Genomic DNA, 72,089 nt, shown 5'->3' on the forward strand with positions numbered 1-72,089 from the left:
ACTTTCATTTACTACCTCTCTCATTTTCACATCTCCCTAATGATATCTGCCTAGTATTGATAATTAATACAGATAATGACACTCCTGGATATGATGCCACATCTCTGGACGTTGAAATATGTCCAATATGCCATTAAAATCCCATTAAAGCTTTATTCTCCCGTCCCAAACTAAAAATAAACATTGATGGTACATATGAGAGAATACTTATTACATTGACCTTGCAATGCATCTTCCAAAACTGTGTCACAAAGCACTTTATTGAGGCAATCTGAAACAATATTTTATTTATTTTTATTTTTATTCCAGGGAAAACATGAGTTCTATTTTACTTATCAGATTTTGTGTCTTCAGTTTTTAATCTGCTTCCCAACAAAAGCAGTGCGTGCTTTCACACAGCAGAAGAATAATCTCCTCTGGTACATGGTACAAACTCCTCTGTTGGTAATATTTATAAGAGTGCAGGATGTCCTTCCTTTCTGGTCAGATTTCAGTTTTCAGAACTACACTTATATGTCTCACTCTAATTTCAGCTCCTTTACTTATTCCCTTATCCTCTTATCACAATCTCTTCTTTTTCTTATTCCCACAACTTTTAACTGTGACTTTTCAATATTTGTCTCTTCATTTAGCCTCCTTCTTCCAGAGCGTTGCTTTGAAGACATACCTGGTTTCTTATACTCCATTCTTACAGACAGGCTTGTCATTTTTTTTACGACCATTATCCTTTTATTCAGTCTTTTTCCACCCCACTTCTTCCAGTTCTTTGTACTGTTTAATGCCTTCTGGAATCATGACACTATCTAACCATCTGATAACTAATTTCTGATCGTTACCAGTTTTTATTTCTTAGAAGCTGTAATGAAAGGAGTGGTGTTTTACCTAAGTAGTTTGCTAAAGGAGAATCCTGATTTAGGCAAAAACTTAACTCAGTGCAACAGTGCATTCTTAAATAGAAAGTGGCATGTATTTAGTTTCAATTTGGCCAGAAGGACTGAGTTAAGTAGACTGGATTACAATTCAAAGATTATTAGTACTATGAAACTTGGCAGAGATTTTGCTTTAATGGGAGAAACTACTGAATATCAAATAATTAATCACAAGGACAATTATGTGCAAACGTAATACAGCGCTAACCTTCCAAGGATGTAAAGAAGTTCCCAGAGAGAAATATTTGAATAGCTGTAATTATACAGCTGACTTCCTTGCTTTTTAAGTACCTTTTTAAAATATATTTTTGAGTAAAAATAGATTATTAATTTAAAAAAATCCATTGGCATTTTTTTTTTTTGTCATGCATTCTGAAGCAATGGTCACATGGACAATCAATTTGTCTACTTCATATGTACTGATTGATAGTTTGCCTGTTAGTTCAGGCTAGCTCAGTGTGCAAAATATGTCTTTAAATTTTGTTGTAGCATACTTAGCTTCATCAAAAGCATCTCAGTTGTAGATGTGAAAATAAAATAGAAGGAGTTAGGGGAGATTGATCAAATTAATTGGAATAAATTTGGGGGTGTTATGTGGAATAACAGCAGGCTGATAAACAACACCAATCTAGACCGTGACTTTGTGTGACACAGTGATCTAAATATACTTCTATCATGAAATTCCCCTCTTCACTATAAAATTCATGAACTATACCACCTATTTAGCTCAGCAAATAAGGGCATTTAGCCAGTGTTCTTTCTCTTATTTCACTTACTACACTTGTTTCTGATGTTCACAGATCTGGATTGAGATTTGGAAGACTCCAAAGCAGTGAAATTAGAAGATGAAAAAGAGGGAAAGAATATTAATTTATCAGTTTTGTCTTCTTGCATGAATATATTGTCTAAACAAACATGTTGCTTCTTAACTTAATCTGTTTTGTGTTTTAACAGGATTTTTTAAAAATAAAATATAGAGGAAAATTTGAATATTATTATGTAACGTTTTGGCCCACTTCAGCCTAGTTCTGTGACAGGGGGCAAATGTCCCCAAGCCCCTGGAAAAGGGTAAGAGGGGTAGGGAAAAAGGCAGGGAGATGAACCTAGATGAGGAATACAGCAGCAATGATCTAAGGGAAGAAAACTTAATTTACTAAATATAATAACAGAATGTGAGATAATACAATATAATACAATGCGTTTGTAATTAATGCTAACAAATAAAATGAAAGGGAGTTTCTGAAACTGGAATCTTTACTCTAATGCTGTAGGCAAGATGGCCAGGGAGCAAAGAGAGCAGAAAGACAGTCTCATGACTCCCAGCCAGTTTTATCTTTCCCTCCAAACAGAGAATGAAAATGGAAAAATGAAGTCTTCTGAAAATTGTAGTTCACTCTTCTCTTCTAAGACATATAACCAGAACTATTGACAATTGACAGAACTGCAGCATTAACTCTTTAACTTCTAGTGCACTACATGATGTTATGATTTGGAATACAACCAAAAATCATAAAATCGTGACATATTGATGGGTGAAGAGGGAATTAACTTAGGAAAATATATGACTGTAGCAGTATTACATATAAATGTTTTCCTAGCTGCCTACCTATAACATAGCTACAGTATTTCTGTACACATTGTGTGAGTATACAGTATAATTTTAAATAACTTCTAAGGGAGTAGGTAATTAATATAAGCATCCTTGTTGATTTAAAAAGTAGGTGTAATTCAGTTTTGAAAATCTGAGCCATTTTATTTTTTTATGTAATTGCTTCAAATTAATGTCATATTTATCTAAGTTTATAACAGGGACGACTTGTCATTCATGGACAACATAAGAAGTATTTGGTACCATCTCAGAAATACAGAAGTTTCTACAGAGGGATCTTACCGATGAAAGTAAGTGGTAATTTAAAAGGTCAAATCATATACAAATCTTTATTGCCGTGATACAGTAATCAGAATGCATTATATAAGGATAAGATGTTCTAACTAATATATAGTGTCATCAATGGTGAGATTTTAAAACATTCATAAAAACTTATAAATTAACCTAATTCATAGTTTTTGTAGATAAGAAATATAATTTTGAAGAAAAACAAACAAACAAACAAAAAAAAACAACCAGTCAGAAATACATACCTGCTGAATTTTAATCCGACCAGTTCATCAGTCTTCAAATAATAGTGACATGAGGTTGTGAAAACTCCAAATGTATACTATACACTAATTCAGCTTTTTTGTTTTGTTGTTAATCACCCAAAGAAAAAAAATCAAGAAAAAATAAAACTTCTTAATAAATTCTTCTGATAACACCCACTGAATACTTTGTATTTATTCTCAGAATCTGCTAGGTCAGTTTAGAATGCGTAAAGATATTTGTTAATGCTTCACTGATCTCCAGTTGTGCAAATTACAGTAATATAAGAATCTGAGTGAAAGCCCTTGTATGTCTAATAAGGAAAATTAAGTTTTGGAATGTCAAAAGTACTGGGTTTGTTCTATGTGGTGCAGATTGATCAATTACATGTCATAACTGCTTTGATGATGAATATACATCTGTGAATTATACAAACAATTTTGAATTTAGAGCATTTCAATCAGGTGAGTTGAATCCTTGTATTAAGTCCACTTCATTTTCATTCTACTTCACAGAGATTTGTATAGCAAGCTATCTTCCAAATAAGAAAAAGATCTGCTGATCTTTCCACACAAAACAAAACAAAATCAAAGTGAAAAATAGGCTGCCATCCTGCATTCCTGTAAGTGGATAAAAATGGATAAGACAGTAAAAAAAACCCAACCAACCAAACAAACAAACAAAAAAAAAACACACAAAGAAACTCATAAAGAGAGGTTATAGGAATTAACTTAGCTAGCTGAAGTTCTTATATTTTTGTAAACTATTTCTCCTACTTTGCAGGTTTAATCAGGAATGAAATCTGAAGTATCCCTACAAGAATGTTGCACTGTAATTGGAAAAAGGAAAAAAAAAAAATCTCCTAGCCTTCTGTGAGTACACCCCTAAAAATAATTTCAAAAGAATAACCTATAATAATTTTTTTCTAATTTTTTTCATACTATCTGTTCTAGTTGATACAAAACCCATGTGAAACTTGTAGATAAAGCATATAATATTCTGCTGTAAATGCTAAAGTCAAACCATATTTTAAAGTGAATTCTAATAATTGTACCTCCATAATTCACCTTCTGATGAACTCCTGAATATATATTAATTGTTGCATTAAATCTAGTAGTAGGGCAAAAAATGCTCATATTCGTATTTCTAAGGTCAGCACGGGCATGGATAAAATTAATATTTAGGAATAAAATAGTTACTCATCTTTCATATTTAATAGATTCATTTATCACAAGGTAATTATTACTGCAAAATATTTCTATTAATGTCCACTCAAATGTTTAAATGAAGTCATATGTTTTTTTTCCCACATTTTATTTCCATTAATTTGTCAGGCAGTTAACTGTTAGGGAGCATTTACAGAAGGAGCTTAAGCAGAAGTGAATATTGAAGAAAAGGAGCATTGAATTTCTAGACACTGTGACTGTATCCACATGCTAATCAAAAATAACCAGTGGTGAAAGATCTGTTGAACAAGAAATACATGAAGATTAATTTCAAATATACTGTCCATGTTTATCAGAGATAGCCTTCATATATTTAAGAAAATTAAATTCTTAAGGACACATCTCAAATGGTAAGAAGTGATTTATGATGTGAAAGGTTTGCTGGGAAATGTGTACATGGAACTTGAGACCATTTTTCTGTTGGGGATGGTACACTTCTGGAACGCTTTTCTTTTTGCCTGTGTATGAATTTTCAATAACACTTGAGATTCAAAGCTGCAGGCTAGCCTAATGCAGAAGTATTTAAAAAAAAAAAAAGTTACAAAATGGTATGTAACTGCTGCCTTAAAGTCTAGCAGGATCTTCTTTAACTTTTTCCTTCAACCTTGCTTCTGATACAAGAAATTGCTGCACCTAGTATCTTTGCTTACCCATTGTGCTTTACTCTCTTATTCGTGTTTCCAGCTGAAGAATTTATTCAGATGCCAGTTTTTTGTGGTTTCACTTTTTAGCAACAGTCTACCCCAGGCAAACTGTTTTAGAAAATAAAACAAAATTACTCTTTCCCATTTGTTTAAAGAGATTTTTGCAAGGTTATATGTATGAGTTTATGTACAGAAACAGAGGTTTAACGTAGAGGGAGATGGTTTTGATAAAACAACAAACAGTACATCATCAGTCCTTGTTTACTTATAGTTACATATTTCAGGTAGAAGAAAAAGGTGCCTGTGAGAACAAAAACAAGATCAACTGTTAGTCATGTGAAGCATAAGCTTTTCCTTCTGGAAAGAAAAGAACTGTTTTAAAAAAGATCAACAAGAAGAAAAGGATGATGATGCTTAGAGATGTTTTTGATGAGATAAAGGACAGAAATGATCACTGGATGAAAAATATTAAAGAATAAAAGTGTATTTCAGGTACGTATTTGGAAAACAGTGGAGAAAATAGCATAGAAATAAGACTACGAGTAGTCCTCTAAACATTATTTTGCTGCTGGATCCAGAAACAGCAGTACAGTGAGTTAAGCTTAATCTGTGTACTAGCAAAAACACTGAAAAGTAGTAGAAAGCTACCTGGTACTTTCAAATGTGCTCTGTCACACAATTGTGCTAGGTTTAATTTTTTTGATAGGCATTCTTCTTTCATGGAAAATTCTGGACTGATTGATGGATTGTATGGATTATTGGTATATATTTTTCCTTTTTTTTTTTTTTTTTTAACTACTTTGTTTTTAAATACTTTGTTTCTAATAATATTCATCGATTAATCTCTGTGATGTGATGAAAATCTATGTATGCAGGAAATCTCAAGACCATTATGTTTTCCTGACAAATTCATGTCAGCTCTTACTCTTTTTATTACAAATTATCTATTTTTTTTTTTTCCAGTATTCTGTGAACCCGAACTGATCTACACTACTTCACTTTTTCATCTCAAATCTTTTTTTTTTTAATATAGCCTCTATGGCTACGAGTCATACTATGTAAATTAGGCAACAGGTTTAATATATGAGTCTTGCTGCCTCCATTTTAACTTGACTTTCTAACTTCTTGTCACTCCTTCAGTTATGTTGATAGTTTGATTCCTTTTGGTATTCCTAGTGAAGGCTGAAGCTAAAAAGACATTAGATACCTGGAGTTTGTATTGTCATTTGCAGAACAACCTTCTGCAGAAATTCCTTTTCAGTGGAGCAAAAACCTGTCCTCTAGAGGATACATTTAGGTTTACAAAAATACATGAAATATTCTAGCAGAATGAATTTATTTTCATGTTGCTGGTTAGGGTTAAAAAATACATAGCTTCTTAATATTTTGTCGGGATCTGTATATTCACTTTGCTATCAGGCAGGATGCCTTTTATACCTCTCTTAATCTGCCTGCTCTAGCTGTGCCTCTGTGGATGTGAGCAGTAACTTTTAACTTATTGGGAAACCTGGGAACTTGATTTCTTAAGACAACTGGGCCATTTGCCTCTATCATATAATCTTTGAAATATGCTGCACCTTCCCAGTGTTTGAAAACAGCTTAGAAAAAAAAAATTAAAAGAAAATAAACTGTTACTCTCTTTTAAGGTCAAGCGAATTACACAATGTTCAACTTGGCCTGTCAGAACTGTATGATACCTTTCTGTACTAATAAGTATGTATTTGTCAAGTGCTTTAAATGACAGAAATAGAATGAAAGAAGATCTCAAAGTCAATTAAAACTTTTTCTGTGTGACCCATGTACTCTTTTGTTTTGCCATCATCCTTGCAAAATTGGAATAATTAGATGTCAGTTGCAGTGTGTAGGAGTTGACAGATGAAATATCTCACTTGAGAAGGTGAGTTTGTCCAAGACTAAGAGCAAAAGTGTAACTAGAATTTTACACGCTGAAAAAAAGCACACAGCAATCAAAAGTTATGAGACAATTACCTGACTTCTTTGCTCCAATGCAAATCATAAGCAATTTCACAGAAACAGACAATGTTCCTTCCCTTCCCTTTCCCATCATCCTTATATCTATGCAACCTGATGCAGAAATACCTAGAATCAGATTAAGATCAGAATATAAACTAGTGCAAAGCAATATGGCTCCTCCTGATTTTTGTGAAGGCATCACTGTAAACACAGTAAGTAGCTCTTCTTCAGGTGAACTAATCCATTTATGGCTAGCCTTTTTCCTTATTGTCTTAGAATCAGGTACCAACACTTAGAAGATATAAACAAAATCTAATTTCTATACCATGTATCTTTTTTATTATATGAGCTGCTGTGCGCTGTATTTAGATTTGTCACATTTTTTCTCTTCTCATTAACTTTTGTCAAACATGATTTCACCAGGAACATATTTTGCAAAATGAGTTTATCTGAGCATTTCAGGAGTCTTTGATCCATTCCAAGATCAGTATTTATTCAACAGGATAAAAAGGAAATTATAGCCTAAGGTCAATCTCATACCAAACTCTTTTGATTTTGGTTAGGAAAGATAGACTCAATCACTGCAGTAAAACCTTTAATTTACATTCTCCATCATTCTGCTGTTCCATTTACTACTGACTTGACTGCACATTTGCTACAGAGCAGCATTTAGTGAAGAAGAGACAGAGCACTGAGCCGTGGGCACAGAGTACCATGTTTGTTCTGTTTCTCTCTCTCTCTTTTTTTTTTCTTCTAGCTGTTCACATTGCATTAGCATTGGAAACATTATTTACATTCTCTCTTATATGCATGTATATTGGCATGCAGGGATGCATATCCTCTAAATCATTTCTGAGTAGAGACAATTAGGCAGAAGTTACAATGAAATTCGTAGGGTGGAGATTAGCACAACTCTGGATTTATTGGAAGGGCTAACAAAATTACCCAGCAGCATTACAGAGTTTGCCAAAAGTTTATTTATGGGGAAAAATAAATAAAAAATTACTGCTGTACTGATAAAGTAAATTGTATATTGTATGGGAACTGTTGAATCATGGCCTGAACCACTGTTTGATCACCTGAAGCAAGGACTGAGTCAGCCATGGGAGCACAGGTGAAGGCAATTCACCTGTGTGACAGGAAAGGGTGGAGCCTGGCTCCATTTCTCCGAGACCCCATTTAAGGTCTGACTGCCACTGGGGAATGATCTTTTTCTGGAGATTGCCCCCTCTGGAGTTTTTTACTGTGAACCTAGGACACAGCTGATGTTTCATTTAGTTTTGATTGTCTCCTTCTATCAGCCTAACCACGCTACCCTGCTAATTGTTTATTAGTAGATTGTACAAACGTTTTAGTGAGAATTTGGGAAGTCAAAAACTTCTTCTATTATTGATATAATTACCCTACTATTACCCCAATATTTTAATTTAATGGGAGGGAAAATGTGTAAGGATTTTGGGAACAATCATAAGTTATAGCCTTAAAATTTCTCACACACAAAATCTGTCTTGTGGTCCACAAAGAAGCATGGCTGAAGTTAAGCAGGCAGTGAAAGTGAGTAAGGAAAGAAATCAGGGAGTAGCTGAGAGAACTTAATGCTCCCCTTAAAATCACTCCAGTGTGTGGAGGATTGGACTTGCCCGTAGGAAGTATTTGTCTTTTCTGAATGGGTGGCCAGAAAGCTCATTTAGGTAAGAGTTAAGTTTAAGTGCTTGAATTGGTCAAAAGAAGTGTCCCTTAGGTTGGCTTTTTAATTCACAGGTGAAAAAGCATCTCTTCAACTCAGTTTGGGTTGGTTGGGAAATGGGAAAGAAAAAGAAACCCAGCAACAGCAGCAACAAAGTGTAACACGTGACGAAAACTAACCCAAATCCTCATTTTGTGAGCACTTAGGTGCTGTGAATACATGCACAGCCAGTCCAATGAGGCCTCAAAACATTCAAGATGCTTTGAAGGAAAACTGTATTGATTTTAGAACAATACTGAGCTATGAAGCTTTATGTTTTAATCCGATTAAGGAGAATTCTCATCAGGTTTCCTAGCTGTGCTGAGGTTCCACTTGAGTGATATAACCTCTATCTGTTTTAAAGGAATCTAGCAGAGCTACAAGATGTGGAGAGTCTGAATTTGGAAGACTGAAGTTCTGAAATCACCCAGGGAAAAGATCAAGACTCTTTTTTTCCCCATGATGGTGGAATGTACTGCCCTTGCAAGCAGAGAGGAAAAATTGCTTCCCAAGGTAACGAGAATAGTAGCTAGATGCTGCATCAGGGACAGTCTTTCTGCTACTGGTTATGCTACAGAGACACAGGAGGTGAAATCACCTGAATGGAATATGGAACCAAGCATCACCCTCATGCAAGGAGTGTTCTGTGAATGTGTCCGTTTTCTGACCACATTGCCTCTCCATTCTCATCCAGCTTTTCTGAAATGAAATAGGAAGGCTTAAGAATGCCACCGAAAGAACACGGGGCCTGTGGCTGTTGGCAGTTTGTGTGTGAGTAGAGTCTGTATGTGTGAGCATGAAGTTGCAAGCACAGAGATCATGAGATTTTAGACATGGGCTCTACCTCTCATCTGTCAAGCTGAGGAAGTCATTCTGCGATAGCTGAGAGAAGCCACCCCAAAGAAGAATGCTCATGTGTGATTATACATATGGGGCCAGCCATGAAAGTAATGTCTCCTATTTTATTATGTTGGCCCATGATTTCAGAGGCAGACATTGGTGGTATAGCAGGAAAGGTTAAACCTTCCCGTCAATATTCTTTTATGCATTGTTGCTTTGTGACAGATAACTGCAGAGTGGCTCCTTCAACAGCTGTTCTTTCCCTAACACCATGAACATCGTTGCCATTTCTTTCCCTCTGCTATTTAAAAATTTCATCTTTCCATGCTCTTCATGTTCTGCAAGTGTTCATATTTGTACAGATGCAAGCACATCTTCTATATGTACTCTTGTATGTTTTAGTGTTGCATGAGAGAATATCATAACAGCTTGACTGTCATGACTGTCTTGCTTATCCAACTTTGTGAGCTGCAATCTGTCATCTGAAAAATAATGGCAAATGTGATAGTATTTTTAATGTAGTTTTGTCTTTGAAAGAAAAATCTGTGAAATTCTGACAATGGGAGCTGCTGTAATTTCAACACATGACAACATTTTTAATGGTATTTCATGGAGAACAGTTGATGGTGTCACACCATCAAACCTTTAAAATGAAAATACTTTGTCCATACTGTAGTACACAATGTAATATTAGCATATTTTGTAGGTATGAATGAATTTCTAGACCATTTCTCATTGTAACCTGCTGATTTTCTTTTTTTTTAACTTAAATATATTGCAAAGAGTTTTCTTTTACTTCTATTACAAATATAGGTATTTTCTCCACAAAAATTTATATGCTGCCAGAGGAAATTGGTACTAATCTTAGTTTTATTAAATGTAATATGTATGTCCCTAAGTTTATTTATAAAACCACAAATTGTTGGCCAGAAACTTAGAATCTCATATAGTTGGCAGTTAAAAAAAAAGTGTTTTGTTTGTAACCATAGCCTCTCAAATGTTCTTCTGTAGTATGTTTTACAATATCTTTCATTTTGATATGCAAATTTTGTGCCTAATTTAACTCCATGCTGCACATACCCATTTTTGTTCTGTATGTTGATCTTTCTCTGTCTGCAGGAGGCACCTGACTTTAAAGTGTATGCAGACTAATAAATTTAGTCTAGAAGATTTTTATTTGCCTCATACTGTAATGAATTTAGGCACAATCTGGTTTAGGCATGATGTGCTGCAGGTGAGTTTTAAGGTATGATGTTTTTGCAAATGCATTATTCTGAATGTTATTTATTTTGTTTTAAAAGACATGACCTGCATTTCTGTCAGCAACACAATTAAATTGACGTTTCTCAGATCTGCCAGAAGGGATTGGGAGAGGCAAGAATTTAGTCATGTATTGCTAATAAACTGTCTATAACATTTCTATCAAAATTAAATGCAGCAAACCATCAAATGACATTAAAGATAATTATAGAGTGAAGAATTTCTCCCCTCCCCCCAAAAAGAAGTGTCATGTGTTCATGTATGCACTAGAGGGCAATGCGACTATTACAATTTTGGCAGAGGATATTCCAAAATGTCTGTCTCCTCTGCAGCGTTTTGGTAAATTTTGTAAGATATATAAGATATATATTAAATTAAAGTATACTTGGTGTACCTTCTTGCTAACAGCTCTGCTTGCTAGCAGCTCTTACCCTGCTTCATGGAGTGGCCTGTGTAATGAATTTTGGAGATAAAAAACATGAAAAAAAAAAAAAACACGGACTAAACTCTTTAATTTTATTCCATGCCTTAGGGGAAAGAAGAGAAATAATTCAGAATCATTGTGAATAAGCTGGTAGATATATTACTTTACATTTAAACAAAACTACCCAGTGTGTGAGAAGTAAAAATGCATTCAAATTGTTGTAGACATCCAGCCTGAAATATCAGGCAGAGGAATTTATAGTAATTAAGATAAACAGGTTGCCAGCCCAATTTGTTGATGCTATTCACTTTCACAGTGCTCTCAGCACATTGAGGCTGTGAGTCTGCAGCACGATGCTAATTCCTAAACTAGTTACTGTTGGCACATGAGATCTTCAGGATGCATGTGACTAAAGGGAAGCTAGGTCCATTCTGACTTTGGAAGGTTTTCTAGGGAGATCAGGAGAATACAGAGAAGCATTAGAACTTGTCTTTTCTGCACTCTGCAGCTCTGCTCCCCACCCTCAGGTATCTGCTTGCAAAGCTTAAAAGAATAAATTTATAAATATAAGGCACCAGAAATAAAAACATCCTTTCATTCTCTTTCCTGCAGTGACAAGAGATATATATTCTAGACTGTAGACAGAGCTGCTTTGTAGATAAATCATTTTATTTCAACATCTCAGTGGTAGATAATAGATTCCCCTTAGAACCACATAATTAAAAAATGACATTTCTGCTAGTGTGCCAGCTCAGCACTGCCATTGCCCCAGGATTCTGGGGATATAGAGGCCCTGCAGGGCACAACAAAACAAATCTTACATTATTAAGGGGGAAACTGTAAGATTGTTTTAACAAAGATAAAGATCCTTTAAGGGAGTTGGGGGGACAGAGTATGTTCCTTTTTCCTACATTTTTTAAAGGGGAAAAGATTAAGGAAATCAATTTATTAAAAATACACTGAATGAGAGGAAGCATATGCAGAATAGCAATTGAAATTAAGATTTTAGTTTCCATTAGAGTCCAGATAGCAGGGATTTGGCATGAGTCTGGAACACTCAAGTGAAGGACTTGTGATGAGATCTTCCCTGTACAGTCTTCTGTTTGTGGGTAGTAACTACCATTGCTGTCCTTTAACTATCAAGAAAGCAGTCATTTTCATGTAGCTAAACTTAGTTGTTTTTAATACTCATAAGGAGTAAAATTCACCATGAACACGATCCATTGTGAGTATATTAGTATTTCCTGAATATAATTGGTCTAGCAGCTTTTCCTAGTAATATCAAAGGTGAAGTTCTGGACTTTCAAGTTGGTTGGTGTCTGGTGTCCTCAGATTCACAATGCTCACATGGATCAGGAGTTAAAAAAATGGATTTTGTGATTCTAACTTAAATAAACTTAATAAGGAAATGTCCATGAAGTTTAAGAAGTTTGCTTTAGAGCAGGTATAGCACTCAATGAGAGCTCTGAGAGAATCATTGCAACCTCATGTGTGCAGTAGGCAAAGAAATGAAGTAAGCTGGAGACCCTTAAGTGTCATAAGGCAGTCTGCAGTCATAAGACAGAACTCCCTGACTGCAGTGTTTTGCCTGAGCAAGTTTAGAGTAAATGAACAAGCAAAGATAAAGCTAGAATCTCCTTGTACCTGCTTTGTACGCTTTAAACCTTTTTCTCCTCTAACAAAGCTATTTCTGCATTTCTTGCATGGCATTTGAAATGAAAAGAAGCCAAGAAAAGAAATGCCATCAGTGATTTTGTCATTGCTGTTTCAAATGTCGGTAACAATTGGCATTCACTACTGAGTATATTGCTAGCATAAGCTACTAAATTGTCATCAGTGTTATTACTGTTATTACTGACATCTGTCTAGAGCTTCACATCTTGAGAAATTATACTGAGTAGATCTACTCTATAGCCTAACAAAAGGCCTGACTCTGCTCTCCATTCTACATCTGAGGAATGCTATTATGAGCAGCCCCATGGGGGACTCCTTCCTGAGTAAAAGCATCAGAGGGGTGAAAATTACAATGTAATTAGTTTGCAGTGTGATGAATGTGAGCAACAGGTCATTTTCCTCTGAAATAACAGCCTCTGCTGGGCCTGAATTTTGCCATTTCTGACGCAAGTACAACAACAGTAAAGTGTTCCAGAATTTCGGTAGTATGTGAGTAGTTATTTTATATGGATTAAGTCAAGTGCAAGGAAGGGATGAGGATTTGCTTTATCCACTGGAAATTTAAATGGATAATTTTAAGCAAAAAGTATTTAATCCATCTTGAACAAAAGCCAGGTTCTCTATCCCTATGATATTTAAAAATTGGAATAATAAATTGTAGAACACTAGAGACGTCCTTCTAACAACAAAGAGAAAACTGTGGGGCTAACTTCATGATAATATTTTGGGTGACTATTGCCCTGAAACACAGTAGCTAATGCTGAGGTATTCAAGTGTGTGTGTGTGCATGTGTGTATACATATATATGTGCACAAATGCACAAATATACATACATATCTATATACATAAATCTTGTTTCTTCAGGTAGAAATGAACAGAATTCTAAGTTTCTTGTGATGCAAAGTTTCTTGAATCTAATAAAATCTGTAACCACTGAGAAATATAGACAGGAACATAAAATGTGAAAGAGGGAAAACTCACAACCACTGTGACTGAAAAAGACAAAGGGAGATAGTGAAAAGAGGACTGTGGGGAGGAAGGTGGTAATAAATAATATTAATGTATATTGCCAGTTTTAGTATAGGTAATGGAATGATTACTGGGAACCTAAGGATCAGGAGACTCATGAAAAAGGAGATGGTAAGATTTCTAAAAGGCCAGGAACTTCAGTTAGTAATGGAAAACCTTAAAAGTTCATCGAGAAAATTCTTTATTCCCATACTTGCCTCTTGCGATTTCTAACAGAGATATAGTGGGGGAAGAAAGTATTTGCGTAAGAAGAAGGAAAGATGTAATGGTGCTGATCAGGAATGGATCAGAAGAAGAAAGCTAATCAATTGCAATTAATGACAGAGAGGTGTAAAAGCTTTAAAGTCACGTAAGAGCTTTCTCAGAGCTGAAAGCATCAGAGGAATCTCCAGCCAGATAGCAACAAAGGAAAACTTGCTGCTAACCTGTGAGTTGGATCAGCTAAATCATAAATACTGAGAAGAATTTAGGAAAGTCTGCTGCAATTCAGCATACCTAATAATACTCCCTAACTAGCACTTGTGTGCCCTGCTGCTAATGCTATACTTTAAGCATGACAAAACACGATGACAAAACAAATCAAAACCAAAGTGAATCACATCTTTTGAGTGTTCTTGAGCACTCATATTCCTCTTTTCTCCCAGCACAATTCCTCTGTCACTATGATTAAGTCTTTGGAATAGTTTAGCTTCATGTACTGTTTTTGAAGGCTGTAATCCAGAACGATGTTAGTAATTGTCACCAATGCAGGTTTTCCCTAAGAATGCTCCTAATTTAAGTGAACTATGGTAGGGCAGAGGAAGGAGAAAGGTCTGTCAGCAATATTTTCAGTGATAGGTAATGAAAAGGAATAAAGGCCTTTTAAGAACTGTCACCTCAGTGATGGTATGCTCCCTCCCTTTCTCACCATCCTCTTTCTCCTTCAAGCTTACCATTACACACAAGACCTCACTTATGCAGATAATGAGGTGCCCACAGCCTCCCTCAAGGCTAACAACTTTCAAGGTCTGAAAGAGCACTATAGTCTCAAACTCAGTATTTAAAGTTCTGATAGCGGACACCTAGTTGAACAGCTAAGGGCCAGTTTAGCATGCCCTGGAATCACCACGAGTTACCCATCTTACCTCATAAACAGTGAGCAGTCCACTAGCCTCTTGATTTTTCCTTTATGGCAGTTGGCTCTATGACAGGATATACTCTTCAGTATCAGTGTGTCTTGGGATTATGCTTGCTGCAGAGATCTCTTATACATTGATGTTTACTCTTTCCTGATCTTGATCCTCAGCAAATGACTGATCAGATAAGATTTCTATAAGATTGTGTTTCTAACTGTGTGTTTATAATTCCCTACACGTAAACTGTTGCTTGAGTCTGAGACTAGGGCTAGATTTTGCTGCACCTAGACTTCTCTAGGAAAGAATTTAGAAATTAAGGGGTATCCACTCTGAACCTTGTGACTCAATTGGATCGTGGCCTGGATGAATGTGTTGGAATGTTGAATAGATGAAACCTACTGTCTGTGCAGTAAATAATCAATTGTACCATCCTCACTAGTATTTTAAGCTACTGCCTTATTTAGGATTAGGGTCTGTTAAATGTTAAATACGTACATTCTATACATAAATATATTTCTGCATCTCTCTTATGAGTGACATGCATAGTTTCTATCTGAGACAACCTCAGAGTTGTCACATTTGTCTGAAAAATTCTTTCTATTTGTATGGGAACTGCTGAGTCACGGCCTGAACCTCTGATTAATCACCTGAGGCGAGCAGTGAGTCAGCCCTGGGAGCACAGGTGAAAGCAATTCACCTGTGCTGCAGGAAGGGGTGGAGCCTGGCTCCACCTCTCCTAGACCCATTTAAGAGCTGACTACCAGTGGGGAAGGTGCTCTCTCTCTCTGTTTGGAAGATCCACTCCACTGGTCTTTCCTGGGTGAGCCCACAACTTGGGTAAGTATCCTATTTATTCTCTTTGTCTCTCTGTGCCTAACTCTCTTGCTTATTTCATTATTATAACATCTTAATATTATTAAATTATATAATATTCTTTTATATAATTTTCATTGATTATTCACTATTCCTTAAAACAAATGATCCAGCATTAAAACTGCATTATGTATATGGGCTTTACTGTCAAACAAATGCCAGGATCTCATTAGTGTACATGGTTACTTTAGGTAGTCAAAGCAGTTACTCATTTAAGTGTGTGTGTGTATATATACAAATCAATATGACCTATTCCTAGATACACTGTAACTCTTGATGGCAGCTCTGATCTATTTTAATTCACCTCTGTTGTTGGCCAACAACACCTCAAACTTCCTAAGATTTTGGTCACATTTTGAGATACTAATCTCTTTTAATTTTACTAAGGCTGACTTGCATAAAGTCTTCTAATGAGAGACTGCTGCTTCTGAAACTATTTTGAAGGTTAGTGCCTCTAGATTCGTTTTTGTGTGTATTTTTAACTTTATTTTCTTTATGGTAAATTCAGCTCTCAGCTAAGATGTATTCACCAGTTACTAATTCCTACTGCCTACTCAGTAGTAAAAAAAAAAAAAAACAAACAGGAAGATCACTAGCAGCTAAGAAATAATAGGTCCATTCATGGACAGAAGAGACCATTGCTATCAGATTTCAGTGTGAGTAAATGGAAGCATTTGTGTGTTACCTTGGCAACAATTTGTTTTTTAAAAGTTGTGAGCAATATTCCTTGAAGTATGTAACTGACAAATAAGAACACAACCTGACATAGCAGTCGATTTTCAAGAAAAGGTGCCTTTTTTATGCAGCAAAGTGCTAATCATGATGCCCACTCAGATGCTCCTCTGTCTTGTTAAATTGACATTTTTTCTTCTAGAAAAAACAAAATTAAAAGTCTCTGGCATATTACACCTGATCTACACCTTGCTGAACCTTGCAAGAAATCTTCACCTGTCCTTTCTGAGTTCTGTAGTGGGTCGTGTTTCCTTACAGTCTTTGTAACAGAAAAAAAAGTCCACATATATAGTTCAGTTCAATTATATCAGTGTTGTTAACACCCTACATTTTTAGATGAGAAACTATCTAGTAATTGCAGATGTTCTGCCAAAAGTACATGCTGTACTTGATGACATAAACAGTTGATCGGAACAAGCAATATCAACAGTAAGTGTGAAGCTGATAAAAGCTGTATCACAAAGCATATGAATTGAGCTGAAAAAAGAAACAGAGGAGAACAAAGTACTACAAGATGCAGCTGACGAGATGAAACAACTCTTCTCACCTGCATAGTCCCAGGAGAGAAAAAGAACATTGGGCAAGTGGAAGTGAGAAAGCTTATAGAAGAAAAGTGAGCTGGATAACAAAGACTGCAAAGTAAATTCTAGTAAAAAGGAGAATAAAAGGGTGAGAAAGTAACAAATTGAAATGCTGATAAGAAAGCTAGTGAAATTAGCTAAGCTTCGCTCACAACATGCTTTGCTGAAGAGACAAGAAGTTGGAATGTGATTCTTTCTGCATCCTCTTGTTTTGAGAACAAATTCACTCATGTCATAGTGTTAATGGGTATCATAGCAGCTAAATTCACTTCTAGTTGTTCTAATCGCTGTCACTATAATGCATAGCTACAACATAGATACCCTGTACTCTTGAATAATAGGATAATTTGTTTCTCAAAATCTGTCTTGTAAGTCCCTGTCTTATGTGTCTGTATTTCCCATTATGGTGTAAAACCTGGTGGAGATAACAGATGTGTGGTGATGGCAATGTATCTAACTAATGTTAGATAGGAGTGTTATAATTTCCCAGAATGTTCCATCACGGAAGTGATAGAAAATATTACTGATTATCATTACATGTTAAGCTGCTATAAACTAAAGGACTGAGTATGAAAATAAGCAAGCAGGGCTAGACAGTGACCGCTGGGCAAGGCTAGTGTTTTTTCTTCTTAAAAAAGAAAGAAATTAATAAAGCAAGTTCAGTTGTAGTGAGAAAAGAAAAATACCTTCAGCCCTAAGGCTAATTGCTGGTTGTAAAGTGCGGTCTGCTTCCTTTACTATGTTGAGAGGCATTTCAGATTTATTACTTGCTGTGTTGCTTTAGGGACAGAGTGGGGAAAGGGATGAGAGCTTGAAATAATTCACTTAATGGATCTCAGTCCTTTAACTAGTTCAAATGGAAGCAGTGCTCTGATTAAAGGGGAGCTGCTGATACAGTGAATGACTTCCATGAAAGCCAAATCTAAATGGTTTGGAGGAGGTGTGTGGGAAGAAGTAAGCTAAAAGTAGAAGACAAGATCACTTCAGCGTAGGCTGGAAAAGGTGAGAGATCAATCTATTGTGCACTGCTGAGATAGTAGGTCTTCTAGAGGAGGGTGAGAATTACTATAACATGACTGTAACTATTCAGCTATTTACTGATTGAATGATATCCACTGATAATGTTATGGATATCTCCCACGAGAGATAGCAGGGCTTCTATGTCAGTAATGATAATACAAGGGCTGCTCAAAAGTAGTACCTGTTATTTTTTTTATGTTGGCCCATAACATTAGATGGATGTTGGTAGTACGGCAATGATTGAACCTTCTCATCAATCTTCCATGACATATTGTTACTGAGTGACAGAGGGCAGCAGAGGGGTGGTCTTCTAGAATGGTGTCTGATGTGAAAGTGCCTATGAAGCAAAGATGCATGTCAGTGAATTCCTCTGTGCAGAGAAAATGGTGCTAGTTGGCATTCATTGACTCTTGCTGAATGTTTATGGAGACGAAACGGTGGATATGAGTACACTCAGTCAGTGAGTGATTTCCTTCATACCAGTGCTTCCACTGCTGGAACACAAACTATGTTCTGGATGGCCATACATAGCTATCACACTATTGAACAAGGAGTGTCTCAGCCAGTTTTTTTCTGTGCAAATCAGCTAATGATGGTGATTATGCTGAATTATTATTTTTTAATAGCTGAGAATTTGGGATATCAAACAGTGTTATTGTGCTGTTGTAATTTCCATTGAAACAAATAGGAGGCATTACTTTTGGAGTAACCTATACATTCCCTCTGTTTGTGAAGTAAACAATTTAAGCTGTTTTTTTCTATATGTATATTTTTAAAATATCTGGGTCAGCATAGACATGCTTTCTTTTAGCTTTTTTGCTCTATCATCTTTTTGTCTCTTCTACTGCACTTACGCAATTGAGTTTGTCACTTCCACATCTGCTAATATTGTTGAAATAACATATCAGTTCTATGCTTTGAGTTGTATGCTGCCAGAGGTAAACTTACTACTGCCTATTGAAGAATGTAGCAGAAGACCTGACAAGGTATTATTTCCTAAAGTAGCAACCTTTGTATGTAATGAACAGTGACCTTTTTAAGAAACATCATTGATGTAAACTGATATATGCTGGTTTGTTTAGCAATGGGGATTAGTATATTAGTTTAAGAACCAATATAATAGTTTAGCAATCCATGAGTTATAGTTCTAAAACTTTCAATTTCAACTTTAGTGGGTGAATAGTCTTGTTTTCCTCAATCTTGTGCTGGGGACACAATACAATACTTTTGCATCAAATGGTGCAAGGATATTTTCCTCAGATTCCACGTATATTGTTTTAGAAAGTTGCTCACTATGGCCTAATAAGCAATGGAAATTTTCCAGAGTGGATGAAAGTGAGTCAAGGGCCTCAGTGATGAAGCTGATTGTAAAAATTGGGGAAGAAGTAGGTGGGCACTTGACCACCCTTGGTACCACTGAGAATGCCCAAAGAGATATTAGCATATATTTGAGTCCTTGAAAAGGAATGCCAATGTACTGCATATGCGTGTCTTAACTGTTCAAATGTAGAACCTGAACTCTGAGAGGGTGTGCTAGCTTGTCAAGTCACCCAGTATGTAATGTTAGGAATAAAGGAACGCTGCTTTTTAACAGCACATTGGAGTTAGAGAGTTTTCTTCCTGGATTTCATATGACAATGATATATCTTGGAAAATATGAAATTTATTCTATTATTCTGTTTTTTCCTTTTTTTGATGAAATTAGAACATTTGAAAGTTTGGTGAAATGAATTCACCTGCAGATTATGACTTAGAACACAGTCCTGTATTCACTGCTGCTAAGAGCAAGCTGAAATAAGACTGCAGCTAATTTCTTAACATACTGTTTGTTCTCTGTATTTTATGAAACATGCATGTTCTTTTTACAGTGCCTTGTAAATCTTGTAAATTCAGCATTAAGCAAAGTGAGACAGTGTATTGACCCCTGTCAAGTCAAGAATTGCCTGTGTTCAGGTTATTCATAAATATAGCATAGACTAAATATGTGTGTTTTAGTGTTTGCATTTTGAAGTAAGGTGAGGGACAGGGCTGCCTGCTGTTGTCCAACTCATAGTAAACCTCACCTGCCAAATCAAACAACTGTGAGCTCTCAGGATCATGTTATTGTTTGTGTTACTATGTGTAGCATGAAAATGAGCCTATCTATAGGGGGGAGAAAAAAGTAGTGTAGAATCCAGATAGGAGTTGTTTGGTTGCTTTCATTTGTTTGTGTCTCACTAGAGGCAAGTTAAATCTTTCTGTGTATTTTTAGGTTGTGTTAAAGCCCCTCTGTTTATTGCGTCCTCAGTAGGAGTTGAGAAAAATTGCTCTCATTCCTTTAGACACTTCTGTCTTTCATCCACATTCCAGCTGCATTCAAACTTAGCTAAATTTAGTAATCAACTGTGTTTAGTTTTCTTCTTCACCTGTATTTACTGCAGTAAATCATTTGGCAGTTTCAGGCCTTCCTTTCTCAAGGCACCTGGCTGCTACTTCAAATGCAGTGACTGTGCTTGAATGGATCAGATAGTGCTTTTAAGATCTTAATAAGGTTGTCATTCATCTTGCAGATGAGAACTTCTTTATTACTGACATGCTACTTTTTTTGTTTATGTTTGCAGAGAAAATGCTAGGATGTTGAGGAGATGACTGGGTATCAAATGAGGAGTGAACCTAAGAAAAAATGATTTGGAGATAAAATAGCTTGGCAGTATAACAACTCTATTTTTACTGGTCACCAGGATATCTGTTAGCTAAGGGGTTTAGTTATCTTTTGACACATCCATCCAAAGGAAAGGTGGGAATTTCTATTATAGGACTCTTAATGGGGAACAATTCATTGAACTTGGTAGTTGCATGCAGAGGCATAAAACCTGTCAAAATAGAAGGGATTAGGGTACTATTCTCTTTTTGAACCAGAAAAATGGACTTCTCTGGTGAATCATGGCTTACCATGAAATCAGTGAGAGGAGGAGCAGGCTTTGGATTTATTCAGCATGGAGGGATATATTTTCTCAAGAGAAACCAGCATTCACAAAGCTGATCTTCTGCTTGAACACAATCAGTAAATGTTGCTGTTTGTTTCTGTCTTTTCAGGTATACCTGCTCTCTCAAAATAGTATATTTTCTGAGTATATAATAAGGCAGATATGGAACATGCAGCGTGCTGGTGGCTTTTGGATTTTCAGATTTTCATTACCTTTTCCCATAGGAGTGACAATCATAATATATTGCTTAAAAAGTCTGATATGCCTAGGAGAGGCTTTTTAAGGAGTTTAGAGAACTCTTATGTTAGCACTGAACAAAAAGATTGGTATTGCATCTAAAGGCCAGTGACAACCGAGTCATGTTTCTGAGGTAGTTATAAAGTTTTGGAATGAATTCTGATGGTTTTATGTTGTTGCTGCTCTTGCTATTTCAAAATGTTTCTTTGCATTGCAACAGTGAAACTGTGGTCCCTAAGCAGGTATTGTAGACTCTCATAGCACAGAGATACCACCTCTCCTTGGGCTGAATATTGTCTTAAATGATTAACACATATGAATGCACAAAGATATCTTCAGAATCCCTGAAGCAGTTGTACAAGACAGGAAATTTCACAAGTAGATTCAGAGAAACAAAGGGTTTCCAAAACCTCTCTTTGAAAAACCGCAGGATATCTTTCAACTGAACTCCTACTGTTTGGCGGGAGTTCCTTCCTCATGTTACTGATAGTCATTTAACCTGTGGAACACAAAGATAGACACTGTCATTTTTGTTTTCCTTATTATTATCTTGAAGAATCCTGGCTGTAGGTGTCCAGCCCTCTGCCTAGCTAAAGAACCAACTAAAAGTTACAATGTTCTGGTGTGAAAATCTTCCCTGCTGAGGAGAATTCATGGGGGACCATTGAGACAGTGGAGGAGAAGAAAGGACAACTGTTCTTTAAGCCACCAAAATCTTTTTAGTTTATGCTTTAAGTTCAAGTAATTTCATAGCTGTATGAAGTGCTGTTATTTCTCAACTACCTTTCATCTAGCACACTGATTACATTTTGTCTGGCATAAAGAGTATCTCATGTTAAGTTTCTTACTCTTCAGTTGACACAACACATCCTGTTTTTTCTGCCTCTCTCTGCTGAGATCAGTTCACACAATCATAACAAAAAAGTAATCACATTAGAATGAAAGTGTGTCAAGAAAGGTAAACAGAAGTACTGAATCAGGAGACAACAGAGGAAGAAAACATAGAAACATAAAAAATGCTGAAAGCTGCAGGGAAGGAAACACTCATGAAATTAACCTGCCATATTGTGTGTGACCCAAAGTTCTATAACTTTGGTGAGTGTTTGCTCCATAGTTAGGGTAGGAAAGAGAAAGATTGTTCTTTAAGAAAGCTTTAAATAAAACCAATAATTAAACTGTACATAATTTTCTTCTCATCGTGAACTGAATGAGCAAACACAAGCTTATCTCTTTCTCTCACACACTTTTACTTGCACATCTTTTTTTTTTTCTTCTCTTGTTAAGATAGCATTGAAAATCTTTTGTACAGCATGGGAAAGTGGAGAACTTAATTATAGTGCTTCTGATCCTGAAATGAAAGATGCTATTGTACCATGGCAAAAAATGGCTTTTTAAAAATTATTTTTTACCCCTCTTCTCCTCACTACTTTACCTGATTTGCTTCTTTGTGTTCAGTATTTCATTTCACCACCTTCTTGGAACATAAGTGGGCTTCCTGTGTTACTAGCCTGGAAAACAGACAATATGATGTTCTACAAAAGATTAGCACTACAGATAGCTTTGCAACATATAGTCAGAATAAGAGCCCTATTTGATCTTGAATAATTTAACATTCTGTTTAAGTTTTTCAGTATGAAATTCGGTAGCTTCTGGAATGTAAATAGTCTGAAACATTTCTTCTGATCTGCTGAAGTATTTAACAGATATGAGATACTGACTTTAATCAAAACCACTGGCTCTGTGTGATTGGAACTGGTGGGCTCCAAGGCTCAGTCCTAGGCTGGGAAGTTATGAGAGAGAAAACTATCTTTGGATCTTAATGTGATCCTTCCCCCCTGAGATGGATATTTGAAAGATATGACCAGGTACAAGGAAGGCCAGTGATATCATCTAAACAGAAAGCTTCTCTCCAGAAAACCACAAGTTTTTAACTTTGTTACATTATTGGCTGTTAAAAGAATTTTTGCTACTGAGAGAACTGATGGTTTTGAGTTCAGATAAAGTTTACACCTTCAGGACAAGTCCTAGAAACACTTTTTTTTTTTTGAAATTAAGGTGAATTATTAAGTTGAATTAAGCTGAGTGATTAAGTTGAGCAGAAGAAAGAGATGCTATCCAGAGGGACCTTGATAAACTCGAAAGGTGGGCCCTTGTGAACCTAATGAGGTTCAACAAAGCAAAGTTAAAGGTTTTGCACTTGGATTGAGGCAATCCCAGATATGTATGCAAACTGGGGGAAGAAATCCTTCAGAGCAGCCCTGCTGAGAAGGACAGGGATTCTGGTTGATGAAAAATTTAACATGAGCCGGCAGCGTGTGCTTGCAGCCTGGAAGGCTGATGGTATCCTGGCCTCTGGCAGAAGAGGGGTGGCCAGCAGGGCGAGGGAGGTGATTGTCCCCCTCTATTCTGCCCTCATGAGGCCCCAGCTGGAGTACCGCATTGAAGTCTGGGGCACCTGACAAAGGAAAGATATGGAGCTGTTGGAGATGATCCAGAGGAGGGCCATGAGGAAGACCCATGGACTGGAATACCTCTCCTATGAAGATAGTCTGAATGATCTGGGGTTATTCAGCCTGGAAAAGAGAAAGCTATGGGGAGGCTTCATTGTGGCCGTTCAACATTTATAGGGAACTTTATAAACATGAGGGAAATCAACTTTTTATGCAGGTATATAGTGATAGGACAAGGGGGAATGATTTTAAACTAAAGGGAGATTCAGATTAGATGTTGTGGGCAGTTTTTACTGAGAGAGCAGTGAGGTGCTGGAACAGGTTGCTCGGAGAGGTGGTGAATGCCCCATCCCTGGAGGTGTTTAAGGCTGGGTTGGATGGAGCCCTGGGCAATCTGATCTAGTACTTGATCTTGTGGCCAACAACCCTGTGTGTGGCAGGGGGGTTGGAGCTTCATGATCCTTGAGATCCCTTCCAACACTGGCCATTCTGTGATTCTATACCATTCAATGATTATTTTTCTTATTAAAGGGGTGTAACTGAACCCAAAGCTTATACAATTCCTTCTGTCTTCTATAAGAACTGGTAGATCTTTTTTTCTAAAATAATTGGAACTCTATGTTTAGACATCTCCACATTAAATGTGTACATGGTCTTTGAATATTACAGAATCACAGAATGGCCAGGGTTGGAAGGGATCTCTAGGATCATTAAGCTCCAACCCCCCTCCACATGCAGGGCCACCAACCTCCCTATTTAATACTAGACCAGGCTGGTCAGGGCCCCATCCAGTCTGGCCTTGAACACCTCCAGGGACGGGGCATCCACAACCTCTCTGGGCAGCCTGTTCCAGCACCTCACCGCTCTCTCTGTAAAGAATTTCCCCCTGACGTCCAACCTAAATCTCCCCTCGCTCAACTTCAAACCATTTCCCCTTGTCCTGCAGTTATCAACCCTTTCAAAGAGTTGATTTCCCTCCTGTTTGTAGGCTCCCTTAAGGTACTGAAAGGCTGCAATGAGGTCACCCCGCAGCCTTCTTTTCTCCAGGCTGTACAAGCCCAGCTCCCTCAGCCTGTCTTCATAGGGGAGGTGCTTCCTGATCATCTTTGTGGCCCTCCTCTGGACCCTCTCCAACAGCTCTCTGTCTTTCTTGTACTGGGGGCTCCATACCTGGACGCAGTACTCCAGATGGAGCCTCACAAAGGCAGAGTAGAGGGGGACAATCACCTCCCAGTCCCTGCTGGCCACCCCTCTTCTGATGGAGCCCAGGATACGATTTGCTTTTCGAGCTGCAAGGCTCACTGCTGGCTCATGTTAAGCTTTTCATCTATCAAGACTGCTAGGTCTTTCTATGCAGGGCTGTTCTCAAGGACCACTCCTTCCAGTCTGTATGGATGCCTGGGATTCCTCCAGCCCAAATGCAAAACCTTGCACTTTGTTGTGTTGAACCTCATTAGGTTCACCCAGACCCACCTTTCAATATTATAGTGGAATCCTTCCTCTCCTCTTTAAAATGAAGGATATTTCACTAGCTAGTAAAGACTTGATAGATGCAGAGCTCATGTGACAAGTTTCCATTAATAGTAGGGTGACATTGTATGTGTAGGACAACATATCAGGAACTGTGGATATTTACAGAAAAATGTATGAGCCTTTCTAGTCAAAAGAAAATTGTGTGGTATTAAAGCGCTCCTGTCCTCCTGTACCATGAACAGTAAGAAGCTTGTAACACATCAGATTGCATTTCAGTCCCATCATTCAGAAGGCATAGGGAGAGAATAGAATAATTTCTCTGTGGTCTTACTGTTCCTGTCAAACCTCTCCCAACAGGTCTGCCACTAGTGGAAAACATCTTCATTTACTATTGGTAACAATTTGCAGTAAAACTTCAAGCTTGAGCTGTACACAGTCAGCTCCTGCAATGTTCATCTTTTTTACATGGCTCTCTTCTGTCTTGCTAAATCACTGATTTCTTGGCATTTCCTCAGCATATGAGAGGGTGGCAGTAGCAGCAATTCAGTCTTGTGGTGATCAGAGCTGTTGCTTTGGATTTCCACCTGTAGTCATTCTTACAGGATTCAATAGCCTGTAAATACCACAAGTGAAACTTGTGGCTGTTCAGAATATGAATAATAGGTTAGAATGTGTATAAACACAAATGATCACTGCAAAGCATATCTGTCTGTATAAAGAAAACTGAAGGATCTAGGAGGGCAGGATAGCTTGTTCTATGTGGATGCATTTGCATACATACAGGCATAACCAGCATAATCTTGTGTGCTGAATGTCTAAATTAAAATCAGTTTTCAATCACAGAACATGCTCAAAATAAGAATGGGTTTTCTTATTCTGTATGCACATGTTTATTTTCTTCTCCATTGTCCAAATAAATGGTGCATTTATGTATAATCCTACAGTGACATAAGTTTGGTTGAGAGAGAACTGCTGTGCTGTACAGTTCTGCAGACCCTACTCCATGGTGTTTCAATATTGCATCAGGCCATGATATGGCCACTGATATATCCTGAAGGCAGGGAATAATGTTCATCTGCTCAGAGTATGATTACAAGTGGGGACCTATGTTGTGTGATTTGACCTATTGGATAATACATGGATGATAGAGATCTCCAGAAAACAGCTAAAACCTATGTTGATTTGTATCTTGACTCATATAGACTTCAATAAGAGATTACATTCTGTCATGGGCTGGTTAAAAGCCTCTTTAGACTCATTCAATAATATTCTATTACACTTTCTGAACTCTTTTCATAGGTGATATTTTAATGGAAGATATTTGTTCTTTTTTTAATAATTTCATGTAAACAGATTTACAACCTACTGAAAAAAATACATTTTGGTTTTGTTAGTACCAGAAATTATTTTAGCCTTGCTCTTTCCCAGTATCCCTTTCTGTTTTGCCCTTGCAGATTAAAGGAGAGTAGTGTTTCTGAGCTTGAAAAGCAGAACTAGAATAGACCGCTCAGCCTGTATCTATTCTTAAGCAAACATAATAGAAGTTCTAAGGAGAAGCTTTAACCTGGACTGCCTCTGAGCCTTTGGTATTGTGCTTCATTGTCCTGACAGACATATCTCCTGACTGAAAGCAAGTTGCCTCTACAACTCATTTGTACTATTGACATATAATGTAGTGGCTTTTCCAGGATATTACGAGGATATAAGTTGCGTGGAAGAGATGAGTCTAGTAGAAAAGCTAGCATTTGATTTCAGAGCTAATGCTTTTATCCTGGACATTCTTTGTGAGTTACATTATACTAAATTCAACTGCACCTGACAGTGTAACAATGCAGGATCATTATCAAGCAGTACAGTTGAATGACTAAGAAGTTGTATACATGTATTTTGGACACCACTGAATTACATATTGCATTTCTGTATATTTACATCGAAAATAATGGGTTCTTTTTGTCTGGCTGCCTGTGAATCCTCACACTATTACTTTCTCATCCATCAAAGTATACAGAAAAAAATAAATATTAGCTCATCAAATAATGCAAAGCTGATTGTATCCATGGTTGTATATCACATTGAGCCACAGTTTAAGAAATAATCCTTATAAATACAGAGTTATTACATAATGATTTGAAAAGAGTGGGATTTATTTATTTTGCAACCAGAAAAGTCTCTGATGTCTAGTTTACAAAATAAGCATTCTGTTAGTTGAGAACCTATTCTAAATTACTGTTGTTAAAATCATAAACAACAGTTTGATATACTGAAAATTAGATACAGATGGTTGCAGAATTGAGTTTGAATTTAGTAAATGTTACCTGGTGTTTTTCCATTTCATCCAGTGATACACTTGTTTTTGCTTCAGTTACTACTCATCAGTTCTTGATTTTTCTGCTGTGTGCTTTGTCAATGGAAAGAAATCCATAGGAAAACAGTAGCTGACATACAGTATTGAAGGTTATTTTGTTTTAATGTACCTTAACCTGGAAGATAATTCAGAAATCACTGATTATTGTGTGGCATGCTTATTGTGTGTTTGTTTTGTTTTTACACCAGGGAACTTTAAATGCCCTCCAGTGGAGAAGCTATTCTCTCAGATTTAATAGCAGTACATTGCATTTACATCATTTGTTTGTGAAGCCTTTCAAAGCAGTTCAGAAATAATTTCAACAGCAAAGGTCTTGAGCAAGTAAGAACAGGAATGGTATCTAGTTAGAAAAAAAGTGGAAAATTTTCAAGCTGAAATTTGATTATGGCATAACAAGAATCCTGTGACACACTGACAAAAAGAGAGGGTGTCTTTAATTTCAGTGGCAGATAGTGATCTGGTGGAAGCCTGATCTGGTAGGTGGCAACCCACAGCAGAGGGGTTGGAAATAAATAATCTTTTAGGTCCCTTCTCACTATTCTAGGATTCAAGTGGATTTAACTCTATTCACAGCAACACTTTGTGCACAGCCATCCAGCCAGCTTTTTACACAGCAAGCAGTACACCTAGCCAGATTCTTCAGGAGAAGGCTGTAGAAAAAAGTATTGAATGCCTTGCTTGAGTTCAAGCTGAGTCATTCACAGCCTTTCCTTCATCTGCTAAGCACATCATCTTGCTTGCTTGCTCTTTCTCTACTCCATACCCTACTATCAATTACTCTATTCCAAACATCAAATGTGAAAGTTTCAGCTGAAATTTATTTCATATTAAGGAAAATAATACTCTATAAAAATAATAAATAGCAAACTGTAACACTGCCAGCCAATCTCAGTAACGTTTCATATGTGTCCTAGCAAGACTCATGTAGTTTTCAATAATGCTGCTAGCATAAAATATTCTTTTTTTCCAGGTTATGGATGCAGTTAAAGGATCATCCTAATGCCACATAGAATTCACAGTAATCTGTAAGGCTATGAAGTCTAATGAGAGCAATACAGAACTACATTTTTTTCAATATATATCAAGAACAACCACTGAGTCCAGAGTTGGTACCCTCTAGTGGAATCTTTACCTTCCATGAAGTCAGCACTCACAATTGTTTCAGTCAGAAGAACATGACAGTACTACTTTTTAAAGAATAGATCTCGTTTAACAAGTCACATGACATTTATATCTTACTGGTTCTGTACAGGAATATCTAAATAAAGTTTCCATCAGCTTTGAGCAAATACGATTTTAGTTTTGATGGGCTTTATCAGAGCAAGGAGCCTAGAAACAGTTAAAACATATAGTACCCAGCAGTTTGATCATGCCAATCTCTGCTCTGGTTACACAGTCTCTACATGAGGGCCTAGCATTTTTTTCCCGCAACATTAATTTTGTTTATGATTGAAGCCTGTTTCTCCAGACGACCTTCTTCAACTGTAAGCTTTAAATAAATCCACTTCTGCCCTGTTCTCAACTTTGGGATCAGGAAGGAATTCCATTAGATTTGAGGGCTGCTTTCACAGCAACAACAAAAAACATGAAAAGATCAATAATGAGAACAGTGTTTGTGTATTCTTTGTTACTATAAGCATATGATTAAATTAGGTCTTTAAAAGAGCCAGAGGTTTACCAGAAATTGAGATACTTCTGATGCTATGGTTTTCTGCTTCTGTTTCACTTTAGCATGGCATCATTTGAAATGCAGACTAATGTGCATAGCAGCTTAAGTCTTAGCAGTTCAGTTATCCACAGTACTGGATTTTGCAGTCCCAGGTGATAGATAAAACTGGGAAGAGTTTTATAAGCCCATAGTTAGTTCATAGTTCTCAGTGTTGTAGGCCAGTGATTTACAGTCCAGCATACATGTGCAAAATCAGGTTTTGTTGATTTAATTTATTGGAAATTTGGTTAGTGAGAATATATTTTATATTCAAGTAGGTAAAAGAATTACTTTCTTTGGCCCCATTATTGCAAAGCCAGCATTAAACTTGAATGGAGGATCATTACTGCTGTCTGTTAAAGATTCTTGTGTCCAAGACACAATATCCTCCATATATCCCTGAATATTTGTTTATTGAATGCTAGAAATGCATGGTTTCTTGGTTTTGTCCTAACAGCTGTGTATGACAAAAAGCAATATTGACAAAAACTCAAAGTTTTTCAAGGAGCCTACATAAACAAATTATCTGTGCAGGAGCTTACATTTCAACACAGTTTACAGGCTCAGATTTAGTTATTTGCAAATGCAATTATTGAGCTTATTCCCCAAGAAAATCTGCCCCAAGGCAAATAAATTGTGTAAATAGTTCTATAAACAGTCTTCATTTTTTAATTACTGTGATGATATTTCTGAATAAAACCGTCTTTTATCATAATGACTTATGAGATTATTTGAGTTTTTTCTCTTAACTATTTATTCTGCAGTAATATAAATGTATGCTATTGTGTAATCATAGTCACATTCATATATTGAATAGTTAAAGACAATGACAAGTAATGTAAGCATAAAACTTAGAAACAAGTCTGAAGCCCTTTTAAAAATTTTCACATAGATCAGTCTCTTTGGGAAAGAAAAAAACCTATCCAGAAATGGATGAAGTAATTCCAGTGGCATTTCGCAACACTCAATCATAAGAAGGGCTTGTTATTTAGCAAAATCTTTCTTTTATTTCTAGTTACATGGGATGCAGCAACTGACACTGTATCCATTTGGACTTTCATTAGGATATTTAAGAGGGACTGAAATCCTGGAAGTATATGACCAAAAATTAAAGTGAAAATTAGAAATTATCAGAGAGCTCGATTTTCTTCTGTATTCAGTGCAGTTGAAATCCAGTAGTTACTGTGTGCTGATGTGCTCTTCTTCCTCAAAAATGAATTGGAACAGAAATTAAATCAATGACAGCATTTAGAAATTAAAGCAATTCAACTTTGGTTTCTATCCATGTGGTCTTTGTCTTAAAAATCCAAATACAACCAGTGCTATAACTTAAGCAATAAAAGCTACAAATATGACAAGGAAGAATCCATGGAAACATATTTTGAAATTGATCTGGAGAAATCAAACTTTGTGGGGGTAACTAATATTTGGAAGAAGCTCCTAAAAATAGTGACAATCTCAAATTTAAACATTTGAATAATAAAACATGCAATCAGTGTAGCTATAAGTAGTCGTATTGGATAGATGAAAAAGGATGTAAAATAAATGGAGCTAAAGGTTAGCATGAATCTACTCTGTAAATAAATAAGTAAAAGAATCAGTGGCAATTTTGCTTTATGAAGGCAATGATGGACTGGAATACTTAATCCTAGCCTCAGTGTGGGCAGTATTATGTCTGTGTAGGAATGCAAAGTAGGTAGCAGCACTGCCTATACAAGCTTGATAATTAGTGTTTCTTAAAAGTATTTTTTTTACTTATTTTCTTATCCAGGTTTTCGTAGCACCCCTATGATGCTTACTGTATGTATTGCAGGATCATTGTACCATTTGTATTTACACTGGACCCGGGAGTATCAAGCAAACCAAGAAATCCAAAGAAGTATATGTATGATGTTGAGGATGATTTAACTGGTAATTAAATGACCATCTTCAGGGCAGTACAATTGCTGAGCAGTTATCTATGACAATAATGGGATCCAAGATATCCAAGATAGCAAGTGTAAAAACTTAGATTCAGACATATGTGCTTTTGTGCTTTAGTCTCAGCCTGAATCCTGTCACAGAAGACTAAATTAAGCAGATGCAGTCTGAGACTAAACAGATCAGTTTTTGGAAGTATCAAACAGAATAAACTTTCTATTGACATGGCAAGAGAAAGATGAGTTTCTGTCAAACCCCTCCTGATAGGTCAATCCTTTGTTTAATCAGATCCCTATAGTTTATTTAAGTCAATGAATGAGAGGCTGTTAGTGAACTCCTATGAGTTGATGGGGTAATTGACAACAGAGAGATTTCAAGATCAGGATATGAAAGTGTCTTGAATGGATATTCTGCACAGAGGAGCCTAGTAACATTTTTAAATTGAGAATATATCTAAGGAGTTTGATTTTTTTCTGTAAACTGTCTTTTTAAGCATGATGCCATTCTTTGTAATCATTCACTTTAATTGTTGGACTTGAGAGAGGCAACATGCCTTCTTTAAACTTTTTGACAAGATTGCAGATAGCATGAATTTATTAGTTATCACTCTGCAAAGGCGGACTCCAAGCCAAAGTACATCCCAGATATCCATCCATCAAAGGAAATAGTTAGAACTGACATAACCTTTTCCACCACTTTTTAGCAGAGGGAGAAGGCTGGGATAGGATTAAGGGATGGAAGGAAACTGGAACTAATTTGTTGCAGACTGAATTCAAAATCTGACACTTATCTAACATCTAAGCAAATGCCACCTGAGAGAAACTGTACAGAAGACATCCAATAGAAATTTGGCCCTGCAAATCTAATTGACTTAGAAAGCAAGTCTGACAGGAATATCAGGATCTGCAAATTTTGCTGTAGTTAAATGTTATCAGTAATATTGTTTCTTTAATCAACAGCACTGTTAACACATAGGGACTAACATGATCTCAGATTCATCAGGAGACAGACTAAACAGGAAATATTTGGAAAACTTTAGAAACTGGGAGAAAATGTATATAAATCTTATATAGCTTTTGCCTTAACTGATATCTTCTGAAAATGCTAAGGTAAACAAGCAAGGCCTTTTGTTTTTTTATGAGCAATAAAAACATCTTGGAAAGGACTGAAGCCTTCAATTAGAAATAGAATCTGTACCTCATTACTATTCCAAGTGCAAATCTCCTCACCTCTCTTAGTCACACAGAATGGCATTTTGGCTGCTTCATTTTAGCTGAGCTTTTGTTGACTCTTGGCAGAGGAAGCATAAAGAAAACAAAGATGCTCTCTCAGCTTTCAAAGAACTCTAACTTCTCCTGAGGCACAATCCTGTGAGGAAATCTTACCATAAACTGAATTCAATGGATGTGTTTAAAGCATTTCCCCCTCTATTTTAGAAAACTTATTAATCTGCTGCTTCTGAAGGATCTAATTGAGGACGTTAGCAAGTAACTGGCTCTGCTCAAATTCACCTCACTTTTGAGTGACAATACAGTCTGCTTTTACTGTGTTTGAGACCCCACACGTATCTGTCAGTGCTCAACATAATACCTCTGGCTGTTCCCTTGCCCTTCTAGAGCTCTGCCAAAATAGTAAGTCTGCAACTCCAGCTCCAGTAATTTCCTCTCCTTCCAGAATCTCCATCTGAATTTGCAGCCACAGCATCTGTGAAAAACTCATAATATTTTTTTCTCAAAAAACAAAACTAAAACATAAAACAAAAACAAACAAAAAACCCTTTTCTTAGGCTGTACTCATACTTCTCATTCTAATATTTAAAATATAACTTTTTTAATTACCTCTGCAGAAAAGTTTTCTTCATTTATGACCTTTAAGAAATTCTTTGTCATATAGACACCTGTTGTTCAAGAGGGAAAAATATAAGTAAGGAGGAAGAAGCAATGCAATCAAAATAAATGGTATAACTATTTATATATTTGTATATCATAATTTAATAGAATCAGACCTTAAGAGTGTTGGCTATCAATGAAGACCAATCACAAAGTATATGACTTGCTGAGGTGATAAGTTTTGGTCACAAATAGTCCCTCCTGAATTTAAAATCATGCTCTACTAGTCAGGTAAATTAGAGTACGCCTGCTTTAAATTAGAGAAACAGAAAACACTGGGCCTTGTTTCAATGTAAAGAGGTCTTTTCTACTCTTCATTTCAGCCAGGTTATCAAGACCTATATGCGAAGACCAGTTTGTCCTCTGTCTGGGACAGTGTCAAGTGGGAGTTAGGAACTCACTTTGTAACTGAACCTGAAACTGTCTGTTAAAGCAAAAATTTAAACTAAATCTCTCTCTCTTAGTCTCAGCCTGTGCCAAGTTCTCTCACTCCAGGGAGGAAGCCAGAGGAAAAACATGCCATTATTCAGTACTTCTGGTCTGAAGGTTTTCAACCTGTCTCATTGAATTTAAGAATGACAGGGATATACATCCTTCTGTAGAGATATCTGTACTCCATAGCACGTATTGAATGTCTTTCTTGCTTGTATCAATGCTACCAGTCATTCATACATGCAGTATATGCGCAAATTCCTACTGAAGAGGATTACAGTATAGAATTATAGGTGTTGTAAATTTCACAAATGAGACTAGTTAGAGCTGACTTCTCTGTCTTGAATATAGTAGAAAACTTTATTCTCTTTCAGCTTTCTAAGATTCATTCTTTCTAAGATTCATAGACCAAGTTAATTTTTGTATTTTCTGATTAACAATTCCTGTTGAAGAAAGTTTCTTGCTGTGGGAACTGCCGTTTGAATATCTCAGTACTGTTCCAGGACCATCTGTGAATTTGCTGAAGTTATTTTGACAAAAAATGAAATTTTCTATGAATTTTTAAAATTTTACACTTTAGACCAAGTTTAAAGGAAAATAATAATAATAATTTTTAAAAAAGAATCAAAATGTTTCGAGAAAAAGAAATAAGCTCTTTACTTTCTGAATCTCTGTTAATATAGCAACATCATAGTATTGGAAAAATACTAGCAGGATAAGAAAGGGGTATTTTTTTCTTGATTTCTTCATATGGTGTCAAAACAAAATTTCCTTTTTACAAGTACAGTCTTTGAGTTCAAAAACTCTATTAATCAAAACATTTGTTATCTTACATTCACTATGAGAAATGAGGTTTAAAAATGAAATAATAATCTGGCCTGCTGAGTAATGAGTATATAATCAGTCATGACTGGAAAATATTTGCAAGAGCTCAAAAGATCTATTGCTATTCCATATGCTTCTAACTTAATTTTGTTACCTTAGTACTGCTAATAGATCCTGATCTTGTGTTTGATGCATGCTACAATGAAGTCAATAAAATTGACTATTTTAGGATTAGAGACCTTGATATATTTTTAAATAGTATGAAATATGAAGTGTTAGTTAATCTGGCAATTCACTCAGTAGTATTTAAACATAGGTACTTCATAGTATACGCAAAGCTTGAAGTTGTAAATGTGCTTATCTCCTGAGTTTTCTTTATGTTTCCAAATAAGTACTTTTCTCTTGAGTTTTAGATAAAAAAAAGTAACAAAATCAGCAGTTCTCATACACCCATGAAGTAATTTATCAATGTTTCTTACATCCTAAATTAAGGAGGAATATATATGTTACAAAAATAAGACAGTTTATTTTTTTCTAACCTTCAAATTTCTCACTTTTGAGTGTGCACAAGTCACATATTCAATACATATTCTTTATGTTTCGTGTGAGTACTAAAATTATTTTCATTAAACACCTTCTTGAACACTCATGTGTTGCAAAAAAAAAAAAATCCACTGAATGCTAGTATGATGGTACTCTAGGTGCCTATGTCTCAGATAAGATCAATATGATTTTCAGGTCTGTAAATTCTAAAGAGACTAAAGACTTAATGCAGAGTCCTTAACCAGTTTTCCTCTGATTAGTATTGAAGAGATCACTGTACAGTCTTAGCAATTTGAAAATTTAGACACTTCCAAGATTGTATATACTCCCAAACTGTATAATCTTCTATAAACCAGCAACACGTTACTTGTCACATTAGAGACTGTGTTTAGTTAATGAGTCTATAACGATAAAGACATCTTAAAATATATTGATGCTTCATTCATTAAAGCAATGTTATGAAAACTTCTGAATTTCTGCATTCTGAAGTGGAAGCCAGGATAACTAATGAAGCATAGTTTGGGGATCATGTCTTCCTAATCAATAACATTAGCTGGATTCAGTTTTTCATTCTGCTCACTTGCCCAGCCCTTATGCAAATTCATTTGATAGAGAAAAATTGTGGTGATTAAACAAAATTCTTTCTGCGTGTGAAATAGGTAATGAATGGGCACCCTGGTGACAGTTGAAACCAATGCTTTAAATTTCTATTAAATAAAGTTTGATAGACAGATTAATAAGAATTCTTAATAGCTAGTTGAGAAAGCATCCTCCACATAATTAATTTCAGATAGTTCAAACTGATCATCAGAAGAATGAAAATAAGAGTGAAATATGTTGTAAATGCTTGAATGTCTAAAAGCATATGAGGAGTTTATGATCCTGCCTAGTGCAAAAACATCATGGATTTCCAACTGATGATTGGAAACTCCTGAATCATAGCCTGAACCACTTATTGAGCACCTGGAGAAAAGACCTTTTCTGCCCTGGAAGCGCAGGTGAAAGTAATTCACCTATGCGAATAGAAGGAGTGGAGCCTGGCTTCTAGACCTCGTTTATGGGCTGAGAAAGAAAAGATTTCTTACTGGAGATCTCTCTTTTGTGGAGTATTTCTATAAGCCTGAATCTCTGGAGGCAGGTAAGTATCCTTCTTTTTGTAACACCATCTTGTTGTGCTGGTTCTACTGCTGTATTAATGATTACAACTTACAGTAACTGTTACAAAGATAACTAAACTCTTTGATCAATGTGTTTTTTAAGTTGTTTTTCCTGAACCATACAAATCTTATGTTGAAAGCTGGAAGAAAATAGGAAGCTCTCAAAGAGATTCAGAGTATTTGCCATTGGTTTATTTTGTTATTATTCCTTTTAAAAAAATAAGTCTTTTTCTCTTACTTTTCTTTTTTCTCTTTTTTTTTTTTTTTTTTTTTTTGTAGGAGCTTTTTTATTTAATTACAATAATAATAATGGAGGTCAGTAGTTCTATGGTACTCCCATTTTGTGCCTTCAATTGAGCTGACATGAATATTGTGTTTCATATCTGGTATTATTTCACTTGAGTATTCTATCAAGTGGAATTGAGTGCAAGTATATTGGTGACAGAAGGAGGGAGGAAGTATTCAGTGTTTCTCTGGTCATACGTGATAAACTGTGGATTCTATCACACATCTAATTTTGCTCCTCCAGACGCTTACAAACACATGGTTCCCCCAATTTGAGTCTACTGTGTATGTAGATGGACAGCATGTGGATGAATGACTTTATCAGTTCCTTGTGAGCTACTGCACTTTTGTGTACTTTAGCTTTTAAATGGCTTGCTCAGATATCTTGAAGAAAATTCCAGAGCACAGTGACCCTTGTTTTAAAATTTTTACTGTGTAAGAACTTCACTCTGGATTTTATCACATCTTCATTAGCCACAGAAATAAGAAAAGCCAAATGAAGAAGAAGAAAAAGAAAACTATACCAACTGAAGTATAAGGTACATTTGAACATTGTTTGTGAGGAACAGTGACAGAATTTAGAAGATGAAGGAAGCCTGATTAAAAAAAATGAATGGCATGAAATTTTTGGAAGGAAAATGAAGTGTAGTTGTTAAAGTTGAAAGAAATGATGTTTAGCAGGGAGACTTAGCAGAATTAGGAGGAGGAGGAGTATATAACACCAAATATATTAAAAATGACAAATAATTATGTTAATAAGGTAGCGCATGCTCTACATAATGCCGTCAGAGGGCATGCCAGATTTTTTTGAAAGTATTACAGTGCTCCTAGGTCTAGTGAAGCTTAAGTCTTTACGAAAACATTCTGAACAGCTCCGATTACAGGTCATTGAAGCTGTTTTCTGATTACAGTTAATCAAAGAAATCGCGTTAAATGACAATTCTCAGAACTAGCACTGCCTGACCTGGTTTTCTATGCTGTTTTTTTGTAAGTAGAAAATGACATTAATTCTTCTATAACAATGCCTTTCATTTTAAAGTGCTACTGGCTTGACCATTTATAAATAAAAATAGTCTCAGCAGAAATGATTAAAAGACTATATATACAACACTGAAAACTAGAGTTAATTACTTTCATTCATACAGCATAAAACTTCCTCTGATACACAGTTTTGTGCTCAGTATAATAGGACATGATTTTAATTGAGTTCTGGGCAGTATCGGAACATGAACAGAAAGTAAAAATAATGATGACTTCTATCCCAGTTTTCTTTCTGGCTATGCACAACAAGAAAGTCTAATAGACTATTCCTTAAGACAGACCTCTTCAATGGGCACTGTTGAATTGTGGTAAAAAATATTTATTTCCATTATTTGCAATCCTACTTATAAATTTTGAAAGTGAGGAGCATTTTTGTACTATATAAAGATATTAAGGATAAATAGATAGACATTTGTAAGTTACATAAACTACGTAGGTGTAGTTCTATTTGAATGTAATTCTGCGTGAATTTAGGGCAGTTCTGAATGAAGTTGCTATGAAGACTAGACTCATTGTCTTCAGCAACCATCAAGCTGGGCTCTGCTTGATGCAAACTCATATGCTTGCAAATCTCTGTGCCTAAGTCTTTGCAGAATTTATAAAGGTCTTAGTTACATTACTAAAGATTTCGCGTATGCAGAAAAGATGCAGGTATCTAAATACATGGCTTCCTGCTATGCTTATTCTCTAAAGGCTAAAGGCTGATGGGAAAAAACAAATAAACAACAAAAAAAACCCAACAGTTAATTAGGTATGTTTTCCTATTTGGCATAAGTACAGATGGAATTAGTGTTGTTTTGTGTACCTTTGTATCTTCTTGCGTTCAGTGAGTAGATTTATATATAACTATCTAGGAAAAAAGTCTATTTTATGCATCCTTGCATAAATAGTAAAACAAGAAGAAGCTATAAAAGCAAATCTTTATTTAATGTAGTGCATCTTGCTATTTAGAGATTTTATCTGTAACATAATCTATTTTGTTAGAAAAAAGCATAACAGATGTTCCGTACTAGGCACTATTTCATACTTTTTTGTTGTAAAACTCACACCCTCTGCAAGATCTTTACATGAAGGCTGGAGATGCATTAGCTCGAGTCCCAAGAGGGATGAAGTGTGCTGGTATTGCATTTGCTTAGAGGAGATGGTTCTTTTTGTTCTATCAGTGTCATTAATAATTTTCAGTACTGGAAGTTCAAAAAAACATACTATCCAACATGATCCAAGATCAATTCAAGGCTCATAGAAATGTACACTTAATGTTGTTTTTTGGTTTTTTTTTGTATTTTACAGAAGAAATCTACCACACTATATTCAACTACTTACATAAATTTCGTTCAGAAGATTTTTTCTCATGCACTCTTTTCAAAGTGTTTATCTTTGTTTTAACCTTAAACTTTGTAGTTTTGTGTTCTTTTCAGTAGAATAGAAAACTCAACCAATAAATATTTGCTTGAACAATCTTTAAGTTTACTCATTTCTAATCTGAGATAATAAAAAGATGGCCTTGTTATATAAAACAAAATAACAAAATAATCCATTATGCATACAAGTGTCTCATGTTGTGAAGTTTCCCCTAAGATATCATAGAATATGGAAGCACTGTTGCTTCCATTTGTACTGTTCTTAGCACTTTTTTGAGAATTTTCTTTTGAGTCATCATTCAACAAGATTTGGGCAGAGATTAAAGTTATTAGGTTCAGTGATGGCAAGTGTGGAGTCCTATACTGGGAAAGGATTAATCACATGTACAGGTTAGGGGCTGACCTGTTGGAAATGAGCTCTGTGGAGTTGCATGTCCTGATAGACAACTGGTTGGCTATGAGCCAGCAGTTTGTCCTTGTGGCCAAGAAATTGTGAACATGAGGAAGAACGTCTTCACTGTGAGGGTGACAAAGCACTGGAATTATGCCAACATTTTAATTTAATGGGAGGGAAAATGTGTAAGGATTTCAGGAACAATCATAAGTTATGGCCTTAAAATTTCTCACACACAAAATCTGTCTTGTAGTCCACAGAGAAGCTTGGCTGAAGTTAAGCAGACAGTGAAAGTGTGAGTGTTATGGTTTCATGTTTTTTGGTTTTCAGTATTCCGCATCAGAACATCATGTAGTGCACTGGGAGTTAAAGTGTTAATCTCTAATTCCAGGTACCTATCCCTATACAGTATGAAAGTCATGGGATATGGCCCTTCTGGGTGGGGCGGTCTCTTACTGCTTTGCAGTGGGTGCTGGAGTGTGCTTTCCTAGCCGTTCCAAACTTTTCAGGTTTGACTCGGTCTCTCTGTGTTGGCCAGGCTATGCCACAGTCGCTATTCACAGGCACGATCCCGCTACTGACTGGCATGGGAATTTTGATCTGCTCCATTTCTGACCTGGGCTGGTTCACCCCTTCTTAGGCAACCTGGTGTGCCTCAGCAATGAAAGTGTGAGTAAGGAAAGAAATCAGGGAGTAGCTGAGAGAACTTAATGCTCCCCTTAAAATCACTCCAGTGTGTGGAGGATTGGACTTGCCCATAGGAAGTATTTGTCTTTTCTGAATGGGTGGCCAGAAAGCTCATTTAGGTAAGAGTTAAGTTTAAGTGCTTGAATTGGTCAAAAGAAGTGTCCCTTAGGTTGGCTTTTTAATTCACAGGTGAAAAAGCATCTCTTCAACTCAGTTTGGGTTGGTTGGGAAATGGGAAAGAAAAAGAAACCCAGCAACAGCAGCAACAAAGTGTAACACATGACGAAAACTAACCCAAATCCTCATTTTGTGAGCACTTAGGTGCTGTGAATACATGCACAGCCAGTCCAATGAGGCCTCAAAACATTCAAGATGCTTTGAAGGAAAACTGTATTGATTTTAGAACTATACTGAGCTATGAAGCTTTATGTTTTAATCCGATTAAGGAGAATTCTCATCAGGTTTCCTAGCTGTGCTGAGGTTCCACTTGAGTGATATAACCTCTATCTGTTTTAAAGGAATCTAGCAGAGCTACAAGATGTGGAGAGTCTGAATTTGGAAGACTGAAGTTCTGAAATCACCCAGGGAAAAGATCAAGACTGTTTTTTTCCCCATGATGGTGGAATGTACTGCCCTTGCAAGCAGAGAGGAAAAATTGCTTCCCAAGGCAACGAGAATAGTAGCTAGATGCTGCATCAGGGAAAGTCTTTCTGCTACTGGTTATGCTACAGAGACACAGGAGGTGAAATCACCTGAATGGAATATGGAACCAAGCATCACCCTCATGCAGGGAGCGTTTTGTGAATGTGTCCGTTTTCTGACCACATTGCCTCTCCATTCTCATCCAGCTTTTCTGAAATGAAATAGGAAGGCTTAAGAATGCCACTGCCACTGTGGCTGTTGGCAGTTTGTGTGTGAGTAGAGTCTGTATGTGTGAGCATGAAGTTGCAAGCACAGAGATCATGAGATTTTAGACATGGGCTCTACCTCTCATCTGTCAAGCTGAGGAAGTCATTCTGCGATAGCTGAGAGAAGCCACCTCAAAGAAGATTGTTCATGTGATATTATATATATTAATGTTATGGTTATAATCTTTTGCTGTACTTGCATACGCTGTAGGTCCAATAGCAGGGATTTCTACTCTTCTTGACTTAAATTATTAGTCATCTTGAAGCTGTATAACAGTAACTCATGTTGCAACAATAAGAGTAGCCACTAGGCTCCGTAATAGCATTGTTCTCTTAGGAAATATGTACTGACTTTTGACTTTTTGACTTTCTCAAATTGCTGCTTCATGATAACGAGAGTGCAAACCAGAGCACACTTTGAATGGAATGAAAATGTTGAGACGGTTAAAAAAAAGTATGCTGCCATTCAGTCCGTGTCATATGTTAGAGGAGGAAGATTGAACAGCCTTTGCAAATGCAGCCAGTAATGTAGATAAATAACGGATGCAGCTAGTGACCTGAATGCATTTGGAGAATTCCAGCTGCTCCACTCAATGTTTAATAGGCTAGAAGGTACAATTTATTGTTACATAAATATTCGATATATTCCTACAGCTCTGACACGTAGGTGAAAACAACAATCAGCATAAAGAGGAACATAAATTTTTATTATAGCTTTCACTTTAGCAACAGATGCTCAGTGAGAAGACAAAAAGTTAAGGTAAAAATGATTACTCTGGTAAACTTATCAATCACAAGAAATGCTATGAAAGCGGCTTCATATATACAGGGATTTTAGCTTTTTTTTTTTTTCAAGTTATGGCAAGAAGTCAGTAGTACATTAATAAATGCAAATGTCTTGTGGTATATAGAAAAAGCTGATGTCTGAGATGAGGGAATTTTAATTCTTCCTGCCTTATAGTTAAACTTCTTCCTGAAATCTTCCAAAACTCTCCTGCATTATGTGGCTTCACAAGAAATCCGTGCTCATGCTTAGCAATTTAGGAAGTAGTAATGGTATTTTCATTAATCATAAATTTAGCACGGTGACAAATTTGTTTTGAGAAATGCATGTTTGAGTAATGAAGTGTTTCCATTCAGCAATTCCCAATCCAGTTCAAGTGGGGAGAGAATGAACTTCACCTTTGATGCATACCCTTTTCTTTGATATGTGCGTACTTCAGATGGCCTTTATGAATTCCGTTAGAAGTAGAGTTAGGAAAGAGTAACCTATGCCAACTGAAGTGTTTTATCAGCTTCTCATTTATTAACAATGGAACTCATTAAAAAATGAACTAATTATTAAGATGTGTAAGATGTTGACATTCATTAAAAAGTGATATGAACACTATAAAGGAAATTATCGAAGTACTAGCTTAGTTAACCTCCTCTTCTTCAGTTTAACTTGATCTCTGAGAGCTGAGCTCTTTTCCTATTAAGTTTTAGCGATCCCTTGTCTGAAAGACGCTCAGCTGTTTTCCTATGAATAAACCGCTCAATAAATAAGTAATTCTTCTTTCCACACGAAGAACTACAGCAGCGTGGTAAGGTGCAGAGGTGGTGAATGAGAGTGTAAAAAAGTTAAGTGGTTTTTATGTTGAGCTGTGTACAATTAATATTCATTTTACTATTTTGTCGCCAATAGCAGCATTATTATTTAATCAGTAGAAACCTAAATTCATTTCAGTCTGGATTTTTCTGGACTTGTTTATTTTTCCATACACAAGATATTTTAAAGATGTGTGTAAACACAGAAAAAGGTATAAGCCTACTTTAAAATCTCCCCGACTCATTTGTTTAGCAAAGGTATTGTTATAAACAGTATGGATTATAGTGGGATTGTGAAAGCTGTTGATTTCTTTTGATGGTAAACTTTGCATTTGTTGAAGGCAAACAAACAATCAAAAAAACTACATTGGTTTATTTCATTTCCTTTCTTCCATAGCACTTTTAGTTTAAATTCCTTTTTTGCACACATCAGGCGTAGATATCCTGCTTATCTAATATGTAGTATTAACATGGAACAATCATGCTTACTAGGTAAAGTTCCTGCTTATGAATTCTAGAGACAATGGACATACATACAGAAGAATTCATGTGTGTAATTGAATTCCTCCATGCAGAAAAAATGGCACCCATTGACAGTCATCAAAGTTTGCTGAATGCTTATAGAGACCAAACAGAGGATGTGAGCATAGTTAGGTGATGGCTGGTATGCTTCAGCTGCAACACCATCGTAGCAACTATGAAATAGTGGGTCATCTCCACTGATGCAGATTTTTAAAAGCATGGCATGCAGGCTCTTGTTCATCACCAGTGAAAATGCATGGTAAATGGTAGTGACTAAATTGAAAAGTAGAATTTTGTGGCTGATAATTTGCTGTATCAAATAGCGTTATTAGGATCTTTGTATCTGATGTAGTTTCCATGTAAGTAAATTGGAGGCACTACTTTCTGAGCAACCGACAAACACACCTTTCCTTAACACATATTTGCTACTCGAATGCCAATTTGTTAGACTGTCTCTCTTCTGCTATCTGTTGTACAACAACTAAATATAATGGAATATTGGCAAGAAAATTCATCTTCTACTGCCATATCAGCAACATCCACCTTTGACATCATGGGCCAATTTGGTGAAATAGGAGGCGGTATTTTTGGAGCAGCCATCACGCAAGTTAATTTGGAACTCTTACTGTTTGAAATGTAGCTGTGTGAAGGATCTATACTGTTCTGCAGTTCTCATTAATTGTGTACTTAGAGTCTTAAAAATATTTAACTTGCTAAAAATAGGAAATTATGTACATAGTAACTTATGAACTGTGTCTGCATTTCAAATTGCAATGGATTAAGAATATTGTTATCAGAATAATTTGAAATATGCACAGAGTTCCTCTCCATGGAAAAAATACTGATTAATTCATATTCATGTTGCCCATTCATCTCGTTTTGACTGTGAAATCTCACAGAGGCATTCAGCGGAGCACTCCTCACTTTGCAGTGAAATTAAGTATCCACTCAACAGTAAATTGCTTGGCTGTTATTTGACTGTGTTCACTCTTAATGCTTTTAAAATCCATTAACTATAATGCATCTTATCTCAGATTGACAATGTTTTTGTACAGAATAAGCAGTTACCATTAAGTCAACAGGAAAACAAAACAAAGAAGAAATTTAGCTGTGAAATTCCAAGAGTTTATAGACATTGATTACGAAATGCCTGCAACAAACACTATGAAGCAAGTGCAAAACCACATCAAAATATAGGAACATAACTGCATTTCCTGGGATCAAATAATCAAGATTCATATCAAGTTGCTCTGAGTTCCTTAGTATAACTTCTTTTTTTCACAGTGTCTTGAAGGAAGAGACTGATGTCTAGTGTAATTGATTAGGTATTAACTTTAGCTCCAGATGATGTGAGGGGGTAATGATAAAGTGTATGATTATAGCTATATGTACTGCCTAATGCTGCTACACCAACTAAACAATTATTACTGGTTGCATTAGCTCTCCGTGCTGAAGCTGATCTCATGCTTGCTGTCCAGTAACTTATTCTCCTTGCAAAAGCTCAACAAACTGACTAATCTATTTCTTGCAATTTAAGCAAGATGAGCATGTTATATAGAAGAAATTGATGAATCACTGAAAAACCTTCATCTAAGATACTACTCTATTTTCAGTGTTGAGAGTCCTGAGCTCATCAAAGCTCACTGATTTGATGTACCTAATGGGTGCCATGTTGCATCCTTATTTATTGGCAACCATTGCTAGAAATTCAGAATCTACATCTGTACAAATTGGCTGTAAACTATTCCACGGTTCTCGATCTCAAATTCCATCTCTTTCAGTGATGTATAAAAATCTTGCTATCATTTCTAGTGAAAAATGGGCTGTTACTGAAAAAATAATTAAAATGTGTTATAGCAAGAAAGTAGTGCAGAATTAATGCCTTGATTGTGGCTTCAAATGTGATTGTCATGTTTATTGAAAAGGTGCAAGAAGGATGACTCTGTTGGAGCATAACTACATTTTAGGAGAGTAAGGCAGGAGAGAATATGTATTAAAAAAAAAAATAAATGTACAAGGACCGTTCCAAAAGTAATGCCTCCTATTTTAGTAAGTTGGTGCACAACATCAGAAGCTGATGTTGGAGTACGGCAGTATTCTGTTGCAGTCCATGTGACATAGATGTGTGTATGAGACAAAGTTGTGCAGTTCAGTTCCTCCAATGGGAAAAAATGGCACAGACACTGATAGTTGCTGAATCTTTTTGGAAACCAAATAGTGTCTGTCAATACAGTGAAGTAGTGGGTCCTGTGTTTTAACAGTGATTGCAGTGAAGCAATCAATAACCTCTGCTGGTGTGGTTTTTATTAGCACAGCAAGCAAGTTCTTGGTCATCACTGGCAAAAATGCATGACTAATCTTGTTACAATTTTAAACTAATGTTCTGTAACTGAGAATTCACTCTATCTAACAGTGTTATTGTGCACTTTTTATCTGATGTTTTCTATGAAAATAAATAAGGAGGCATTACTTTTGGAGTGACCTACCTAGTATATGTTCTATAAGGTAGTACTAGAAGCATTTCTACTTTCAGGAGCAGCCATGTCTAGGTCTAGATGAAGCTACCTCTTGCACCTCATGATCTTGCTTCTTTCTACTTCTAAAAAGAAATCAATCGATCAAATCTATGGGAGAGATTACACACTGGATAAGTTTGTAAGAACTTAGTATAGCGCTGGTAACTGCAAGTGTACCTCCAGGCAGGGTTATTCTTGTGCAATCTATTTTGTGTCAAAAACCATAGAGAAGCCATCAGTTCTTGCTAGTCCTCAGTATGTGTTCCCTTCATCTGGGAACTCCTAGGGTATATCCTGAGCTGACTGCAAAATGCGAAGGAGGGAAGAGACCACCCCCACAGCTCATTAACCAGAAGGGTAAGTGGCCCCTTCTCTGTGCTGCCCTTTGTCCTCAGCCTTGCATGGACAAATCCCCATCCCTGTACTGTCAAACAGTGGTGATACAACCAAAGATAAGGGTAGGATATTTGAGTGAGCTCAGGGCTGCTGAGCAGAGCTATGTGCTGATGACAAACACCTTAGCATCAGGTGGTGTAGTCTGGCCATTCCACACTGCATGCAACGGCCTCGGTTGCCTCTGTGGATCAAGAGACAGACTAGATAGATTCTTAATTTTCTATGACTATGAACGATTATATATTGGAGAAAGAGCAACATGTTTTATGTCTGAAAATGCTTTTTTAATAGTTCCAAGACATAATTTGCCTTTGTTTCAGCAGAAAATCTTCATCAAAGAAAACTTGATTGCAGGACAAATAGTTATAAAAACAATGGCTTGATTGAAAAATTTGCATTGCTTTTGCTCTTCTGAATTTGGTCATCATATGTCTGACCTGGATCAGTTTTCCTGAAGAACAGCTTGAGAGTCAACTTGAAATATTCCGGCTAGAAAGGAGGTAAAGATGATATGCTTCTAAATTATGTTGGAATCTCCAAATAATAGTCCTGGAAATATCAGGCCAAACTTAAACCCTGGCTCAGTTTCTGCCTTTATGTCTTTCACAACATATTATCTTAGGGCGTAACCTAAATATGATAAAATCTGGTGTTCTTCTCAAGACCTTTATCCCAGGAACTCATTTTAGATCCTCTACTTGATCTACCTTCAATAAAGATTTCAGCAACAAAAATACAACTTTTTTTTTTACTAATGAGCTTCTCTTTCTGCAGCAACAGAAAACTGCCAAAGATTGGGACATAATGGCTTTATTTTTTTCCTCTAATGACGTGTTAGTATAACAGAATGAATAAATCTATATATCACGGCACAATTCCAAATTTCTGTATTTGGCTTACAGGTATAATTAATAAGATATCAATAATTTTCTTTTTCCAGTACCAGAAGGAGAAAAGAAATCTAAGATAATATTGTCAGACTGCATTATGAAGTAAGTTCCCACCTTCCAACTATTGATTAAAAAAAAAAGCTAAATTCCCCCCTTAATATTACTCATTCCTTCCTAACCCCAGAAATGAGCATAGTGAAGTATTACTGCCACAGCACCTGCCCTGTTTTCCTTTACCTTTTTTTTGTTTACTGCATGTGATATTCACTCTGTGGTATAAGTTGACAGCAATGCCCAAAGTAACCTCAATAGCCATTAAAACTATTTCTAAAACATGCCATAATCAGGCATAGAAAGTGTACTCTATGGAATTCAGTAGATCTACTAAGGCTTAAGTGCTTCTCTTGCAAAGTGTAGTCTTTTTAGTGTGGGGAAAAAAAAAAAAAAATCCCTGCTACAGCTGAAAGTCCACTGTAAGCACTCCAGTGATTAGATTTGATGTATAGTCTTTTTTTTCCATGCTTTCAGCTGCAGTTCAGTGCTTCTTTGAAGCTCTTCAAGTCTTTATCAACTGTAAGTATGGGATGTGTTTGAGTCACAGGTTTAAATATAAAGGCAAAAACACAAATTAAATAGAATTTCTAACTAAATATTACGTTATTATATAAAGAAATTGAAGCTAGTGGGATAATACATTGTTTCAAGCTCTGCCAGTAATGTACTGTGAAAAGAGTAGTTTTGGCAACTTGATATGGCGATGATGGAAATTGAACTTTTTTTCAAAGTGTGTACTGCCATTATTGATTTTATCAGCGCTCTTGTTATGTAGAAATAGACATGGAAAAGTCTAGAACAATAATTCATTAGATAAATGGCTTGGCTTGGATGTGTGCTGATTAGGCTTTGAAACTACATTTTTATCACCTTTATTTGCCTTTTTTCCCTCATGACCAGATATTCTCTCACTTCCTACATGGTATACAGGCAGTGGTGCCAAAAGCTACGCAGTTACCATCAAAAATATCTGTGCTTTTTCAAACCTCTGCATTTTGTTGATATTGTCTCTCCTGTGTTGGATCTGATGGTAGTGCTCCCAGAGGCTAAGTCAGTTGAATTTCTGGTCTAATGGGAAGCTAATATTTTTAGTTGTTAGGGAATTACATTTTCTTCTGGATTGGAAAGTGGAGGTGACTTACCCTACAGCTGTGTAACTGTGAGAGGAGGCAATGGACAGTTGAACAGCCAGCATCTTTGACAATAAACTGCATTTAGAATGAATTATGTAATATATATTTTCACATTATTGGATATTTGTATAATTAGGTGGATTATTGATGCATGTAAAAGGTTGATATACCTCCACCGTTACTTGAAAGAACTGAGTTCAAGAACTCTGAGCTATTTCATATTCTGAAGCTAGATAATAAACATAAAGCATGAAATATATAGCCTTTTAGTGTTGTCATCTATTCTTTGGTCTGTGTATTATTCTTGCAAGGACAATACTTATGTAAACTAAGTTATAATCTATGATGTTTGCCACATTTGAAAACGTACATCCATCTCTCCTTCCTCACCCTCCAAGTCTTACTTTAAACTAAATGTAAATGTTGACATATTGGTGATAGTATTTTTAGATATGCTAAGCTCTATTGATCTGATTGACATTATATTGATGGCTTAGCATCTTGCTAGCAGACTGATTCTGGGGAAAAAGTTGCAACCACTAATAGGCACACAAAAAATGTAAGTAATTTCAGCCAAGAATAAAATGATCTGGTAGAACTCTCCTTAACTCTTTTAATTGATCTTCTCAATCACTTTGCCTAAAATGAGCTGGTAGTAATTTTAGTTTTATGCTTATCCAGTCCTATGTCATATAAAGTCCAAAGATGTTTGATTTCTAGTCATTAGGTGGTTTACTTAAGCCAGACAATTTCATAATTCATAGCCATTGCCATAATATTTCTTTATTTACAGCATGGCTCTCTCTGGTTTACACAACTAAAACTCAAGATGATCAGCTGCCAACATTATAAGAATGTACATATTTAAATGCACTTGACTGTTTTTTGTGTGTGTGTGTTCCTGGCAATCATGGTTGATTAAAAGCAGAAGTATTTGTAATACTTTTAGATGCATTTTGCTCATTGTCAGGCTACTTTTTAAGTTAAATGTTTGTATTAATGTTTGTATGAGAGACATACCTATTTTCAATATTTACAAAATGCATAATCAGAAATTTGTTTCATTGAGAATTCAGTAAAACCTTAGTGACATAATTTTTCTTAGTCAAAAGAAAGCTATGTACAAAAATTACAATATTAACATAAAACTTAGATTATGAGATGTGAGAAATGAGTATTTGTTTCAATTTAATAAAATTTAGGCAGGGACACAGCTGCTATAATTTCTTTTCTGAATAACAATTTGTGTCATTCAAATTTTAGCTTCATGGAGAAGTTACTATGTTGATAGTTACACATTAAACAGTATTTATCCCATAACTTGAATTTACAGGTTGATTCATAATGTATGAAAGACCATTTGCAAAATATTTTTGCAAAATATTTTTTCCTCTCTAAAAATATTTTTAGTATTTTAATAAAGATATTACTTTTGTGTCTTAATAACAGTTTTAGCATTTGTAAAGCCATCTAAATATTTAGTAGTAATTTAGGGAAAAAAGTCACATAAGAAGTTCATTCTAAGCAAGAAACATCTAACACTTCAGTGTCACTGAGCTCAAATGAAGAAATCTTTTTACTGCATGGATCAGATCCAATGCCAATATTTTCTTTTACCTATATGAAACACAGATTTGTATTTAAGATTCAGCAGTCTACACTCTCAACTGAACAATAAAAAGGCTTCAGATCCACTGTTTGTATTTCTCAGAAAAATGTTAGCTGTATCTTATTGTTTTGATTTAGAAGTGTTTGTTCTTGCCATTGGTGATGTCAGTTGGAAAATCAAAACAGGTGTTACATTGAGATTTTTTTGTTTGTTTCTCCTCTCAGGATCAAGCTCATTGGAAACACTGCACAAAAGGCGTTTACAGAGGAAACTTCTGAGGACAGAAGGTCATCTTTATTATTGATAATTATTTAATTTTAGTGAGGAGGTCATGCAGCATCTTACACTGCATCATTCAATTTTGTTCTTAAATACTCCTGAACAGATCCATTTTTTGTTCTTATTTGTTTTAAATTTGCTTGTAGATTTCCTCTGCCTTTTCTTTCAAACACTGTAATTAACTGGGGAGTTGGTGTGTTTTTATTCTTCTAACATAGAGGACATTAATTAAGAAAATGCACCTCTTCACATTTGGTGCCAAAACCAGATCATGTTATTGTAACTAACATTATTGTTAGTTATTTGTTATATTATTTTTATTAATTTTGTTATGTTTGTTATATTAATTATGTTATTACAACAGTATTGTAACTAACAAGTCAGAAGCCATGTTGTATTTAAGGGTTGTGAAGAAATCTATTTGCATACCCTTCAAGATGGGCCTTTTTTTAACCAAATAAATTGCCTGTTAACTTAGTATTACAGCACAAATGGCTTTTAGGAACAAATGACCTGTTATGAAAGAAGGTACTACTACTCCACTACTTAAGTACTTGCCATTCAGAAGTCTAAGAGGCAGAACTTTAATGGAAACTTTCTGAAAAGCTTTCTTTCACTATGAGATTTCAGCCAGTTTTCAGAACGTTTTGCTACATAATAGGGGAAGCTGATTCTCACCTGTATGGTGACACAGAACTACAGGAGCAACTTACAGGTGTCTCATAGTGTGCAAAAAGTCACCAAGCTGTGTAACTTCACGAGGTTTCCCTTCCTAAATGCTGCCTGAATGGGGATTATTTGTTATGGAATATTTTCTGTAGCTTCAACAACTTTTTTTTTTAAGCATTCATTATTAAAATGGGGCTTTTCATTGAAAAAATAATCTTCAAATTTTTTCCAGATTAGAAAACAGTGAATGACTTTCATCCATGTAAAAATGTGGACAGAACTTGTACAGGAAGTACAGGAGCAGAGACATCTGAAGAAAATGTTTTTTACATTTTTCATTTTGTTTCCAAGTTTTTATTGCTTTCACTCTTCAATAAAATCAATGTGTTCGAAGATGTACTTGTTAGTACTGTGGGTATTATAGCAATAAATAAGATTTACTGGAGGTATCAGTTCAAAAAGTTAGTATGTGATTTTTACAATTTTCCATTGTTTTATCTGTTAAATATTCACAACCCAGTTTACTTCATCTGAATTCAGGGAATTTGAAAGAGAGGAATATGCTGGATTAAAGCACATGCTCCAGGCTTAAGAGGGAATGGCAGAAGGCTTAGAAATAAGAGAAGAAGGTGATAATTACTTTAGCAAACAAGCTCTAGGATAGGTAGGCAAGATTTCTGTTACATGTCAAGTACACTTCCATCACAAACACACTTGGTCTTCTGCTTACTGTTTCCTTTGCTTGAAATACAATTGCATCCACAGGTCTAAGTGGAACTTTATATCTACTTTATCTGAAGTCTGCTTTAGTACTTTTATACTCTGCAGTTTTTAAGTACCATTTAGTAAGACTCGATATTATGCTATGATATAATCAACACATGATATTTCTAATATGAGTCTTTCAAACTTTTAAACTTTGGGACCGGGTAGCATGCCTAAGCTGAAATCAAATTTGTTGAGCGGATCATTCTTACTTCTGGAATAGCTTTGGCCAAAATGCCACCGGAGCATGTCACATAAGGTCCTGTGTACTACTGCTCCACTCCTTCCTGCCATCCTTAAATTTCACGATGTGCGGATGAAAAATGATCATCTGTGCCAGATGTCCATGTAATTCCTCTCATTACTGTTAGAACTCAGAATAAAATTAAAACCCCATCTTTGCCTCACACATTAAGTTTTGACGAGTATGATGTTTTTCAGCCTCAGTAATAAAACTGTGTTCATGAACTTGTATTCAAAACTATAGAAGTAGCATTGAACTTCTCAAACTTTGGATCTGAGACTCTCATTTTTTTTGTGAAGCATTTGCTCTATTTAATTTCTTCATGAGTTCCTGTCTTTACTATCCTGCATTTAGACAAATACATTCTATCAGAATGGCTGCTAAGATTTTTTTAATTTTTTAATTAGCACAGTTTGAGTGACTCCCTTACTAATGGTTAAAGAGACTCTGTAGACAGCATAAAATAGGTCTAATGTTTTATTTTTTTTTATGACTTACACCTTACACCAATACAGACTGTGAATATGTCAAGTCTCTTACATCTGCTATCCTCATCTCTTGTAACAATCATTTGGGACAATCATAACAAAACCTTAGTTGTAAGGTTGCTAATTTAGCACTAATTAGGTCCTTGGCTCAGAATGCAAGCAGTTTCCAAGTTAAAACCTCTAGGGAAAATACATCTTATATTTAAAAAAAAAAAAAAAAAAAAAAAAAAAAGTAATATATCTCTCTCCTCTCTTGCTAATGTTTTTATTCACTGTGTAACCCAAAGGTTACAATTGCAACTTCTTTGGGCAGGATAAGATATTTAAAAATATTTTTGTTTGCTTAATCTGTTCCTTGGTCCTTAAATATGTTTGTCTATTGTGACACAGTATGTAAGGTATTTAAAGTCTTTTGCAAAGATAAAAAGTTATGTAAATATAAGATACTATTATATCAATTATTTTACCTCTATTAATAAAATATATTCAATATGGTCATAAGGTTATTATTTTTCCAGTCAGTCTAGACATCTTTGCAACCCTTATCTGGTATCCTTATATACTCATCAGTTTATCAAAGCATATCTGAACAACTGTTAAACTTTTCATTGCTACATTATTTTCTTTACACTCCATTCCATTCTTTCTTCTTCTCCTTTCTCTTTTCTCCTTTTCCTTTCCATTCCATTTTCTAGTTAGTACTGAAGGTCTATTTTGATTTGTTTTCCTTTCATCACCATTTTTTTGTTCTTCTGACAGTCGTATTGATGTTTTCCCTCAGATCACCTGAGCAATTATTTGTGTCTACTCTTTTTCTTTTTTCCCCCAAGTATTTCTTCGATGCCTATCATCCAATCTATCATCTGAAACTGTTTCTTACAGTCTTAGTTAAACTAAAATGTTGGAGAAAAATTAGCCCCCAGTGCTTTTCTAATCAGCAGTTGCCAAAATTAAGGCTAAATCCATCTTGCCTTTTTTTTAATGGGTGTCCCAGGGAAAGTTTAGAAAAGCCAGAAAAGCTAAGAGAATTTGCTAAATTCTCTAGCACTGCTAATTGTGCACTTTTTCATTAAAAACAAAACAAACAACAACAAACTAGAAATATTTAACTGAAACAAAACAACAAAACTGGATAAAGAATCTAAACAAAGATAGAAAACTTTACCTTAAATTACAAATTACTTGACTCCTGTTTATTTATTTATTTACCATTTATGTTTCTTTTGCTGTAAGAATTTTTATGGTTTTGGGTTATTCTTCACTATAAATATTCATTCTAAATATATATTCATTCTAAACATGTTTGATAAGAATAAGCTTGACAATTTTAGACTGGATGTACATTTCATACATACATTTCTTGCGTAAATACTCCCAGCTAATACTAAATACTGCACTTTCATTACTTCAATATTTTGTTCTTAAAAATTTTTTTAGGAAGTCAAGATATAAATTAGATATAAGAAACAAAAGGGTAGTAAACTAGTCATTTATGAAAGTACATTTTATCAATTTTTAAATTTTGTTTCTTTCACCAGCAATTGGAATTTGACATGTTGTATAGGACAAAAATTTTTTTAATTATTATTTTTTTATCTCTGGTATGTTGGCATGCCGCATTTTCTTTTTAACCTGATTCTTTCCAAAATGATTTCTGATCTTTCTTTCTTTTCCTCCTCCATTTTTATTGTCTACTTATGTAACAATAATTCTTACTTAAATTTAAAATGTGTGAGAAATTTGATTATATAAAGACACTCTTATATGATATCTGAATATTATGTCTATTTTTATGAGAAGAAAAGCAAGTGTTTATTTAAATTGGGATTCATTTTACAATCAATAATGTAGAGTCAAACTTATTCAATGAGAAATTCACCTTACTCTCAAAGTGTTTCAAAGAATAACTTCTCAGCAATATATATCTGCCTCCACTGATTTGATGTTTTATGAAAAATTATTTGTCCACCTTTAAGAAATCTATTGATTCACCATTTTAGAAATCAAAAAATTGAAAGGAGTAACATTTCCGGTTACTTTATTTTTGTGATTGACAACTGTTAAGATTCTTTTTTTTTTTTTTTTTTTTTAAGAAAATAATATGAAATCTAAATTCATTTAAATAGGGATTTACAGAATGAAGGGAAATAGCTTTAAACTGGAGGAGAGTTGATTTAGTCAAGATAGGAAGAAATTTTTTACTGCAATGGTGGTATGACACTGGAACAAGTTGTCCAGCAAGATGGTGAATAACTGCACCCTGGGGGTTTCTGAGGCCAGACTGGGTGGGACTTTGAGCTGGTCTAGTGGAAGGTGTCCCTGCCTATAGCAGGGGGGTTCGAACTAGATGATCTTCAATGTCCCTTCCAATCAAAACCTATCTATGATTCTATGAAAACACTTTCTCTGTCTTTTGAATCAACTGAAGATTCTAACAATGGATGGCTGCAGCTTACTGTCTTTTTTTTTCTCAAACAACAGAATATTGATATTAACTTCTTTCTTTTCCTGACTTCCTTGTCCTTCTCATACAAATAAGATTAAAAAAAAATCAAATCCAAAGTTTTGAATTTTTTAATGGATAATATGCCCAAATTTTGAGATTGAAAGAGCTTAGGAACCATGAGAAGTTCATACTTTAATTTACAAATATATACAATGCTTAACTTTTAGATATGATACCAATCACAAGTCATCTTCAAGATGAAAAAGTATAAAGCAGAGTATTTGGGAATGAAATTTATCCATGGTTTTCTCAATAAACACTAAAAATTAATGTACTTGTGTAAAAAAAATTTGGAGACTCAGTTAAAGACTGTAAGGAGGACATAATAATTGGCTCAAATGACTTAGAGAGAACTGTTTTATGATATGACATCTGTTCACATTCAAGAAGTCTGCAGACTGTTGGACTTATGATTAAATGTGTGTTTATATCTTTATACTTCCTTCAAAGTGGAAGGAAGCACAGCTTCAGCCTTTGGCTTAGTCTCTGCTGTGTAAGTAAATATCAATCATAGTAAAACGCTAGCCAAAACAATTTATGTATGTAAGACTGAGGCTGAATTTCCACAGCTAAAGGCTTCTGGATTCAAGCCAGTCCAGTATTAAGGAGAAAAATGTCCCCAAAATAAACATTGCTCACTGAAGGAGAATAGTACTCCCTGCAGAAAAAAACACATGGAGGATCATAGAATAATAGAATATTCTGAGTTGGAAGTGACCCACAAGGATCATTGAGTCCAACTCCTGGCTCCACACAGGACCACCCAAAACTCAAACCATATTTTTATTAGCACTGTCCAAACAAATACTATAATTTTAACAATGCTCGTCATCAAATAAGTAGATTATGGCTAAGGTAGGTTAGCTGCATAAAAGAAGATCCCAAAGATTCCTGCTAATAGAAAGCAAATTTGAACCATTATTTTTCTTTGAAATAAGTCTAACATATACTCCTTTATACAAATCTATTGGTTAAAAGTCATGGAACTACAACCTGTATAGCTACATAGTGAATGTTAGTAAATAGGTTAGAAATGGTTTTCTATGGCAGCGTATCTAAGACAGGCCATTCTGGATAAGAAATAAGTAAGACACATATACTTCAGCCAAGTATTTCTTTAGAGTACTTGGTCAACCAGTAAAACAAAATCAAATTTAACAAATCAGCAGAAAGTATTCCTGTGATGTTGTTTTGCCCTGTAACTAGGCTGCCAAAAGGTGAGGAAAGGCAAAGGGTAGAATAAGAAATCCTGCCAATAACCTTAAGAAGAGCTACTCTGTTTCCCTGGTTCCCCTGATCCCAAATCCTCAAGCATGCGTCATCCACTCTCTTGAACAAAAAAGACTGAATTTTTTCCCAGTGTTTCTGTTACAGCTGGAGAGCATTTGATCAGCTGTGCCCACCATTTTTATCTTGCTGAGATTCTGTTGACTTTTTTCCTGCCTAATAAATTGGAAAAAAAACAAAAAACAAAAAACAAAACACCAGACTCATATGCACCTATGATGTTATTTTCTGTAAATACCCCAGTATATAGTCATATTTTTTTCCTTTTTTTTTTTTTTTTTTTTTTTTGATTATGTGGTCAAGATTGAACAAAAAGTAGATAGCTGTTTGAAATGCTCCTCCTTGTCTATGGCCTCAGGCTGTGTACTAATCTCTTCATTTAGATGGCATATAATCATTTTTGTGGTGGAATAAAACTGAGACTGTTAAAAAATATATATTATCATTATTGAATAATATGGGATGAGGAAAGAAATCTATTCCTTCTGTCAATTGAATAAGCATCCTTGCTTTATGGAGGTGATTGGCTATCTTCTTTATATCTGCAGCCAGAGTTCAACTTTTCCTTTGACAGAACACCCTGCTATGTACCATACTAATTATACCATTAGATCATTAAATTAATACGTAACAAATTCTTACTGGTAGCTGTTGATTTTAAAGGCTTGTCATAGCAGAATGTTCCAGCAGAAGAGAATTTTATCTTGAGAGTAATCTGAGAGAACTAGACTAAAGTTCTGCATACTAAAGTTTCAATTGGTAGTTGTTGGGAAGCTAAGGTAAAAATGAAGTTGAAATATTTTGACCAAAAATAATTGCTGCTTTTTTAATTTATATTTTGCTTTATTGTATCTTAAGTGTAAAGAGTAGGATTCTTTGAATGTGCAATTAATGTCTATACATCCTTCCTTAATATAACAGCATCAAAACAGAATCACAGATTTGCTTGAAGTGATCACTCAGTACACCTGAACAAACTACCCTACATGATACATCATTCCCTTGGATTCGTACAGCATATAAGTGTTTTGGCTGCATATGCTAAATCTGATACTGTGATTTCTATGTAATTCATCAACACCAGCCCTGACTCTTACACAGGAAAACATCCAATGGAATTAAATCCTGGTTTTATCTGAAGCCAGTTCCTTTAAGTCAGGGCTCTGATGAAAAGCCACTTGTGTTCTGGAATGTTACTTGTTCCTATGAATGAAATTCCAAGTCATACATGTACATGTAAATATGCAGCTCATAATCCAGATCCACTGATCTTTTATGAGCTATTTTGTTTTTTTTTCCCATTTCAAATAATGTGTACTATGTGATCCAGTGCTGAAAAGGCACACACAGTTTAAGAGTAAGAGAAAAAATGCAGACGTGGATCTTTAAGCAGGCTCTAATTTCTGAGATGAAATAAAAATGGGTATAAAACTTGATCCTTTTAATTTCTCTCTAAATAATTGAATTTCACAATTCTTCTTGATTTAGCCATCCTTTTCATTTGGTTGCTCTGTTAAGAACGACAGAAATCTTTGCAGAAACTTCCAGATTTTCAAATAATGAGGCTGTCAGTTTCACTGCTTTTTTAACATTTGATGTGTCCGAGGAGGGCCAGCCACAAGGATGATCAAAGGGCTGGAAAATCTCTCCTATGAAGAAAGGTAGAGTGTTGTGCTTGTTCTTCCAAAAGAAGAGAAGGCTTTGGGGGACATCCTTACAGCTTTCCATTACTTGAAGGGAGTTGATGAACAGGATGGAGACTAACTTTTTACACAATCCAATAATGATAGGACAAGGGGGAATGTTTTCAAACTAAAAGTGGGGAGATTTAGAATAGATGTCAGGGGGAAATTTTTCCCTCAGAGGATGATGAGACACTGTCACAGACTGCCCAAAGACACTGTTGATGCTCCATCACCAGAAATGTTCAAGTCCAGGAAGAATGGAGCCCTGGACAGCTGATCAAATGCCTGGTTTAGTGATTGGTCACCCACAGCAGAGGAGCTGGAATTAGATGATCTTTGAGGTCACTTCCAACCCAAGTTATGATTCTATGAAAAATCAAGATCAGATTAATGCATCTGTAAAGTTTCTGACAACAAGTAAATATTAAATCTTTAGTCAACAAGCATTCAAATTTCAAGGCCTAGTTTATCAACAGTCATTCTGGTTTGCCATAGCTCTTTCTCTCTTTGTCTTCTGATTCAAATCAAATGAATTAAAGTCAACCATATTTTCTATTAATACTCGAAGAACAAGATAAGGTAAGGCAGATCAGTAAGCCTCCGTGCATGCTTTAATTTCAAAGTATGCTAAAAAATAAGTGTTTCATCTTAGTAATTTTATTAGATGGTAGTTCCTACAGTGAATTTGAGTTCGGCTGTCAAAAAATTAAGAAATTTTTCCATTTCAGAAAATATATGATTTCCTTCAGTTATATAACTCAGGCTCATGTAGTTCACATCAAAAATAGATTTAAAAGTACTTGCTTGTATCTTTGTCATTTGAATTTCACCAGCAGTTGAAATGAAGAACCGAGGGTTCTCGTTATCTCAGCATACTTTGCATACTAATCACTTGTATAATCATACTGTTGGCATTTCAAAACATTTGAGTCAAGAAGTTAAATGGACTGTGTAACAAAATTTGTAAAAGAAATAGTGCAGGTGTCACTTTACTAACATGACACATTCTTCGTCACCTGTAAACATTTATAGGGTCTGCACTTTTGGAACAGCAGGAAATATTTTGAAAATTAGAGTTAGCAAATTGCAATGGGAAATAAGACAGAAAGTTCCATTGAGACCTTAAATATAACTTGCTGCTTATAATGTGTTCCTAATACTGTTCAGCCTTCCATTAGCAGAGACCTCTGCATAGCCATGGGCAAGCACAAAATACGCAGTAGTTTATAACAGTAATACATATACTGGTAAAGCAAAAGCGTTATTATGCAAAGAGGAAAGATACAAAATGAAATTTGCCTTCAGGCAAAGCCTTGGTTTCTATAAGCAAGTTAAATTGCAGCCTTTACTTCATTTATATATTGAACGCTTATTAGTATATTTATTCTTTACTTTCCTATATAACTTAGAATCAAATACTGGTTTATCTGGGGTGTATAGTCAGCAATTTGAATAAAGGACCTTTGTATTTGCTAAAGTATTAGTGATATTTGCAGTGAAAGAATGTTTCTACTTTTCCAAAGGAGAACAAACTGATCCAAACGTACTGAATATACTAGGAAAGAGAAGTCTGTTATATTGTTTAGGCAAAAATTCTACCTGTAAGAGGCCTTATACTATGCAGTAAAAGTGTTCCAATATTTAAATAGAATAATAGAATTGCAAGGTTGGAAACGACCTTCTGTAAAATATTATTTTACATCATCATTGCCTCAAAGCTTGCTGGGGGACACAGATGAACAATTCCAGGCAAGTCCTGGGCAGGGGTTGAGAAATCCTTTGTCTAGAGAACTTTGATGGACAAGTCCTGGGCAAGGGTTGTGAAATCCTTTGTCTGAGGGACGCAGATGGACAAGGCCAGGGACAACGAGAGAGAGAGAAGCTGCACCTTAATAGCTGTGAAGTGGTCTTTTGTGTGGGCTTAACTCGAGGAGAATGGCCATCTCGGGGTACTCACATGACTCTTGCTCAAGCACCCAGGGATATCATGTAGGCAGAAAGAGAAGAAGGATAAAATGGGGACCTACAATCGTGAAGAACTGAGGTTTTCTGGCAACAGATTCCTCAAGAAGAAGAGGTTTCTGCCATGAAGAAGCCTCACAACCTGTTTCTCCGTCTCCCGAACTTGCTCTGCACTTTCTTCCTCCTGGACTTGCTCTGCGCTCTACCACGATGCTGAAGAAGAACAATCTGCCATCAGATTCCTCACTACGGAATGCCTGCATACTGATAGACTCTCCTGGGCCCGCTACCTGAGTCCTGCTGCTTCCTCCCAGATTGGCTCTGTGACTTCTTCCTGCTACCTGCTTGCTGCCCAAGGCTGGCCACGCTGCTGCTTACGGCCCTTCTTGTAGATGGGAACCACATCAACAAGCCTCCAATCCTCTGGGACCTCCCCAGATAACCAGGAGCGCTGGTAGATGGCCGCGAGTGCTTGAGCAATCAGCCCGCCAACTCCCTTGGTACCCTCGGATGAAGCCTGTCTGGTCCCATGGACTTGTGACAGTTTAGATGGAGGAGGAGTTCTCTAACTGTCTCCACCTGAATCACCGAGGGTGTATTCTGCGTAGCACTCCAGGCTACCAGATCAGAGTGTAAAGTGCCTTGAGGATAACTGATCTGCCTATTAAAGGCAGATCACATTCCCCATTGCATTAAGTAAAGGATAGAAATTGTCCCTGGTTCTTTTCTTACCATTGATATATTTATAAAAGGATTTCTTATTCTCTTTTACTGCAGGACAGTTTGAGTTCAAGTTGGGCTTTTGCCCTCCTAACTTCCTCCCTCCATATCTTAGCAACTTCCTTGTAATCTCCCCAAGTAGCCTGTCCCTTCTTCCAGAGTACATAGACTCTCTTTTTCTTCCAGAGTCTCAACAATAGTTCTGGCTCATCCACACTGGTCTTCTTCCCCTAAGGCTCACCTTACGGCATTCAGGGACAGCCTGTTCTTGCACCTTTAATGTTTCCATCTTGAGGAACATCCAGGCTTCCTGGACCCCTTTACCCTTAAGGAGCAACTCCCAAGGGACCCGTGCTACAAGCGTCCTGAACAGGACAAAGTCTGCCCTCTTGAAGTTCAAGATAGTATTTTTGCAAATCACTCTTCTGACATCTATAAGAATAGAGAATTCTACAATTTCATGGTCATGCTGCCCAATACGGTCCCCAAACTTCATATCTCCCACCAGTCCTTCTCTGTTAGTGAAGAGCAGGTCTAGCAGGACATCAGCCGTGGTAGGATCTCCTACCAGCTGCATAAGGAAACTATCTTCCACACACTCTAGAAACCTCTTGGACTGTTTCCTCTGCACTGTATTATATTTCCAACATATATCAAGGAAATTGAAGTCTCCCACGAGAACAAGTGCTGGCAATTGCACGACTTCCGCAAGCTGCTCATAGAATGCCTCATCCATCTCTTCATCCCAAATAGGCAGTCTATAACAGACCCCCACCAAGATGTTACCCTTACAGGCCTTCCCCCTAATCCTTACCCATAGACACTCAACTTTATCATTCCCAACACCACGCACTTCAACATCAAAACAGTCTTTAATATAAAGAGCCACTCCACCACACTTCCTTCCTCGTCTATCCCTTCTGAAGATCCTGTAGCCATCTATCACAGCACTCCAGTCATGGGAGTGGTCCCACCAAGTTTCGGTAATAGCAACTAGGTCATATACCTTATCAATACTTTATCTTACATTCAAGAAATCTAGTTAAATAGATGTTTTTTTGTTTTCTTTTTGTTTTCTGACTGTACTGATGCAAAATGTTTGGAAATTTCACTTACTTTTTGAATGCTATCTAATTTTTTTTTTACATTTTTAAATTAAGACACCTATCCATCAGTTTCCAGTCACTTTTTTTATAATGCCATCATTTGGCATAACTGTTAGCAGTGCAAGTCTTGTAATGACTCTAAGATAGGTGATGCAAAAGAGAAGACACTCATTTAGTTTGCTGCCAGTTCCATTTCAGAACTGGCACTTGCACTGAAACTGCAAACAGACGTGTCATTTTGAAGGGAAAGTGAACTAAGCTTTTTTAAATCAAACAGTCTTAGGCCAGGGAACCACCAAAAAGCTGCATTATAACATCTACCACACTGTGGAAGCTTGAGTCTGACAGTCATGATTTTAGAGCTTCAATAATTCAGTACCATTTCAAGTAACTCAGTTAAAAAGCATGAAGTTTAAAAGCCCGTATTCATAGTTAACTCATCCATCTTCTTACTCATATTTAATGCATGGTGAAATTTAATTACTCTTATTCTAGAAATATACTTGGACTAATATATACCTGATTATGAAAAGTTGAATATTACTTTTTGTTATTAAATCTCAACTATTACTCATTCTTTGCATTCAGGATCCACTGTCTGAAAGTCTTTTGAATGAACAGCTTATTGTGACTCTCCTGAATTAACGGTGTCTTTTCTTTATCTGATTTATTTGTTGAGTCATGGGAGAAATCTTCACTGCAGATGCTGATAAAGTGTGTTTTGTTTCTTTTTCCTGAAGGCTTCCTCTATGCACATACTATGCAAATACTCAAGTCAGATTCTTTCACAGATGAACTGCAATGGAGAATTTGTAATAAGCCATTTTGCAGAGTCACTGTGCTATCACTGTGAAACAGAAATAGTGATATCTGATTTGTTCGACAGTATTTTAGAAACAGATTATATTTGTCTATATAGATACAAAAATGCAATCAGAGAAGTAAAAAACAAAACAAAACAAAACAACAACAACAACAACAACAACAAACAAAAACAAAAAAACTACCATAGACTTTATCTAAATAACTTAATTAATATAAGCATGTTAACAGAGGATAAAAATTTACCTACACTGTAATTTTATCTGATGTACATCCAGGACCCATCTCTGGAAGCCATCTAGTATTTAGATTAGTTAGGGAACAAGGCCAACAAGTGGAAGGAGTCAAGATTCACATATGCTTCAAAGTTAGTAAAATACATCCTCAGTAAGCAGAGAATGAGAACAAATGCACATACACAAATTTTTTTGGTAGATTTGGGGTTTGTCAAATTTCTGTTTATTATCTGGAGGTTTATGGCTGAATCTCATAGCAGATTGATGAACTGTGCTTCAGCAACTATTTTGTAAAATTTGATCTTCCAATGTTAGAGATCAAAGAAAAGAAGGTTGCAATTGTCAGGAAAAAAGGATGCGCTGACATGCATTAAAGTTGACTTCTCTGAGATGAATGAGAGTGTATAATGAATGCTCTTTGATATAGTCGTGGTTATGGTCGTAGGCAGTGTCTTTAAAGCCTATATCTTGTTCTGTTACACTCCTTAAAATTCTTATGTGTACAATCTCATTTATTTGACCAAGTGCTTCTACTGGGACAGAGGTAGAGCTCATATGAAAATTTATAGGATTTACTAAGGAGACAAGATGAATGTAATTTCATGTCCAACTCTCTGACCACAACTTCAGTAATCTAATCCTAATGGCCAGTAAAGGTACAGGATGTATGTGCATGCTTCAGATTTAATTGATAAAAACTATTTCTGGACAAAGGACTTGAGACTGTTATTTCAGGACAGATTATACTGAAAGAAGGTATTACTCTGAGTGCTGGTAGGTTCTGAGCCTTTGGATCACAAAATAATCCACTGAAAAAGATATTTTAAAGATTTCTGTGTTCCTTAAGTAGGAGTGATATATATATATATATTTTCAATAAAATATCATGTAAATACGTGTTTTGTGAAGCTATTTGTACAAACAGAGAATGACTACTAGTTCTAAAAGAAAAGAGATATAATTAAGATAATCCTTCTCCTATAAAGACATAATTTCATGCCTCTGAGCACTGTTTGGGCAAGGCATATCTGAGATCAGCATTTCAGTGCTCTCTGGTGCAGCCTTCTTTGCTTTTCTGCTGTAATCCATTTCAGGAATATTCACTGAATTATTCTCTAATTATAAAATACCTTTCATTTATATGTAGATCATAGTTTACATAAATACTTTTGTGGATTTAATATATTAGCAGCAATTAGTGAACAAAGTTTAGCCCCTGCATTCCTCAATAGAATTACAGAATCATAGAATCAATAAGGTTGGAAAAGATCTTCAAGACCATCCAGTCCAATTGTCCGCCTATCACCAGTATTTTATTTATTATTTTTGCTCTTGAGGAGCAACCAGCACCCCTTTACCTTTCAGGGTTGAATCCCAAGGGACAATTCCTACCAGGATCCCAAATAGCTCAAAGTTTACCCTCTGGTAAAGTTTACCCCCCTCCTTACTTCACCAAGAATTGAGAACTCTACCATTTTGTGCTCATACTTTCCAAGACAGCTCCCAGCCTCCACATCTCCCACTAGTCCTCCTGAGCTAGGATCCATAGGTGAGATCCATCAGCAGACAACAGGCCAAGCACCAAGTAAACTGCCCCATGGTAAAAAAAAAAAAAAACAACAACCTACAATTACAACTGAACCAGCCACTCAACCATGTGTTTATGAGATGGGTTTTCCTCAGTATCCCCCCCTGCCACTGAAGGGATAGAGAAAAATATAACATGTACGTCCACCTTGTCTGCTAACCAGTCCCTTTACCCTGAAGTCCTTTTTGACAATCCTCAGGCTTCTCTCTGCAACTTCATTGCTTCCAGCCTGAACTATCAATAAAGGATAATAATCAGAGGGGAGAATCATACTAGGAAGTTTCCTAGAAATATCCCTGACCCAAGCTTCAGGAAGGCAGCACACCTCCTTATGGGTGGGGTTAGGCCAACATATGGGGCCTTCTGTTCCTCTAAGAAGGGAGTCACCTATGATAATCACTCTTCTTTCCTTTTTCGTGGAGATAGTCTTGAAGTGTGGAGTTGGCTGCCTCACCCTAGCCATATTTATTACTCCACCATAATTGTGTTTTTCCCAGGTAAAATTTTTCCGATACTGTGACCAAAGAAAAGAGGATTATTAAAATCCACACATGTAGTGAAATTTTGGTAGAACTAAAGTTTTCCAAGAAAGTTACATTCTGAATTAATCAGAGTGTTTTCATGGAGCTGTTGGAGTGGGTCCAGAGGAGGGCGACAAGGATTATCTGAGGGCTGGAGAACTTCATCTAGGAGGAAAGGTTGAGGAAGGTGCGATTGTTCTGCTTGGAGAAGGTTCCAGGGAGACTTCATTCAGGTTTCTAGTACTTGAAGGGAGTTTATAAAAAGGAGGGACGCTGACTTTTTACATGATCCAGTAGAGATAGGACAAGGGGGAAATGTTTTAAGCTAAAAGAGAGGAGATTTAGGGTAGATTTTAGGAGTAAATTATTTACTCAGAAGCTATGACGTGATAGGTTGCTCAGAGAGTTGTGGACACCCCATCCCCAGGGGCCTTCAATGCTAGGTTGGATGGGGTCCTGGGCAGCCTGATTAAGGGGGTTGCAATTTTGCCTTTGGCAGGGGGATTGAAACTAAAACAACATTTGGGATCCCTTCCAACCCAAACTATCCTATGATTTATATATATATATGTATGTATGTATATGTGTGTGTGTGTGTGTCGTTTGCAACAAGGATATTTAGAGAAGATGAAACAAAGGCATGTAATTTTCTATTTTTCTAATAATTCAGATCAGAACTGGGACCTACATAGGGAATTAATTGAACAGCCTTTAGTGGCACTTGCACACTTCTGCTATCATTCCATGTTAAGTGTGAAAGGAGCAGAGGATGGTTTTTCTCTGTGAGTTGTGGTGTTTGTGTCTATTTACAAAAGTCTATTAAAAAAAGTATATATTCCAGCAAGTTCAAAACAAATGTCAGTGTCTGAAACTGAAACTGGCATGAAATAGCTATACTTGAGGCTATCTTCTGTATACGTGGATAGTTATAGTCTTTATTATTTATTTTTCCATTTGAGTCACTGAAATGATTTGTGTAACTTGGAATTAATAATTCATGGTCTTGCTAGATATGCAAGAGTTTACAGTTCTAGGGTGTGGATCAGGGTGTGAAAGAATTGGGGCAGATTATTTCTGGAGATTAGACCATAGGATCATTACTGTGCAGACAATAGGTTTATCTGAATTATCATAGCAGAATAACCTTCCTTCATGAATGTTACTTCATTCCTATCTGAAATGTACTGTCTTAACATGTTTTGAGCATGTATTATTGGATTTTTCATGTATATGCATTTGAGAATTGCATTGATGAAAAGTCTCTCCTTTCTAGTGGTTCTTGTGAATTACACTGAAAAAGGTTAGCGGTTCTAATTCTTACTTTTATAAAACACACACCATCCACAACAATCTGTATGCTAACAAAATGAAAAGCAAATCAACGTAGAATGTAGATATCAAAGAACTAGTTCATTAGCCAGAGTCGTAACTAAAAATTATTCCTAATTCTACATTGGTCACTATTGCTCATTCGTACTGAATCTAGAAGTGTCCTTGATTGTTTTTTATCTACACTGTCACTTTTTGAGAGGTAGTGTTAAAAGATTAAGTCTTAAGAGGAATAAAACGCCAACATTTCACAAAAGAAATGTCTCTAGCCCTGAATGGAGTCTCTAATAATACTCTATGCTCATTTATCTGAAAAAAAAAGGAAGAAATTTCTTGGAACCTCAAAATGAATAACTACAGAAATTTCCTAACACCTGTATGTGAACTTTTGAATCACGGCCTGAACCTCTGACTGATCACCTGAGGCAAGCACTGAGTCATCTGCGGGAACACAGGTGAAGGCAATTCACCTCTGTGACTGGAAGGGGTGGAGCCTGGCTCCACCTCTCCTAGATTCCATTTAAGGGCTGGCTGCCAGTAAGATAGGTTCTCTTCCTGGAGATTGTGTCCTTTGGAGTTTTGCTGTGAGCTCAGGATATGGGTGAGTGTTTTCATTTAATTTTGATTATCCTTTTCCACTGTGATAATAATTTAGTTACATGCCCTGTAGATATCAACCTAACCATTCTCTATATTTGTTGATTATACATACTTATCAACAAGTGTTTTGATTATGAGATCAACTGTTAAAATACATAGCTTTTTTAGTATGTTATTTTTGTGAATTTGAATATTTGCATTATTGCCAATGATATTCATTCTTTATTCAAATTCTCAGTCAGTATTACTATTGTCAATAGTTTGATCTCATTCCAACGATTAATTACTCAGTGTTTAAAAGAAATATTTTCTGGCCTTTAGAGTTAGTTTAATGTTTCTTATGTGTATGTGCTAACAGAAAGCGTACATATGCCCTAGTCCATCTCTAATAATTCATATAACTAAGGCAAACCTAGCAAAATTTAACAAAAAAAAAAAAAAAAAAAAAAAAAAAAAAAAAAATTGTCAAGGTATCCACTTACAAACCAGCAAAATAATTATGAATTTTATTAATCTGCAGAAAAAGGAGAAGAAATTTCTGGGGACTATAAGACACTTGGATTTAAGAAATTCCACAATTTGCATGATTGAGTGATTAAAAAGCACACTGGATTTGATACAAATGCTCATTTGTAGTCTCTTTCTTTTGTTCAGACATCAATTCTGCTGAGTGCTTACATACAGGATGTAAACTTATTGAAGGCGCTTCTCACTGCTTAATATGCTATTAATCATCTTCCATACTGTGAAATACCCTGAAGTACTATAAAATAAAGTCTATCTCAGGCTTGGAACATTCTTGATTCATTGTTTATACTTTTCCCTTAAGAAGGAACTGAAATAGACTTTTTGAAGATGATGTCTGTATATATTATGAAATTCTAAAATGAAAAATAGCATGAACATACTGTATACAGAAGCTTTACATGTTTTCTGTATTTTAATTCTTTGAGGGGCCATTTTTTCCCCTTAATAAGATAACCATTATAACAAATGGAGAGACAAAGATTTTATTCCTACCCCTAAAGAAGGGTTTGAATAGCTTTAAGAAGACAACACAGAATTCATTGGTAGATACTGAAAAGCATGCTGCATCACTTTTATCAGAAACTATTGGAAATCCTCACTTCTGACTTAATGTTACAAATGTTGAGTGCAAGTGAAGGCTTATGTCCCGTGAAGTTTTACTAACTACAGGGGCTGTTCATTCTGCTTTTATTTTCCTCCAGTCTACTCCTTTGATTTTCCCACATGCAGTATTTGAAGAAATTAACTTAATTGGTTTTGAAAATGGATTTATCTCTTCTGAGAGAAGATGAATGAATAGCTCTGCAAACTCAAATTATTTAACCACAGGACAAACATGAAGAAGCCAACAGAAGAACAGCTTTTCCACCTGCTTTTAGTAAGCTTCAGCTGAGGAGAGTAGATTCTTCAACTATTCAGTATGGCTAGATTCACTATATAAGTCAACAACCTCTTAAGTCTTTCACTGTGACTATAATTGCATTCATATTTCAGTCTTGATATTTTTATGCTTGTATACAGAGTTCAGAGGTCTGATTCTGAGGAACTAGATATGAATAGAATCTCATTCCATGAAAATCTATGAATTAAGTTATGTATTATTAATATTTATATTAAAACAACTAATACTTCAGTGTTTTTAGTGGATTCAGAGATATCACAGGATCATAGGAATTGGCTGAGACTTCTGGAGAAGGAATTTTCTGTATTCTGGCTTGTGATCACTGCCCATTGTCCTGTTGCTGGGCGCCACTGTAAAGAGCGTGGCCCACCCCCTTGACTCACAACCACCCATTTATGAGCATTGATAAAATCCTCCCTCAGCCTTTTCCAAGCTGAACAGTCCCTGGTCTCTCAACACTCTTCCTCATAAAGGAGTTCCTCCAGGCCACTCATCTTTGTGCTCCTTTTCTGGACTCTCTCTAGAAGTTCTGTCTGTCTTGAACTGGGGGATCCCACAGTTGAACACAGTATTCCAGATATGGCCTCACCAGGGCAGAGTAGAGGAGGAGGATCACTTTCCTCGACCTGCTGGCCGTGCTCCTCTTAAGGCACCCTAGGATACTGTTGATGGTCTTGGCCACAAAAATTCTACTGGCTCACGTCCAACTGGTTGTCCACCAGGACATCCAGGTCCTTTTTGGCAGAGCTTCTCTCCAGCAGGTCAGCTCCTAACCTGTACTGATATGTGCAGTTATTCCTCTCCAGGTATAGGACTCTACACTTGTCCTTGCTGAACCTCATTACATTCCTCTCTGCCAAACTCTCCAGCCTACCTAGGTCTCATTGAATGAGAACACAGATTACTGGTGTGCTAGCCACTCCTCCCAGCTTTATATCTTAGTGTGTGTTCTATCAATTCATGCATGTCACTGATGAAAACATCGTAACACAATTAGACCCAGTGTCAACCACTGAGAAACATATATACATTTTTGTATATTTATGTATATATTTTTAGTATGTAAGTACTGATTTGATCCACTGATATAGATGTCTGCTTCCATTGTTTGCAAGCATCCTAATTAACAACCACTTTTTTAGCTCTAAATGATAATGTAATTGCATTAATATTGCAGATTAAGTCTGATGTTTTGATATTTCCCATTGTGCAAAATGTAATATTTGGACATTTGGATGAGATAAGGGAAAGGTTAAAGCACAGAAAGATGCAAAAAGCTCTATTGTCACTGACAAACATACAAAGAGCCAAGTAATCCTTTTAGATTTGGGTATAGCTCACAGTGTATATGTATTGATAAATATTGTAAGTCAATTTATGACAATATGAAATGTTTATCACATTTTTTCTACATTTACAGCTTGTGCTATTTACTCTGCTAATGTTATTTTTTCCTATTTTTTTAGCTAGAAATTGTAATACAGTAATACATCTGCCATATGCTACCACTATACATCCTAAGGTTAGATGTCTTTCATTAATAAATCAGTTAGCTTTTATAGGTTTCTTCTGGCCCCTAAAAATGTCATTTGAGATTTTTAGTCATAGAAGGATAACAAATTATCTTCTCATATAGTGTAAGTCTTATACAAAATGATTGAAATTAAATCCTTAATTAAAGAATTATACTCTGAGTCACTGGCTCAGTTTAGTAATCTTAATGTAAAGTTCTAAAAGACATAGATTTTTTTTTCTGTATGGGTAGTTCTTCTGAATATAGGGAGCTGATATGTATTTTGCTACCTAGTGCTACTATCACTTTATTTCTGTTCTATTAAGCTACATATCTCAAAATAAAGAAAATAAAAACAAAACACATTTCTTTTTTTCCTTTGAAAAAGTAAGATGAGTACTTGATTTGTTTAGAAGAGCAACTGATCTTGCTTTCCTAAGTACATGGGCTCAAAGAGGATGGGAAATATGAAAATATTAGCTAGCTACTACTGTTTTAGAAATAGATTAAGTCCTAGTCCTTTAAATTTACCACCTGTCAAAAGATGAGGTTTTTCTAGAAGTGGGCTATACCTAGCAAACTTAATTCAACAGCTACAGGCATGAAGATATTAACCAATCCATCATAAGTTAAACATAACCTAATGTACTCTGAAGTGAAATTTAATTGGATTTATTGATTATAAATTTATTAGTTTATTAATTTATAATTAATTTATTTATAATTTAAAAATTTTAATTATTGCTATAAATTTATTTATATATTTATAATATCATATATTATACAATAATTTAATTATCAATATAAATCTCATCTAGCTTCAGTTCTGTTGTTCACTTTTCAAATACCAAATACAGTTTCTCAGTAAACACCACTATCATTATTGTTCAGTTTACTCATCTTCACTCTAAGAAAGTCAGAACATATAAACCCTTCCTCATTTTTACGAGGACATAAACACTACCATACAGAAATAAGGAAGTAGCTGGAGCCTCATAGCTTACATCCTCTAGTAATTTTGTTACATATAATGCATTAGGAGGGAGGAAATGAGTAACTGGGGGAAAATTCTAAAAAGGCACTGGAAGAATTCCCCATGATTTTGTAGTTTTCCTCTAACTCAAAAATACACTTTGTTCATGCTCTTACTGTAACATATACATTCAGAATTTTTGAACATATTGAGTGAAAATAGTTCTTTCACTGCTTATACCTTTTTACTTACAATGAAAAAAAGTCTATGAAAAAATCATTTATCAGTATGCTTTGTGTGCCAGTGTCTGGATTACCATTGCATTTGGGTCAATGGCTTGTTTACAGACACCTTGTTGGTATGTTTCTTTTTACCCTATCTCTCTATGGTTTGTTACCATTCCAGAGCATTGCATTATAGTACATAATGCATTTATCATGCCCTTCATAAAATATATGCATAATGACATTCCTCTACTGAACTTACTTTACAGATGCTTTCATTCTCTTGTACCCATTTTATGAGGGCTTTTATAATGCTTGCAGATTTGAACAATCTTAGAATTCTATATTATCTTTTTGTATGAATTCCTAAGGCCAACCATTTTATTTAATTTCATTTTTTTCTTTGCTATTCTAGGCTCTGCTCAAGGCGAAAAAACAGCAGAGTTCCACCTGAGCACCTCACTTACGTTTTTTATTCTTGAGGAATTCTGTCTGTAATGATCTAAAATAGATCCTCACCAATTCTGAAGTTGTAGCCATGCAAATTTATTACATTTTTTTAATGAAAAAGATGCAAATTTTTAAAATATTTAAGTCACTTACTCTTTTCTTTCATTACCAGATTATGAATTTTAAATAATACTATTAAATTATTATTAATAATTAAAAAATTAAATGTGTTTTTTTATACAGGGTAACTTAGAAGATCATCTAGCCTATTTTTCTGTTCAACAGTGACTTAGGCTCATGTGAGACAGGTACTTCTTAATAAGCAATTGACAGAAATCATAACGGAAATTCTTCAATTTTCCTCATTAACTCACTTCCATATTTATTTCTCCTTTTAAGTAGAAAGTTTTGTATCTTAAATTCTTTTTAAAGAAAAAAAAAATCAACTTACAGGGCAGAGAACACAGGAATTTTTTCTTTTTTTTTTTTATGATAGTCCTTTAAATTTTTAAGATTCTCATGGTGTCTCTTATTCTAAAGATTAAGCAATTATTCTACCTTTTCACTGTTATTTTCCAAACCTTCTTACTTGCAAAATTTACAATCGAGGATGCCAATTTGCTAGTCCTTCCTGTCTGTTTGAAAACAACATAGATGTCTCTGATAAAAGACAACTGAGCAAGTGCTTAGTTTAAAAATCACAAGGGACATTCTGTATGTTCGAGATGAAATGATTCAGAATAGTCTATGCTATACAGTGCTGCACGTCTTCCCTGAAGCCTTCAAACGTCAGAAGAGTAGGATGATTTTTCCACTTTTTTATCATTCTAATGCATTCCAGAAACATCGGTCTCATGTTTGTGACTCTTGTCCAACCAATATTCATATTCTCATCCCATTATTCACTGATTAAAAATTTTTTGTCATGTGAAAACTATGTACAATTTTCAATTTAATGTTGCAAATTAACAGAATACCTTATTTAATATTAACTAATTATCTCCAGTTAATCAAACCTATGTGTTCCCCAGTTTAGTTTGTTCATTTTTATTTTTTAAAGAAAAATTGGATATAGTGTATTTATAAACCCTTTTATATACCATATCTTCAGTAAAGTTTGAAAAGTTTCTGTGATAAGTTGCAGATGTTTTCATTTTC

General features: G+C 35.7%; 2 long non-coding RNA genes across 3 annotated transcripts in view; both read left to right on the forward strand.

The window, feature by feature from the left end:
* The first annotated feature begins 15,746 nt into the window (after window positions 1–15,746).
* Window positions 15,747–50,909, forward strand: LOC149917881 (uncharacterized). Of its 2 annotated transcripts, XR_016467311.1 has the most exons (4): window positions 15,747–15,818; window positions 16,242–16,298; window positions 49,760–49,822; window positions 50,716–50,909. It is a non-coding gene; the product is annotated as an uncharacterized LOC149917881 (long non-coding RNA). The 2 variants fall into 2 exon arrangements; XR_016467312.1 differs by lacking the exon at window positions 16,242–16,298 and having other exon boundaries at window positions 15,773–15,818.
* Window positions 50,910–66,297: 15,388 nt separating this feature from the next.
* Window positions 66,298–72,089, forward strand: part of LOC149917882 (uncharacterized) — a 16,329-nt gene continuing 10,537 nt past the window's right edge. The window contains exon 1 of the long non-coding RNA XR_016467313.1: window positions 66,298–66,343. This is a non-coding gene — a long non-coding RNA (uncharacterized LOC149917882). The remainder of the gene's footprint in view (window positions 66,344–72,089) is intronic.

This window comes from Phasianus colchicus, chromosome 5 (genome assembly GCF_987193195.1).
Source record: "Phasianus colchicus chromosome 5, bPhaCol1.hap1.1, whole genome shotgun sequence".
NCBI classification, from domain to species: domain Eukaryota; kingdom Metazoa; phylum Chordata; class Aves; order Galliformes; family Phasianidae; genus Phasianus; species Phasianus colchicus.